The following is a 54,700-nucleotide window of genomic DNA, read 5'->3' as shown; positions in this document are numbered from 1 at the left end:
CATGATGGGCCAGAACTGTACAGATGACCTTAACCCATCCTGAAACTGAGAGGAACTCCACAGTTAATGGGGCACATATTTTATCAATTGTACATAATAGCAAAATGATAATGCCAAATATATATGGCAGATGTCACACACCTCCATCATCTGACAGAGCATGGTGACCATGATAGATCAAGACAAAAACAATGATGGTAATTGTAAAAGAGAAAAAGGTCCAAACCACAAAAATGACCAAAATTCCTCTCTTCTCACTAATGACTGACTGGTGTTTATGTTTAACTCCACTCCTTTCTGTCCCATTAGGAACTCTGATGATTGCAAGTGACAGACCTTGTTCACCTCTTCACAGTATCTAATAATGGAGAAATGTCTTGTTTCCTTGAAAAGCAACAGAACTGCTGACAACAATCCCAATTCACATAAGATGTCCTATTGAACACCCTTTTACTGATGATCCCAGTCATTTACACTTTTTGATTATTACAGTAGTCCTGGGCTTATCATTGGGGTACTTCCCAAAGACCCCCATTGGTGATGGCCTGGATGTTGTCATGCAGCATCTTGTGGTGGCGTTTGGCACACCCTTTCCCCAGACTCTTGGATGCCTGAAACCATGGATAGAACCAAACCCTATATATTGTTTTTTCCTATATACGTACATATGACTAAGTTATAAATTAGGCACAGTAAGAGATTAATAGAACAATTACAATATACTATAGTAAAACTTATGTGAATGTGCTCTCAAAATACCTTACTGTATTAAAGATCTTAGCAACCTCAGCATGTTTTTTTCTTTCCTTAGGGATGGCCGGTGCGCTCGCTGGCTGGGCATGGTGTAGACCACACCATGCCGAGGGTTGCAATCCCCTTACTGGTCCAAAAAAAAAAAAAAAAAGGAAGCACTTTACAGCTTTTCTTTGGTATATCCAAATTGCCAGCATCACTACTTTTCTACTTTGGGCCATTAAATAAAGGCTACTTGGATACAAGCACTGCTGCACCTTGACAGGTGGGACAGCTATCAAATGACTAATGGGTGGGTAGCATGTACATTCTGGATATACTGCCCAAAGGAATGATTCATGTCCTTGGCGGGATGGTGTGAGATTTCATTATGCTACTCAGAAGTGTGCAATTTAAAACTTATGAGTTGTTTATTTCTGGAACTTTCCATTTAATATTTTTTGACTGCCATTTCAGATAACTGAAATCATGGAAAGCGAAACCATGGGTAAGGGCAGACTACTGTATTACTACAATTCATTACACCTTTCTCATTGACTACGGGTGTGACCCTGGTGACCTTTTTCAATGGGGCACTGACGTTTTTGGTGTTATAAAGGAAAGAGAAATTAGTTTCATGACAACATGTGAAAGCATAAGAGTAAAAATTAAAATATGCCTGAGGAAAAAAATACCTGAACTTGTGTGCACATGCTAAGAATCAGAAGGTATGATTAATTTGATAAAATTACAAAGCTGAACTGAATATCCATAATTGCAATGGCATATTTTAATATATTCTCTCAGGAAATGGAAAATACAATATTAGTATACAAGTTGCCTGAAACCAGTTAATAAAATATTTCTAAAAAAAATTTACACAAGCTTTTATTTCACAAAAAATACGTTGTTTTTAATCACATACAATCGAACATAATTGAAAATGTACGGAGGAAGTACATTCAGCAGTAATTGGAAACACCCGCAATTTGTCTGCTATGAGGAAGGTGATTACTGTCAGACGGAAGGACTGGGGGGGACAGTGGCCACTGTGTAATGAAGTAGAGGGACAAATCCCCTTGCAGTAGTTCTTTTTGATTTGCATCACTGTAGCTGTCATGGTGGAATCAGGAACACAGTCACTAACAGTACTAACAGAACTATACAAATTAGACCTTAGAGGAATACAATCTAAAGACGACAGAGCATCAAAGAACATTCTCAACCAAAACAGAAAATGGTAACTTGATGCACACAAGGGTTAGATGGAAAATCCAAACTGCAAATAGATCTTTGATGTGACCTTGTGCAGATATTTGTGGAAACCTACACATCTCTTTGAAGATGGAAGTCAAACAGTGGGAGTTTTGAGGACATTCTTCACTGGCAGAGAAAAGAATCAGGAAAATGGGCAGGAAGCAGGTGCGAGCAGGGCCTCTGCATTTGGCTGTCTCACTGTATGGTGATTCTGATACCCGACTAATAAGTTGTCTTTACTTCTGTCTGGAAAATCTCATGCAAGTTAGGCTATTAGTGAATTCTATTATGGAACTCATAAAGGAAATAGATTCTAGAACATTTGATTCACAACAATACCTCTGTTGACATAATAAGAACCAGGAGGGCGATGTCCAACTCTAAATTTTATTGTCCTATCACGGATGTCTCTTTTTTTTGGCAGCTGGCCAGCATGGGGATCTGAACTGTTGACCTTGGTGTTATAACACCATGCTCTAACCAACTGAGATATCCGGCCAGCCCTAGATTTCTCTTCTTAATTCAAAGTCTATTATCCAAATCCCAGCCAGAAGGAATGACGAAGAACAAAGGGCAAAAGGTGAAAGTAATTCACGAGACTATACTCTGTGATAAACTTTGCATACTTAACAAATTATGCCAGCTATTAAAAAGGAAAATGTAATAAGGCTATTCTGGCCAAAAAAGAAAAGAAAAAGTTTTTCTCAAAAAAAAAAAAAAAAGGTTGCAAACAGAAAGGACATTGTTGGGGGGAGGGGGGGAGGGAGAAGGGAGGGAGGTTTTGGTGATGGGGAGCAATAATCAGCCACAATGTATATCGACAAAATAAAATTTAAAAAAAAAAAAAAAAAGGTGGAATACATGCAGTGGGTAAGAGATATCCAGTACCTTCTGCATGAGGCCAGTAGGAAAAATCCCAACAATTACCAAAGTGTCATTTTTCAAGTCTCTTACTCAGAGAACAATTCAAAAATCATATAAAAATTAAACCTAATTATATATCAATTCACCCATGGATCCATACTTCAAAATAAAAAAGTTTATTAAATGACTTAATAAGAAAACATTACCTATTAAGCTTCTGGACTATGCCTTAAAGAGTACTTACACAATTCTCATTTCAAAGTTGCTTTGCAAAACTAAGAAGTGGAAAGTCATAGTTCACAGATGCACTTTAAGAATGAGCCACTGAGTAAAAAAATGTTTTTGACTTTTGTAACATTACTTTCATGTTGTGAAGTTTCTGGAATATTATGCATGAATTACCTTGCATCTAGCTTTCCATATTACATTTATATAGTATTTCTCTGTAGTGGAAATTGTCACTGCTCTGAAAATGTCTGTTGAAATAGGTAACTTTCCCTTATTTTTCACACTTGTGGAGTTTCTGTCCAGTATGCATTCTCACATGTTTTTGTAAGGATTTGGGCAAACTGAAGACTTTTCCACATTGCTTACACTCAAGATGTTTCCCTCTATTGTGAGTTCTTTCGTGTCTTTGAAAGGAACTGTGAAGACTAAAGGCTTTCCCACATTCTTTACATTTATAAGGTTTCTCTCCAGTATGCATTCTCATGTGTCCTTGAAAACTTGTGGGGTAAATGAAGGCTTTCCCACATTCCTTACATTCATAGGGTTTCTCTCCAGTGTGAGTTCTTTCATGTATTTGAATATAACTAGAACAACTAAAGGCTTTTCCACATTGTTTACATTCATAGGGTTTCTCTCCAGTGTGAGTCCTTACATGTGTTCGAAATGCACTGGGAAAAATAAATGTTTTCCCACATTCCCTACATTTATAAGGTCCATCCCCAGAGTGTGTTATCATGTGTCTTCGAAAGTTTTCAAGAGATATGAACGCTTTTGCACATTCCTTACATTCATAGGGTTTTTCTCCAGTGTGATTTCTTTCATGTATTTGCAAATCAAGAGGATAATTAAAGGTTTTCCCACATTTTTTACATTCATAGGGTTTTTCTCCAGTGTGAGTCCTTTCATGTATTCGAAAGTAACTGGGACGACTGAAGGCTTTCCCACATTCTTTACATTTATAAGGTTTCTCTCCAGTATGTATTCTCAGGTGTACCCGAAAGGCTGGACGAGCACTGAAGGCTTTCCCACAGTCCTTACATTTATAGGGTTTCTCTCCAGTGTGAGTTCTTTCATGAATTTGAATGGAAGTGGAACATCTGAAGGCTTTACCACATTGTTTACATTTGTAGGGTTTCTCTCCAGTGTGAATTCTTTCATGTACTCGTAAAAAACTGGGAAAAATGAATGCCTTCCCACATTCCTTACATTTATATGGTCTATCTCCACTGTGTGTTACCATGTGTGTTTGAACACTTGTGTGGGATATGAAGGCTTTCCCACATTCCTTACATTTATAGGGTTTCTCACCAGTGTGAGTTCTTTCATGTATTCGAATAGAACTGGGACAACTGAAGGCTTTACCACATATCTTACATTCATAGGGCTTTTCTCCAGTGTGAATCCTTTCATGAATTCGAAGAGAACTGGGACAACTTAGAGCTTTACCACACTGCTTACATTCATAGGGTTTTTCTGCAATGTGAGTTCGTGCATGTGTTTGAAAGGGTTGGTGATATATAAAGGTTTTTCCACATTGTTTACATTTATAGGGGTTTTCTCCACTGTGAGTCCTTTCATGTCTTTGAAAGGGTTTGAGATAACTGAAGGCTTTCCCACATTCTTTACATTCATATGGCTTCTCATATAATTTATGTCCTGTATGAGATCTGATGTGCCTATTAAGGGATGAATGACGCACGAAGACTTTTCCACATACACTACATTCATATGGTTTTACTGCAGTAGTTTTCTTAGTTAGACTGAGATTTGGAATCTGGCTGAAGGTTTCTCCACATTGACTAGCTTCTTTACTTTCACAGAGTCTCTCTACCATATGGCTTCTGTAAAAAATCAGAAGCACATTAATAATGGCTATTTATTAATGATTTTATATTTATTAACTATCATTAGAATTACATTTTTATCATTTTCAGGAAGACTAGGTTTTCTGCCCTTTCTGAACTGTCTGAAAGTGAATATACTCAATGCTCTGCAAGAGGGTTTGTCCATAGCTATTACCAAAACAGTGATATTCACATGAGGGGTTTCTTAATACTGTTTCCAAGTAAATATTCTTCAAAAACTGAATATCTGTGTCACTTAAAAAAAAAAATATTTTTGGCGAAAAGTTCCTAAGAATAAACAAATTTGAAGCTGGACTTATTTTGTTTCCTTGTTCTTAAAATTTCATGACATACTAAGATTCTTTCAGGGATACTACTTTCTCTTACGAGTGTAACTCACCTTAGATTTCTTCCCTGGCTATTGTACTGATATTCAATATTCTGGTCTTCCCATTTTCCCCCTAAAATGCAGACCCAGAAAAATCATTATAAATTATTAGAAATTATAGAAAAATTACTTTCTATAATTTTTACATGCACAATGAGCAGTGACTATGCCTGGTTTATTTACCAAAATGCTCCCTTTCAACATTCCAAATCTTGGAACAACATTGATGAGCAAGAACACTTGTTTTCCAATTGACTAAGTGAAGGAATGATGTCATCCTTACCTATGCACGCCAGGTTCCTGAAGGTTTCCCTCATCACATCTCTGTAGAGCTTCTTCTGTGAAGAATCCAGCAGAGTCCATTCCTCCTGGGTGAAGTTCACAGCCACATCCTCAAAAACCAGTGATTCCTAAAATACCCCACATGTGTGTACAGAAAAATGGGTGAGACTGACAGCACTGGGGATCTATACAATTCATAAGAAGTTCACATATGATTCTGTGATCTCCAAAGATTTATGAGTTGGCTGTCTGAACTTTAATTCTCTGTACACATTCACTTACTTACAAGCTTAACAGCACTTTGAACACACTGACTTATTTCTACATTTTTACTGTAGTCACTACAAGTCTTACAGCTCTAGTTTAATGATGGTGTCTGGTCCAACCTGGAGAAATGAGAGAAATCCTATACATGAATAATTTATAGGTTTATTCATAACTGCTAAGTTTAAGAGTTAACCAGGACATCCTGCAACAGGCAAATAGATAAATCATCTTTGGTACATCCATATGATGAAATATTTTTGAATGATAAAAATAAATCAGGTATCAAGCCATGAAAAGACACTGCTAAGTGAAGGAAGCCAATATGAAAAGGCTACATATTGAATGATTCCATGTATATGACATTCTGAAAAACACAAAACCACGAGACAGTAAAAAGATCTTTGGATGTTAAGATATACTAAGTGGGATGGACAGATGAATGAACAGGTAGAGCACAAGAGATTTTTAGGGCAGTGAAACTATCCTATATGATACAGAAATGATGGACTTTTTTTTTTTTTTTTTAAAGAAGACTGGTAAGGGGATCTTAACCCTTGACTTGGTGTTGTCAGCACCATACTCTCCCAAGAGAGCTAACTGGCCATCCTTATATAGGGATCTGAACCCTTGACTTGGTGTTATCAGCACCACACTCTCCCAAGTGAGCCATGGGCCGGCCCCAGAAATGATGGACATTTCTGTCCATCATTAAATAATTATGGTCATTATATATTTGTAAAACTCATTGATTGTGTAAGAATCAACCCTAATGTAAACTGTGGACTTTATACATTAATATTGATACATCATTTGTAACAAATGTACCATAGTAATACAAGATTTTTTTTTAAAAAACAGGGCAAACTGTGTAGAAGCAGAAGGGTTATGGGGGAATTCTCTGTACTTTCTGATTAATTTTTCTGTAAACCTAAAACTTCTCTAAAAAAGTAAAGTCTTTTAGAAATAAAGATGAGAGACTCATTACAATTCTTCCTTGATGACTGACTGACTGATGGCTGAAACAGGCCGCTTTTCATCTCACTGATTTGAACTTACTTGAATAAGTCATTATGATACCCTATGAGTCTGAGACCAGTAAGATAGGTAAACATTCTATAAAATGCCTTGTTCAAAAGCCCAATGTTGTATATTCAGAGAAGAGAAATGAGGGCCTTGGTTAGTATCAATAGTGTCTGGATCTATGACATGGACTAGTGTGGAATATACTAAAAAGCATATGTACTTCACAGGGCCTGGTTTTCCAAAGCCTTGCAGTTTCAAATATTAACCTTGTGGAGGACTGGAAATTTTCCTCAGGCTATAAGGCTCTGTTGCAAGATAAGATTTGTGGCACAGCAGGTTGCTGGCTCAAAGACAGACTAGTTACTGATTGTTATGTAAAGATACTGGGAATTGCTATAAGAAGGAATGTTTGCTAAGATCAAGCTTGTGTTGATAAGACCGCTTAATTGTCTACTGGAATGTCATCTGGCTTGTTTCACTGAAAGTTACCAGCCTATACTGTTAAACTATAATCCCACCTATGTCTCTTCCTGGTCTGGAAAATAAATGCAGGAAGAGAACCCCAATTCAGCGTTAGTTTCCCAAATGGAAGGGTTGGCTCTTGCTTGAGCGTTCCCAGGGAAGTTAACCACTTCGGGGCTTCTCACTGCTCGGAAGAGATGAGCTTTGAGTAACCCTTTGCATCTCCGTCACCCAGGAGACGAGGGGTGACAAATCCGTGGGGGGGCAAAGCAACACAAAGCAACAGACAAGGAGTGTCCACATGAAACCTTTTATTTTGGACTTAGTATATGTAGAGACTTGTGTTAGCTTGATTTATATTTTGGTACCCAGAGTCCTTTTATCACAAAGGGGCAACTCTTAGAAATTCACCCAAGAGTAGAAAAAAATGTGAAAATGGGGCTAATTGTTCATTGGTGCTAAGATGACTGCCTGTTGTTGGGTCGGTTGTGCTGACCCTTGGATCTTGTCCTTTATCAAGTTCACCCCAATTAAGGGATGAAAAGCAGCAACTCTCCACTGAGCTCCATCATGTATGAATGAGGCAATGTCATCCAGAAAATCTAAGTCAATGAACTCCCGCTGCTATTCATTCATCCTGAAGGAGCTCCACATGTAGCCAGGAGGACTGGAAGAGGAATGACCTCCTCCAGCACCATGTCACATGGTAAGTGACTGAGGAGAGGAGAGGCTACTCCTTCTGCAGGTAATATATGCTACAGGACCAAAGTTTGGCTCCATAATGTAGAAAGGAGGTCTCAGGAGCTGTGCTTGTGAAGTGCTGTTTCCATGAACCAAAGCAGAATGGCCAGTTAGGAAGAAATTCACAAGGTCAGGGCCTGTGAGAGCCTGTATTTTCAGGAGAGACCAGTATATGGTGTAACTGCAGCTCTAATGGCAATAGAGTGGGAGTCAAGGACAGTTTCTTGCATCAGAAGCCTATGGACAATTATGGCCATCATGGGTAACTCCAGGAGGTATGCAAGGAGATTGCTAAAGCCCCTGTGATAACAGAGTCCCTGAGGGCACTATTGGGGTGCCTGCTGTATGGCAATTTGAAGTCTATGACCACTGTACTGGGGGTGCCAATTTGCAAGTCACAGCATAAAAGGGCATAAGCAAAATTTGTAAAGGAGGACTATGTTGCCTCTGGAAAATCAAAAGAACCTAAAGCTGTTGTGGATGCTGAGAGAGACATAACTATTTCTTCATGGTGTCATGGAGAAAAGGCCTCCTCTTTACCAAATGTTTTCAAGAACTTACCAAGGTGTCAGGGCCTATCACATTATGTGTATGGCAATAACCCATCTTTTTGTGTGTGAGACAGAGCTCCTTTTTTTCAATATTTGGTTGTTCAGAATGAATGTCAAACTAATGTCCTAGGAGAAGGATGTCATTAATGTAATGTCATACCTCTGCTCCTGGAATATGGTGCATGCAATTCCAATCTTGCCTGCAAAGACTGTGTGTGATGACAAGATTCTTGAGGTTCCATGAGAGTAAGCAGGTAAAGGTGTATCAAATCCCTTCAATGGTGAAGGCAAACCACAGCTAAGAGGCTGTTGAACTAGGCACGGAACAAAACACACGTAGCCAAACATGTGATATGAGAATATTTCCTAGCTGCTGACTGGATGCAGTCAGTAATTCCCATAACGTCAGGTATCGGGTGTCAGAGCTTAACAGGTGGGACCACAGCAGCAGGGGTGCAGTAATCCACTGTGAAAAGCCAATCTTTCTTTCCAGGTTTAAGGATAGGCCGAATTGAGCTGTTCATAGGAGAAGCAGTGGGGATAACCACCCATTCACAAAATAGGTTTCGACAGTGGCTTCAATCCTCAAAGTCCTGTTTAATTTACATGGTGCCATATTTGCTAATTTAACCAGAGTGTAAGTTCTGTAGGATCCCATTCTGCCAAGACAATTTGTAAGTGACAAAGACTGGTTTTAAATTTAATTTATGATTCACTGGTTCAGAGCTTCCCTGCTCACCAGGGGATAATTTGGAACAATGAATTCTACAATCATGGTGAATTTAGGCAGTACAATAACTCTAAGGTTAAGGCAAAGCAAACCTATTTGTGCTCTATTTTATACTCAGCAATGCTGCTAAGATTATCAGGGCTATTTTGCTTAAATTCAGTGGAGTCCCCAGGTAACTGTAATTTGAGCCCTGGTATTGATGAATCCCACAAAGGTTTGTCAATTAGTACATTACAGAGGACATTAAAATTAATACAGAACCCCAAAGCCATGCAATACATTTTTATCTTTTTTCATATAAATTCTTCTAGTACTTTTTGGACTTCCAGTTGTGTCAAATTATAGACCTTTGTTTCAGTATTTTTAAGTTTTTGTTCGTTTTTGGTTGCTGGATACACTGCAGGGGATAAGGCATTCTCTCTACCCTGGTACTTAAAAATCCTCCCCCGCCCCCACACACAGAGCCTCAAATCAGTGTCCCTAGGGTTAGGGGCCTCCCCCATGGCGATGGTTGCTTTATATGGATGAAGAACCCCAGGCTTAAGTCAGGTTTGATCTAAACCCTTTGCTGAGCCACAGGGTTGCCATGGGTGTTGCTCCCACTACCAGAGACAGTCAGGATCTTTGTGGTGGTAGAGGCACAGGCAGTGGCAACAGCAGAGGTACTTGAAGGTCCTGGTGAGCTCTGCCATTAAGAGTGTGGATTCAGCCCACTATTTAATGGTTGCCTTTCCCCCTTTCCTGTTCATCTTTTTCTTTTTTAAAAGGGCCCACCTCTTCCATTGGGAATAGTCCCACCCCAGTCCTGTGTATCTGGACAAGTCCAGCATCAGTCACTGTTTCACTCTAAACCACAGATCAGTCCCAGCCAAGAAACCCATAGAGAAACACATTAAGGAGGGTCCCAGTCCTATACTTGTGCTCCCTAATGCCAAAGGATTATGAAATCTAGAACCCAGGCTTGGTAGGGCTCAACATAACATAGTGCAACACTCAGAGCATGAGCTAGCCTGCAAGCAGCAGCTGAAAGTGCATTTCTGCCATCAGAGCCTAGCGGGTTAGTAAGTCAGTGCAAGAAAAGGCTGACTTATGGGGTGGTGAACATTTGGACAATATGCTCCCAATGTCAACTGTGATGGTCACCTGCAGAGGTGTGGTTCTGATGTTCAAATTGATGATGGTGTGGCACACACACAATGAGAGGGTAGAAAAAGGCTCATTACTTACGTGACTGAGGTCTCTGGGGAAAGCAGGGCAGGCCTCACAAGCAGGTGTAAAATGGATTGGGAGAGCTAGGAGAGCAGCCTGCCTGGGTTTTTACTGTGGTTAGGGGGCAGGGCAGGAGAGTTCCTACTCATCGGCAGAGGCTTCTGAGATTTGAATCTCCAGCATGGCCCAGATGAGAGCCCCCAGGTTATCTCAGCTTGTTCTGGTGAGCAGTACTAGGAGAAAGGGGGTCGGGGCTGAGGCTGTCAGTAAACATGAAAAAATGACAAGCTGCACCACACTGTATCTTTCCACAATATCTCACACTGGGGAGTATTTTCAGGAATGAGTTTTTGTAATGCATTCGGGGTTTAGGCCTAATCCTTTAACATAGTTAGGATATTCAAAGATGACATAAGCTTTGAATAATTTTCTTCATATCAATTAAAATAGGAATTCAATTGCATTTTTCTCTCTTACCAATTAAGATAGAAAGCTATTTGCTTTGGGAATAGTATAGCCTTTTCAATTAAAAAGTTCCTGGGGGCCAGCTGGCTAGCTCAGTTGGTTAGAGCGTGGTATTACAACACCAATGTCGAGGGTTTGGATCCCCAGTACCGGCCGGCTGCCAAAAAATAAAAAAGTTCTAGGGATATGCACATGCAAAAACTGACCTAAAAATTTAAAATGTACCTAAGAACTTTAGCATACTCATCTCACATCTTAGTTCCTCTGGCCTAAAAGAAACAAAGTTCTATTTGGTTCCAGAAGTTTCTTGCCTTACTCACATTATCTCTCTCAATCACCTTACATTTCAAAGCCAAAAAAACTAAAACTCTTTACACAATAACAGGGAATAACAGTCAGCTCGTTGGTTAGAGCGCAGCCTTGTAATACCAAGGTCACGGGTTCAGATCCCCGAACTGGCCAGCTGCCAAAAAAACCCAAAAAACACAAACAAAAAGTAATGGAATAAAACTACAAAGTGCTAAGGGCTAAGAGTTAAGATCCACAATATTCAATAGATAATGGAATCCAAAGGAAAGAAATACAAATATTCTTATCATTTCACATAAGCATCTTGTTTCCTCACAGTTTACAAGGAAAACCCCCATTCAGAAGTTAAACATATTCCCAAACTCAGGGCCAGACTCTCCCAGATTGAGAATGTAACCCCCAGAGTGGGTCCCTGGTGATGGAGGGTAGAAGCACCTGACAGGAACAAGCTACAGGAGCTCCATACCCCTTCCTGTCCCCTGGCAGCAAACCAACACTCCCATCCCCAGGTTTCCATTCTCCTAAGTAAGAAAATTCTCAGCCAGATTGAGATTGAGGTTCTGACCCAAATGAGCTCCCAAATTCATTAACCCTGTATCCAGGCAATAGAAGTTTTGACCTATCCCAGATATTCTCAATATGCACAAATTACACTCTGAGTACAACTACAACATGGATGCAAAACTCAAACATAATGTCTAGAAATAGACCCAAACCACAATTAAAACCTGAAGCCCCTCCCCCGCCAACCACATTCCTGTTTGCAGGTGCATCACGAGCTTTCCTAGGGCTCTGCAGCTTCACTTAGTACAAAGGGTGTCCTTCCGAGGTGGATGTGAGCAAGGGAGGCTTTTGAGCACCACTGGTATTTTAAATGACACAAACCCAATGTTTGAAGAAATCAGCAAAATCACTCAAACTCAGTGTGTTCATGTGTACGTAAGGAAAGCAAGAAAATTGTAAAGCACTTTTAGTAACTCAACAAGAAAACCCACAAGTACTATTACTTTCAGAAAATGAAGATGTCAGTTATTTCCATGGCAAGAAATGATTTGCTAAAGTACTAATCATATCTGAACTCTTCTAGGTGTTCCAGGTCTATGTCTTGGAATTCCATTTGAAATCACCAAAGTACTGGTTAGTTTTGTTGGTTAGAGCACAACCTTGTAACACCGAGGTCATGGGTTTGGATCCCTGTACTGCCAGCCATTAAAAAAAAAAAAAAAAAAAAAGAAATCACCAAAGTAAAAGAACAGATTTCAGAAACTACTACATGCGCTCAGGAAAAGAGCAAAGGGAAACAAGGATTTTTTTAACAAGTGCAAGATAATACTGCAATTATCCCCCGCCCCCATATTCACCTCTTTCTTATCTCTTTGGAACTATTTTATAGTGTCTCTCAAGTTCTACTGCTTACATACATTTTAAACTTATTTTTTAAATGAGACTCAAATAAGCGAATAAATCTTTTCAAGGTCACAAACCAGGGAAAGGGTAGTCCTAATCTGGAATTCTGAAAGGAATGATCACCCGGGAAAGTTTGCAAAGAGTAACCTAAAGCCACAGGCGTTCTTACAGGGTGTTTGTACCCAGGAAAGGCACTGGGAGAGACACAAGCATTTTATACAATGTAGTTCCAGGTGATTATTCTCTGCTTTCCTTTCACGTAAAACATCCACAAACAAAAAACAAATCTTTTAAAAAGAGCCACTCATTGCTCTTTGGAAAAATGATCAAAATACCGAGTGTGTTTGAAATGTACAACGGAGGACAAACAGTTGACAATGACATTTGAATTGGAGAGGGAAAGCGGGCATTTGGAAATTGGGAGGGACCTGGAAATTCAGATTTTTTGCCAGCCCCAGGAAGAGCTGGGCTGGGGGGTACAGGGTCGTGAGTTTGAGACGCTGCTTCCCAGACATTTGGAAAAATCAGAGGAAACGGTCCTACGGGGAGAAAGGAAGGACTGAGGACAACACGGGACCACAGCTCCTCCCCCGCACGAGCCCCACGGCCTGAGTCGGATGTGCCCGGAGGACCCCGTCGTCACCGCACACTATGGAGACACGCGGGGCTGCCCAGAGAGGGCTCCGGGCCGGGCCGAGGTCGCCGCCGCAGGGACGGACAGGACGCCCGGGGTCCCGGCCGCCAGCCCCGCCCCACCCTGCGGCCGGAGGGGACCGAGGGCCGCGCTGCGCCGGCGGCGGACTCTGGGCCGCAGACTCCGGGGCTGAGCGCGGAGAGGCCCGGGTCCCGCGGCCACGGCCGGCTCCGGCCGGTTCCAGCTGGCCCCGCTCCCCGTCTCGGGACGCCCGCCCGACACTCACCATTTCCCGGCTTCCGGGGTCCCCGCGTCCTTCCTACAGAATCCCCGGGCAGAGAAGCGAGCCGCGCTACAGAGAAAGCGGCAGGCGGACCACGAGGCGTTAACGGCGGATGGGACGCCCAGCAGGACGCCGGGGAGCGCACAGTGACGTAGACACGCCACGCAGCGGGGCCCCACCCAGCTTCCCCGCAGCGTCCCTGATTGGACAGTTAATAGGGCTCTGCTCTCTATAGGCTCGAGTGCGCGGCGGGGTAAGGTGCCGGAGCAGTCCGTGTGCGGATGTTTGTGTTTAATTAGATCGCGTCCCGGACCAAGGGTCGGACACTGATGTCTTCCCGCAGCTCCTTCTGAACGTGAGGATACACGTGTGCGCAGGGAATTCCAGGCTCGGTTTCCAGATGGAGCGTCCCCTTGAGGAGTAAGTGCAGATCAAGAGGGTCGCCCAGGCAAGGCCACACTGGAACAGTCTAATGTCCTCCAGGGATCATGGGCTTGGTATGATGCTGCGAGGCCATTCATGGAATTGTGACCCTTGTTGACAAGCACAGACACTTACAAGGACCTCAGCATATGTAATGAAGAATCTGGTTCCATTTTGATCTTTGACCATGATAGCTTGAGGCTTCCATCTGTCCCTTCCACCCCCACAGGTCTGGAACTTTAGAAAAGGAATCCCTAGGATTCCCGAGCACTTGGCTGTGGTGGGAAGTTTGAATCCTGCTACCCTAGCCTGGGTGCGGGGGCCCTTCTCAGACCAACCACAACCTATGAGATGTGCTCAATAAACTCTCAAGTGTACATTTTACACTGGGAGGAAATTTATTTTAGAGAAGTTCTTGAGTGTGTCCTTTTGAAATGCAACCATTATAATCCTAAAGCAATTGTATTTCTGTTTTCACTGATATAAGTGACAAAGATTTTTTTTTTTTTTAAAGATGACTAGTAAGGGGATCTTAACCCTTGACTTGGTGTTGTCAGCACCACGCTCTCCCAGTGAGCGAACCAGCCATCCCTATATAGGGATCCGAACCCGTGGCCTTGGTGTTATCAGCACCACACTCTCCCGAGTGAGCCACGGGCCGGCCCATAAGTGACAAAGATTTGACCAAAGTTTCATCAGGCTCCCTTGAGTCCTATCCTCAGCAAGGCCCACCTGTATACTTCCCTGTAGAATCTGCTTTTACCAAAACTCCTGCTAAGTCAGTCTAGGGAGAATTCTCAACCATCCATATGTGATATCTGAAATCTGAATAAACTCTCACCCCGACTGTCCCCCAGGTGATATGTGATCACTGGGTCTGCCTTCAGCCAGAATCCTCTTAGAATTGATGTTTCCTCTTAGTAATTTTCCATCCATCAATGCGCCCTTCTTCCAACTTGCTCCTTGGCTGTAAATTCACTTCTTCTTCTGGTTGTATTTTGAATTACGTCTAGTTGTATCCTGTATTCTCTCTTCCCCTATTGCAATCGTTTATTGAGTAAAATCTATTTCATCCCTGTAACTTCTCTCTAGCTCTGTTTTTTTTGGGGGGGGGTGTTGGGGGGTGGCATAAGAAAAACAATAGAAGGATATGTAAATTCGGGTTGTACCTGTTAACTCGTTAGGGTTTTAGAGGGTTTTTCTTGGCAGCTGGCCAATACAGGAACCAACCTTGGTGTTACAGGGCTGTGATCTAACCACCTGAGCTAAGTGGCCAGCCCCCTGTGAACTCTTGATATCCGTAGCAGGTTAGATCAAAACTCCTAATGCATTATTTATTTATTTTAACAGCTATGATGCAATAAAATACACATACTACACAATGCACTCCTTTAAAGTGTACAATTCATTGGTTTTCAGTATATTCATAATACGTGCAAACACCAGCAGAATTTTAAAACATTTTCCTCACCTTAAAAGGAAACCCCTCTACCCTTTAGCTATCACTTCTCTCTCTTCACATCTTCCTCCTCCCATCCCCAGCCCCAGGCAATCACTAATGTATTTTCTGTCTCTATTGCTTTCCCTATTCTGGACTTTCATATGAATGGAACTATATAATACAGTCATGTGCCACATAACAACGTTTTGGTCAAAATGACAGACAACGTATATGACAGTGGTCCCTTAGGATTATAATGGAGTTGGAAAATTCCTATCACCTAGTGATTTTGTAGCCATTGTAACATTGTATAACTATGCATTAGTCACATAGGAGCAACAGGCTCTACCATATAGCCTTGGTGTGTAATAGTCTATATCATCTATGTATAAGTACCCTCTATGATGTTCACACAACAGAGTTGTGTAATGACCTATTTCTCAGGAAATATTACCATTGTTAAGTGATGCATGAATGTATGTGGACTTTGTGATTGGCTTCATTCATTTAGCATAATTTTCAAGAAAGATTCATGTGTAGCATATATTAATGTTTCATTTGTTTGTTTGTTTGTTTGTTTCTTTTTTTTTTTAAGATGACCGGTAAGGGGATCTTAACCCTTGACTTGGTGTTGTCAGCACCATGCTCAGCCAGTGAGTGAACCGGCCATCCCTATATGGGATCCGAACCCGTGGCCTTGGTGTTATCAGCACCACACTCTCCTGAGTGAGCCACAGGCTGGCTCCATTTGTTTCTTTGGAAGAACAATATCCCATTGCATGGATATAGCACATTTATTTAACCATCCATTCATTAATGGCTATTTGGTTTGTTTCCTCCTTTTCACTATTATGAATGAGATCGCTATAAAACATTCATGCACATGTTTTTATGTGTGCATATGATTTCATATTTCTTGGACATATATATAATTGAGATGAAAACAGACATCTTTGCTTTTGATTAAGTTTGGCTCTCCTTTCAGTTAGATAACTCTCACGCAGTGGTTCCTCATCATGCTCTGCTTCCACACATCTTGCATGAGTTGTAGACTGGCCTGGCACTCACCGTATCTGAAAGTGACCACAGGATTTTAGCAACTGATAGTGACTAGAAATATTGCAGCACCTAGTTAAGGTTTCAACCAAGGGCAAAAAAAATCTATTCCGTAGAGAGGATTTCAATAGAATTAGTGGGAAAAAATAAAGGTGTTTCTGATTTTCACAAAGGAGTCCATTCTACTCAATGAACCATTTTTCCTAATTTCTTAATAAGAGGTGAAGTGTTCTCAGTGCTTAACCTTGGTCTGAGTCAGGCAGCTTCGGGACCAGTGCAAGAATCCCTACTGATTGCCTATGTAAAGTTGGTCAACTCACTAGCTCCTCTAAGGCCTCATTTCCTCTATGATCTGCTGAAGATAGTATTAGGACTTTCATGTCCAGGAGGCTGTGAAAACGAAGTATAATGAGCCAGTCCACACAAGGTGCTGAGTGCAGTGTCTGACACTTAGGAATTCTCCCTAAAGTCCTTTCTTTATCAGTGTTAGTATTTCTGTTAATACTCTCATTGCCATCGACATCATTATATTCATATAGAATTACAAAGCAGAACATCTCTCAATGCAACCTAGAAAAATTCACACTAAAGATGAACAAACTTTCTTGAGACTTAAGATACAAACTGGCCTACAAAACTTCTGAGGACTGATGTTTGTAATTTAGTTCTGTGATGACTACACCGATTTCTTCTGGGGTTCCTTCTTTGCTCATGCTTTGAAATTTTCCTAAATAAATTCTGTGATGATTACTTTTTGGTCATTCCTGCCTTCCCCACTACACAGAACAATTTGGTTTATTCTTCCTCCCACTCCTACCTAAACACCATGTGAATATTTTATTCAGGCTACGAAGAATATTGATGTTCTGCCATTTAAAGTTTCTTCATAAAAACTATCCCTAGAAAGATCAGTTGCTCCTTTATTTTCATTCGGGGCTAAGAGCAACTTCTTGAACCTGGGATTACTCATTCCCATTAGCACCACCTTCCAAAGTCATGGGGAAAATAATTATTTCCATACATGCAAAGAGCTCCCTGAGCTCCTTAAGCGGAGCCCTTTGTTTGATGTAGACCATGCTGCAGGCCAGGATGGGTCCTGAGTGTTAATGTGCTTCCCTTGGTGAAGGTGGGTGCACCAACACCACACATGTCCAGGCCCTCATGTTTGCCTTCACGGAGGTGAACAAGAACTTTCTCCTATTACTCAAGATCATCTTAAAAGATATCTACAATGTCTATCCCAGCGACCACAGGACCTTTGAGAGCACCATCATGTGACTGTTAGGACAGGACCAGACTGTCCCTAATTTTACTTGTGAGAAGCAGAACAATCCCATGGATTGTTTCCCATGTAAACATGTCAGTATTTTCTGCCAGGAGGAGTCAGTAGTAGAACTGTGAAAATTCCCACAGGTGCAGATGAACGTGGGGGTGGGACAGGCAGGGATGAAATGTTCTTTTCTATGATTCAACATTGTTGGAGTGGGGAACCAGACATACATTACTTCCCCAATGGACACATGTTCTTGGTGTGCTGGGTCCTTTATGCCAGGTGAATATGAAAAGTTGGGAGTTAAAAACATACAGAGAAAGGCACTCATGACTTGAGAAAATCATATCGATTTCCAGGAAATCTGCTTTTAAAATATTGACTTTCAGAGTTTTTAAAGGGAAAATGAGAAACAGATAATGAAATTCTGAATGTCTTAATTCTTGTTGCTAATAATCTGAGTATCTGCAGGACTTTCCTTTTCTTCCTATATTGTATTAGTCATTGTTGATAGTACTGCCCAGTAGTGTTCCTCTCGTATTATAAATATGGGTTGAAAAATGGGCCCTGACTTTCTGTTTTTCTTCAGATTACTTAAGATTCTTTGGATGTGCCCATCTCTGTATCCCATGGCCATGGTAGAGTTATTCCTGCATTTCAAATGAACTTCAGTGGAGTTGTTTCTCTCAGATGGTATGAAAGGTGAGTGATTCCTCAAAAAAATGATCAAAAATGGTACCCGTGATAGTTTACAGGGAGAATGCCTGTGATAGGGCCAATCCCATCATTGTCAGAATGGATTTTCCTCTCTAGTGCCATAGATTTACCAATCAGTGTGAATATTGTTTATGTGGACACCCAGTCTCTGATAAGCTTCAGTGCAGTTGGATTAAATGTGGAACCCCAAGGAAGGGGAAGGAGTGGAACGTGACCACAGACCACAGAGGGGGATTTCACCGCAGGCAAGAAAGAGTTCCTAGAAACATTTGCTAAACTTAATCTGTTTTTTTTTTTTTTTTTGGCATGAGGTGGTAGGCAGCTGGGTGGTATGGGGATCCGAACACTTGACCTTGGTGTTATAAGGCTGCACTCCAACCGTCAGAGCTAATCGGCCAGCCCTAGATGACCCCTCTAAATACCCAGTAGATATTCACCTTTTAAACTGATGGCTTGCATTTGCTTCCAGTGCTCTTTTTTCTGATTCTCATTGAAGTTCTGGAGGGATGTCCACTGCATCCCTGGTGTATTAGTCCATTTTGTGTTGCTGTAACAGAAATACCTGAGACTGGGTGATTTATAAAGAAGAGAGGTTTATTTGGCTTACGATTCCGGGACAGCTGCATCTGGCACAGGCCTCAGGCTGCTTCTACTCATGGTGGAAAGTGGCAGGCAGCCAGCGGGTACAAGCAGATCACATGGGGAGAGGAAGCAAGAGAGAGAGAGAGAGAGAGGGGAGGTGCAAGAGTCTTTTAAACAACCAGCTCTTGTGGGAACTAATAGAGCGAGAACTCACTCATTAATCCTTCCTCCCCCAGGGTGAGCATTAATCCATTCATAAGGGATCTGCCCCCATGACTCAATCAGTTTCCAACACTGCCACATTGGGGATCGAATTTCCACATGAGTTTTGGAGAGGACAATACATCCAAACTCCATCACCTGGTATCTGTGCCTGTGCACCTTTTTGACAAAACCATGTGGAACTGTGTTTACCCTACCCACAACTCTGTGTGAGCTGCGGTCTGTGCCCGTCATGAGAAATCCTCAGAGAAACAAAAAAGAGGGTTCGTGGGCAATGCTCAGAGTCTAATGTTTCTCCTCTGGCAGGTGACAGCTCCCACTACTGTCTATGGCCCCCGAGTCCATTGGTTACTGACCTACATGATCTTTATTATGCCAGGCTAAAAATCTCAAAGAGTTCAGGAGAAGTGGTACTATGATGTTTTTTGTCTGTGTCACAGTCGCATCCATAACTGTTTCACAATGTAAAAATTTGCCTAAATCATGAGTACATTTGATTTTGCTTTATGTGGAAATAGTCACGGAATACAAGGTGCCACAGTTTGGATAAATTGTTAATGCAGCACTCAATAGCATATCTCTACTGCACGTTCTAGCCAAACCTACTTTGTCCAATGTATTTTTTAATTTATGTACTTGTACGTTGAAAAATTATAGTTGTACATAAGTTGATTGAATTTATTTTTCAGTTCCTACCCATGATGTATTTAGATGCCTATATGGATTAACCTAGTCTTTGAAAGCCTCTTCTTTGAGAGATGCTCTACTGAACAAATTCCATAACTTACCCGAATTTATCCTATTCCATCATAGGCAATAGTTAACACCATTCCCACATTAAGGATGAAGAAATTGTTCTAAGAGAAGGAATTCAACTAACCCAGAATAACAGATTAATTCATACCTTGCACAGCATTTCAACCCAGACTTTTATGAAGCCACAATATAGGCATAGAAAACTTCTGGCCCATAAGCATCAGAGAGAACCTAGCATTTTAATTAATACATACATTGGATAATAACATCTCCACTAGCATGTATCAATATATAAGATTTTAGTGTATGATGTATTTCTCATAGGATCTTGTTTGATATTTATGAAATTTGCAATGGACCCTGTTGATAGTATTGATCATTTTAATACTTGAGACTGTGGGAAGTAAGCAATTATCCAATCAGAATGTCAACTAAAATATTTGAATGTTTCACCTCAATCTTAAACGTTTTGCTATCTTGACTAAATTTATTTTCCATTAAGACATGATGCATCTTTTTCAAATGCACTCTTACCTGAGGACTGTTTGCTTTGATATGAGGTGGTGAGCTGACTTCCTTGAAAGACAGGAGAAACTATATGCAACAGTGTGATATTCTGAACTGTGGTAATTTTCCTGCTGGGTGGAATCATCTAACTAGAGCAGGACATTTTGTCTTCCTGGATCCTCACTTTCAAGATTTTACCATCCACAAAGTGAGCATAAAGTGGGCTGTTGGGATTATTAAAGATTGGATGCAATTTTTATTTTAATTCAGGTTTCATATAGGTACTGGGGAAAAGTTCTGCCATAAATATAATTGTATTTCCCTTTAACATATCCCAGCTTCTGTAATTATGAATATGAAGGGCTGGCCTGTGCCTCACTTGGGAGAGTGTGGTGCTGATAACACCAAGGCCATGGGTTCGAATCCCCTTATGGGTCATCTTTTCTTTTTTAAAAAAGAGAATTTTGGTATTTCTGATTCTGCCTCCAGGTACCTTTTGCTGAGGCTCCAGCACCGTAGCCCAGAGATTTTTTCTGAAAGTAAGGGAAAAGAAGTCCATAAAATAGGTAACTCTATCCAAAGGATTTAACTTTAATTACAAAAGATCATGAAAAGTACAAGCCAATGGGAACTCTTAAGACAGTGGAGAAAGAGTGAGGCAATTGGGAGGAGATTTATGAATTTAATGTATAGACAATAAAGCCTAGTCTGTAGACTTGTTTTCAGGATGGAACTCAGGAGTAAGGTGGTTGATAGGAGGCCCGTAAGAATCAGAACAAATATCAAATACTGACCTAAGAAATTATTTTCTGAAGGGAGCCAGAGTTTCACTGGATTAATTTGTAGAGCAAGATACACCCCCAGGACATTGTAGAAAACAATAGAGCGATGAGCCAGTAATTAATGGGGCTTAACTACTAGGTGTGATTCGCGAAAGGGGAAAAGAGTCCTATGAATATCACTGCACTTCCATGGTGATTGTGGGCCTACCCAAAGCTGTACCCAGCATAAGAAGCAACATCAGAAACTTAACACTGTAGGTGGAATTGAAATAGACCTTGCAAAAATTATCCAGCCAGTCACTGCACAAATAAACAAATAACAGTAACAAGCCCTGGAGGGAAGGTGATCAGGACACAAAGTTGCTATGATACATTACCTAAAATGTCTGTTTTGCAAGAAGACTAAAAGACATGCAAAGAAACAGAAAAGTTTGAGACATGCACCAATATTTGAAAGATGGGATCTTTAAGAGGTGATTGGATCATGAGGTCTGTGCCCTCATGAATGCATGGATTCATGGGTTGATGGGTTAATGGATTAGTGGGTTAACAGCGAAATAGACTGGTGGTTTTATAAAAAGAGGAAGAAGTACATTAGCATGCCCTTACCCTCTCACCATGTGATGTCCTGCATCACCTTGGGAATTTGCAGAGTCCCCACCAAAGAGATGGCTTTTACAGCATGCCAAGCCATGCCCTTAGACTACCCAGCCTCCAGATCTGTGAGAAATAAATCTTCTCTTTAAATTCCCCAGTTTCAGCTGTTCTGTTATAAGCAACAGAAAACTGACAAAAACAACATATGAGATAAAACTATAATACTCAGAAAAAAAATAGGGCAAAATATTCATGACTTCAGCTTTGGTAAAGAATTCATATGTATGGCACAAAAAGGGAAATCAGCAAAAGAAAAAATAGATTATTTGGACTTCATAGAAGTTAATAATGTTTGTGCTTTAAAGAACACCATCAGGAAAATGAAAGCACTAGTTGGAGAGTGGCTGGATAGCATGGAGTCGGGCGAGGTGGTGCCTCCCAAGAACGCTCCAAGAGATGCCTTGCTGATGACACAGATCCTGAAGGATATGGAAATCACAGAGTACAAACAAAGGGTTATAAATCAAATGTTGGAATTTGCTTTCTGATATGTGACTACAATTCTGGACGATGCAAAGATTTATTCAAGCCATGCTAAGAAAGCTAATGTTGATGCAGATGTTGTTGTGAGACTGGCAATCCAGTATCATGCTGACCAGTCTTTTACCTCTCCTCCCCCGAGAGATTTTTTACTGGATATTGCAAGGCAGAAAAATCAAACCCCTTTGCCACTGATTAAGCCATATGCAGGACCTGGACTGCCACCTGATAGATACTGCTTGACAGCTCCAAACTATAGGCTGAAGTCCTTAATTACAAAGAGACCTAACCAAGGAAGACTAGTTCCATGGTTAAGTGTTGGTGCTGTTAGTAGCAGACCTACCATGCCTGCTATAGCAACCCCACAAACAGTGTCTGTTCCAAGTAAAGTTGCAACTCCAGTGCCAGTGGCCAAGCCAAAGATTTATGGTACAGCTTCCACCTTCTCAGTCTAGACCTGTCAAACCAGTTCCTGCAACAACTGCAGTTCAAAATGCTGTGTAAATACAAAGAATTACAATTAATGTATTTGTTCCAAGGTTATTAATTTAAAAATTGGACTAAAAAAAAAAAGAAAACACCAATTGGGACACTTGTGCACTGTTAAAAGGAACAGAAAACGCTGTGACTGCTATGGAAGGGTATAACAGTTCCTCAAAAAGTTAAAAAGAGAGTAACCACCAAAAAATATTCTTAGTACCATCAACATGGTTTCGTCACAGAACACAGCCAATGAATCAAACCCACTGAAGAGAAAACATGAGATGATGATGACAATGATGTTATGTAAGGGATATAGTCTAGTCTAGATGCATTTCAAAAGGGTAGTAGGTTTTGAGCCCAGTATATCGAACTAGAACATCCTAGATCTCTCAAGTTTTATCTTACAAAACCTAAACGTAGTTGCAATATTTTTTCACATTAGTTAAAACTGTTAGATTTCTTTAGTTAGACTATAAATGTTTTTTCATTAGCCTTCAAGTACAAAAAGTTGAGTAATTAATAGTTTCATTAATGTTGAATCCTACTATGGCAATTCTGTTTTTGGAAGCAGTTTTGTACCATGTATCACTGACAGCAGCGCTTAAGTTTCAGCTTCTGTAGCCAGGTCAGTGGACTGATCCTTAACAGCATAATTTCTAATCTACATTTTTTTTTTTTTTTTTTAAAGATGACCGGTAAGGGGATCTCAACCCTTGGCTTGTTACAGGTAACATCATTAGCCCATCTTGTTCCAATGCAAGCTGCTGAATATTTCTGTATCCTACAGCTCTATGATCACAGGCTTGTGCCTGTGTTAGCAAGAAAACTACAAGCGGCCAGCTCTTTCCTGTGTAGATGAGAGACAACGTTGCTCTCTAAAGTGGACCCCTCCTTAAGTAACTACCCTTTTTGCCTTTGTGCCTAGATGTGATAAAGGCCCTTACCTAAATAAAGCTTGTTCAAAATAGTCTGTATGAAAAGTTTTATATCTTGCTATAACTTGCATATTTTAGCTTCTGTAAACCAGCTATGCTTGCTCTTGCGCCTTTCAGGATGTCCCTAGTTGACGGCTCAAGGTTTGACATAAATAACATCATTTTGTAAAGACGTCTATTTTGGTTCATTTCAAGGATAATAGGGAGGGGGGTAGAATGGTCAGAAAGTCCTTGCCAAGGACAGGCGGAGAGTCCCTAAGTCCCTGAGTCCCTGCCAAACGCTAACCGCAAAAAATTAGCTTATGTACACAAGGCTTGCTTGCATTGGCTGAACGCAAAACAAGCAATCAATCACCCGATCACGCCCAACTGAGCGTAAAAACTGAAAGTAAATCAGGCTCAGGGCCGCAGCTTGGATTGGCTGTTGTAGCCCTGGCTGCGGGAATAAAATCTTTAAAACTCCTTCTGACTGTGTCTCCTTTAAAACTCGGCTATAACAGCTAGGTGGTGTCAGCACCACGCTCTCCCAAGTGAGATAACTGGCCATCCCTATATAGGATCCGAACCCGTGGCCTTGGTGTTATCAGCACCACACTCTCCCAAGTGAGCTAACTGGACATCCCTATATATGGACATGAAACTGCGGACTTGGTGTTATCAGCATCTGTGGTTCACTTTAACCTGAAGGTTTGCATTTGCTCTTTGGTTTTCACTCAGTACCAGAACAGTTGGGTTTTCTCCCCTGACTTTACACCTGTTGTGTTTTACTGTGCTTTTGACAGGTAGTTTTGAGTCAGTCACATTTAGTTTCCATCTTGTATTCTAAGTTGATAACTCCACCATAGTTTACATTTTAAAATTTAACAGATATTATAACTTAAAATCTGCTTTGGTAAGTATTTACACTGAACCTAGGCAAAACCACTAAGCAAGTGTTTTCTTTCTTTCTACCACATATATTTGCTATTTATTTATTTTTTTAAAGATGACCGGTAAGGGGATCTTAACCCTTGGCTTGGTGTTGTCAGCACCACACTCAGCCAGTGAGCAAACCTGCCATCCGTATATAGGATTCGAACCCATGGCCTTGGTGTTATCACCACCACACTCTCCCGAGTGAGCCACAGGCCAGCCCTGCACATACATTTGCTTTGATCACTACTACTGCTTGAACCCTACCATTGGTATCATTCAAATCATTTTTCTAGCATGTTGCTGATGATGTCACACATAAAATGGGATCAAGCCTTCTCCTTCCTCTATAAGTCCAACTAGGAAAACAAATTAGTGTGATGTGACTTGCATCTAGGTACACTTTGCATAGGTTTCCCAGTAATGTTGTAATGTTGCTAAACACCTTTCCATATTTCCCAGTTATACACATATAAAAATCTTATTTGGAAAGACTGCAAAGCTTTTGAGAATATAAACAGACCTGTTCAGGTTTTGTTTAGTTAAGTGAGTTCTACATACTCAACATAGGAATACTTCTGCAGATTTTTCTAAAATAAATTTTCATATCATAATTTAGAATCTATAGCCAAGGATCCTCAAAACTTAAACATAAGTTTCATTTTAGGATGGTGCTTGATACATCTGAGAAATAGTCCAGTAACAGGGAAGAAATTTCTTTCTTTCTTTTTTTTTTTTAAAAGATGACCGGTAAGGGGATCTTAACCCTTGACTTGGTGTTGTCAGCACCACGCTCAGCCAGCGAGCTAACCGGCCATCCCTATATGGGATCCGAACCCGGGGCCTTGGTGTTCTCAACACCGCACTCTCCTGAGTGAGCCACGGGCCGGCCCTACAGGGAAGAAATTTCTCATCGCAATTTGAATGTTTTGGGATATTAAGAATAGGTGATATAAAACTATAAAAACAGATCTGATCAACATCTTAGAGAAATGTTCATTGTAGCAGAGGATATCATTACTTGAATGTTCTCAGGGAGGCATGTCAGAAGGCCTAGGTTCTAGTCCTGGCTCCATTATTTACCAACTGTGTGACCTTACTTCACCTCTGAGCCTTGTTCTCCTCACTAGTAATAGGAAAATAACACCTACCCAGCCTACCTCACAAAGATGATGTGAGGGTTTAATTGGTATATGTGAAAATTCTTTCAAAATTGTAAAATGCTGTATAAATATAATGAATTACTATTAATGTATTTGTTCCAAGGTTATTAAGAAAAAATTGGACTAAAAAAAAACCAGCAATGGGACACTTGTGCACTGTTGATAGGAACAGAAAATGCTACGACTGCTATGGAAAAGGGTATGATGGTTCCTCAAAAAGTTAAAAAGAGAGTAAATGCAGGATCAAATAAGCTCACTTTTAAGTATACCCAGAAGAATTGAAAGCAGTGACTCAGATATTTGATCACTTGTGTTTATAGGAGCATTATGCACAATAGCCAAAAGGTGAAAGCAACCTAAATGTCCATGAAGTGATAAATAGATCATTAAAATGTAGTATATAAATGCAATGGAATATTACTCAACTTTAAAAAGAACTAAATTCTGACACATGCTAAGACTTGGATGAACCCTGAGGACAATACGCTAAGTGAAATAAGCCAGTTATAGAAAGACAAATAACGTCTGATTCCATTTATATCAGGTACCTAGAATAGTTGAATTCCTAAGGACAGAAAATAGACTGGTGATTGCAAGGGGAGGGAGGAATGGGGAACTGTTGTTCAATGGGTATAGAGTTTCAGTTTTGCAAGATGAAAACAGTTCTGGAGACTGGATTCACAATACCACTGTATTTAACACTACTGAACTGTGCAGTTAAAATGGTTAAGATGTAAATTTTATGGTATGTGTATATTACCACAATTAAAAGTAAAAAGTTTTTGGGCCGGCCTGTGGCTCACTCAGGAGAGAGTGGTGCTGATAACACCAAGGCCACGGGTTCGGATCCCTATATAGGGATGCCGGTTTGCTTACTGGCTGAGTGTGGTGCTGACAACACCAAGCCAAGGGTTAAGATCCCCTTACTGGTTATCTTTAAAAAAAAAAAAGTAAAAAGTTTAAAATAAGAGTGAGAACACAACCTGTAGAATGGAAGAAAATTTTGCATGTTATATATCTGACAAGGGACTTGTACAGAGAACCTATAAAGAACTCTTACAACTCTATAATACAAGGTCAAATAACCCGATTTAAAAGATGGCAAAGGATCTGAATAGAGATTATTCCAAGAAAGATCTACAAATGGCCAAGAGCATATGAAAGATGCTGGCCATCATTAGTCATCAAGGAAATATAAAGCAAAACTCTATTAAGGTACTACTTCACACTCACTAGCATGGCTACAATTAAAAAGTGAGATAATAACACACATTGTCCTGGTATGGATAAACTGGAATCTTCATACACCGCAGGTGAGAATACAAAATGGTGCAGCAATGTTGGAAAACAGTCTGGCAGTTGCTCAGAGATTAAACAGAATTACCCTGTGTCCTATCAATTCTACTCCTAGGTATGTGCCCCCCCCAAATGAATCATATGTTCACACAAAAACTTGTACATGAATGTTTTATAGCAATGTTATTCATTATAGCCAACAGGGGGAAACAAACCAAATGTCCAAAAATGGATGGATGGAGAAACAAAATGTGCTACATCCATATAATAAAATATTGTTCTTCCAAAAGAATGAATAACATGTTGATATATGCTACACATTTCTGTCCCTTGAAAAAACTATTCTAAGTGAATGAAGCCATTTGCAATGGCCATATGTCATTCCATTCATATGGAAGTCTAGAACAGGGCAATCCGTAGAGAGAGAAAATAGATCAGTGGGCTGGGGATTGAAGGATGAACCTGTGAAGACAGAAGCATGATAAGACAGTACACTTAATTAATTAATTTATTTTATTTATTAAATTTTTTTAAAAAGATGACTAGTAAGGGGATTTTAACCCTTGACTTGGTGTTGTCAGCACTACGCTCTCCCAAGTGAGCTAACCGGCCAGCCCTACATAGGGATCCAAACCTGTGGCCTTGGTGTTATCAGCACCACACTCTCCCAAGTGAGCCACAGGCCGGCTCTAAAACAGTACACTTTAAAGGGGTATATTATGTAGTATGTATATTTTATCACAACATGGCTGTTCAAAATTGAAGAATGCATTAGGAGTTTTAACCAATTTGGATTTTTTGTTTGTTTGTTTGTTTTTGGTGGTTGACCAATAGGGGGATCCAAACTCTTGATCTTGGTGTTAGCACCACATGCTCCCAAGTGAGCCACTGACCAGCCCAGTTCTCACCAATTTGTTAAGCATATTAAGAGTTAACGGGTACAAACCAAATTTATGTATTCATTTATAGTTTTTCTTACATGAAAGGAAAACCAGAGCTAAAAAGAAGTTATAGTAGTGAAGATAGATGTTACTCAATAAACTATTGCATTATGAGAAGAGAGAATCCAGTATGGAAGTAGACGCAATTCAAAATACAACCAGAACAAGTGGGAATTTCATAGTCAAGGAGCAAGTTGTGGGGAGGAACCTAGGTGGATGGAAAATTACTAAGAAGAGACATCATGTCTGGGAGGATTCTGGCTGAAAGCAGGCCAGAGTGATCACATATCACCTGGGGTATAGTGGGGATAAGGAATTTGATCAGCTATCAGTATGGAAGGTGGAGAAATCTCCCTAAAGTGATCTAGCAGGATTCTTGTTGAAAGAGGATTCTACAAAGAATTACACAGATGGGTCTTGTTGGGGAGAGGGTTCAAGTGACTCTGAATAAATTTTGGTCAAGCAAACAATCTTTGTCATTTGTGTCAGTGAAAATAGAAATATAATTGCCTTAGAAATGTCATAGCTGGTTAAAGAGGGGCACACTCAAACCTTATTTCAAAGAGGTAAAACTGAGGGGGTACCCCATTCGGATGAAGCCCCCCAAAAGTTTTATAAAAACAAGGGGTGGCCTTGGTCCCTCAAGTGGATGCTGATTTAGGCTCAGGGAATAGGACTCTCCAAATACAGAGTTAGGATTTACACCCAGGAATTCAGCAAGGGAATAAAAGGAGGCAGCGTTACCTAAGTAATAAGAAGGACCATAAAACACAGTCACTAAGTTCCAGGGACAAGAGACATTGACTCAACACATATCTGTAAGATGTCTTTACAGAACAAAAAACACAACTTTCCCATCCCTGGGAATGTGCTAATCAGAGGTAAACAGTCAGAAGAAATAGATTGAAAAGAATTGGACGAGTGAAGGCAGGAACGAAAAGTTGCTTCATTGTTCCTGGAGATGCTGTTTCTTTGTCCTCAAGAGACTCAGCCAATCAGGACTGTCCACCAGCTACTCTCAAAAGCCCGTTCCCAACCCCAGCCCATTTCTTCTACAACACCCTGCATGCCAGCTCTCAGGGAGATCGGGGTTTTTCTGAGCCGCCTGACCTCCATTACTTGGCCTTATAATGAAAGCATAATTTCTCTCACTGCAACTTGATATCAGTGTTCTTGGCTTTATCGGCACACCAGGTGATCAGACCCAAGTCTGGTTCATTACAGACGGATACACTCAAAAACTTCTCTAAAATAAATTTCCTCCCAGTGTAAAATGTACACTTGAGAGTTTATTGAGCACATCTCATAGGTTGTAGTTGGTCTGAGAAGGGCGCCTGCGCTCAGGCTAGGGTAGCAGGATTCAAACTTCCCACCAGAGCCAAGTGCTCGGGAATCCTAGGGATTCCTTTTCTAAAGTTCCAGACCTGTGGGGGTGGAAGGGACAGATGGAAGCCTCAAGCTATCATGGTCAAAGATCAAAATGGAACCAGATTCTTCATTACATATGCCGAGGTCCTTGTAAGTGTCTGTGCTTGTCAACAAGAGTCACAATTCCATGAATGGCCTCGCAGCATCATACCAAGCCCATGATCCCTGGAGGACATTAGACTCATGTTCCAGTGTGGCCTTGCCTGGGCGACCCTCTTAATCTGCACTTACTCCTCAAGGGGACGCTCCATCTGGAAACTGAGCCTGGAATTCCCTGCGCACACGTGTGTCCTCATGTTTCAGAAAGAGCGGCGGGAAGACATGAGCGACCTGCCCTAGGTCCCGAAGAAGCCCAGTTTAAATGCAAACTTCCCTGGAGGGAACAGGTTCCGCTCACCGGCGGAGACACGGTCTGCTCACTTACGCAACCTCCCGCCAGGCTGTCACTCAGGCAAAAAAAAAGGGCGGATCCGTACAAATCGTCCAATCAGTAGCGCCTGCGGCAAGATGGGTGGGCCCACGCTTCCCAAAGGCGTGTTACGTCACTGTGCGCCGCCGCCGTACTCCGCTGGGCGTCTCATGCTCCTTTCCGACAGGGGGTGGCTCTGTCGAGTGTTCTGTCGCTCTGTGCCCTGCTCTTCACGTGGGAGCCGTAGGGAGGACGCAGGGACACCCCGGAAGCCGGGAAATGGTGAGTGTGGGGCGGACGTCCCGAGACGGGGAGCAGGGCCGGTTGGAACCGGCCGGAGTCGGCCGTGGCCGCGGGACCCGGGCCTCCCCGCGCTCAGCCCCGGAGTCTGCGGCCCCGAGTCCGCCGCCGGCGCAGCGCGGCCCTCGGTCCCCTCCGGCCGCAGGGTGGGGCGGGGCCGGCGGCCGGGACCCCGGGAGTCCTGTCCGGTTCCTGAGACGGCGACCGCGGCCCGGCCCGGAGCCCTCTCTGGGCAGCCCCGCTTGTCCCCAGAATGTGCGGTGACGACGGGGTCCTCAGGGGACACCCCGACTCGGGCCTTGGGGCTCGTGCGTGGGAGGAGCTGTGGTCTGTGTTGTCCCCAATCCCTCCTTCCTCTCCCGGAGGACCGGTTTACCCCCTAGATATGTCCTTGTCTTACCTGTGAGAAATACCCTCACGCGTCCAATACCAAAGAACGGACACGGAGACGCGAGGCAAGAAGAGAGGCTTTAATAACAACCTTGCAAGGTGTGAGCCATTTATTCCCTAATGCCCAAGCCCCTCCTCCCAGTTCCCCATTGGCGGAGTACTATGGAGGTTATGGTCTTTCCCGAACGTCGCCTAAGATTGATGACCCCCTTGTGAGGAATGTGTTTGTCTGAGGGCTCAGGACAAGCCCGCGAAGAGGGAGGGGAAAAAAAAAAAAAAGGATCCCGCCAAAGTTCTGAGAAGGGAGAAAGGAGAGGACAGTAGGGACCAGTAACTAATTACCGTTTCTAGGAGAGCTCCATCTGTTCAGTGACTCTGGGGGAACGGGTTGAACCAGTCAGACAACCTCCGGGCTGGACCAGTTAAACACGCTGGGTTTTAGCCAGTTTAAGACCTTTCTGAGGGGCCGACCCCGTGGCGCACTCGGGAGAGTGCAGCGCTGGGAGCGCAGCAGTGCTCCCGCCGCGGGTTCGGATCCTATATAAGGACCGCCGGTGCACTCACTGGCTGGGTGCGGTACGGCCGGTCACAAAAAGACAGAGAAAAAAAAAGACCTTTCTGAGCCAGTTAAACACTCTCGGTTAAGTCCTTTTTGAAAAGGAATCACTTAGATTATTCTCTTATATAACCTGTGTATGAGAAACAGAAGCTCAAGTCCACGACCCTGTCTCCCTACCATAGTTCTTGCAAGGGCTGGCATTAAATCCCTAAATTTCCAAGTTTCTTACATCATTTCTAGCCCTATATTATTTTTATTTTTATTATGGTCGGTGGCTGGCCGGTACAGGGATCAAGCCCGGGACTTCTAACAAAGTGAGCTAACCAGCGAGCCCCCTTCCCTCATTTCCAAACGCCGTCTTCCCTTTCCCAATTCAAAACATTATTTTCAACTGTTTTTCCTCCATGATACATTTCAAACACACGCAGTATTTTAGTTATAATTTTTCCACAGAGCAATGGATGGCTCCTTTACAAAAAAAAAAATTATTGTTTTGGCGTATTTTACATGAAAGAAAAGCAGAGAATAATCACCCGGAGTTATGTTGTACAAAATGCTTGTGCCTCTCTTTCCAGTATCTTTTCTGGAAGCAGACATCCTATGGGAACTCCTTTGGGTTAAGGTTCCTCTTTAGAACCTCTCCTGGGTGATCTGTCCTTTTCAGCCCTGCCCTTCCTTGGATTTGTCACCTTGAAAAGATTTATTCGCTTATAAGTCTTATTTTTCAATAAATGTAAAATGCATGTGATCGGTAGAGCTTGAAAGTATAAAATATTTCCGAAGAGGCAAGAAGGAAGGGAATCTCAGGAAAAATAGAATATTCCAGTATTTCATTGCATTTGTTAAGCAGTCTTGGTTACCTTTGTTCTTCCTGTGAATGGGTGTAGTAATTTTCTGGTGTGTCCTTTTATTTTGGTTGTTTTCAAATGGAATTCCAGGACTTATTTAGATTTAGACTTGCAGTGCCTAGAAGTGTTCAGATATGATTAATAAGTAGCATTTTTTTGCCATGGAAATAACGGATATCTTCGTTTTCTTTTGTTTATTTTTTTTAAAGATGGCCGGTAAGGGGATCTTAACCCTTGACTTGGTGTTGTCAGCACCATGCTCCACCGGTGAGCAACCAGCCATCCATATATAGGATCCGAACCCATGGCCTTGCCGTTATCAGCACTGCACTCTCCCGAGTGAGCCACGGGCCGGCCCGATATCTTCATTTTCTGAAAGTAGATACTTGAGAGTTTTCTTGTTGAAGTAGTGGAAGTGTCTTATGATTTTTTTAACTTTCTTTACACATGAACACTGGGTTTGAATGAATTTGGTGGTATCTTGGAACACCAGGTTTGTGTCATTTAAAATATCAGTGGTGTTGAAATTCACTTGAGTTGGGAGTAAAGGCCTGCCTGAGGCGCCAAGCTAAGACCACCCTTGTGCCTGCAAGGGGAAGTAATTGAAGGCTCATTTGCTTCCTCCTGGGGAGACTCCCCCTGCAGGTGTCCAACCTGTTTATACCCATCCCCTGAATGAGCCCTTTATACTGAGAGAAGCTGCAGAGCACTGGAAAGCTGGGGATGCTCCTGCATGTGTGGTTGGGGGGTTGGGGAGGGTGATGCCCTTTCAATTTAATTGTTGTTTTGGGGGGGCCTGTTTTTAGACATTATATTTAGGTTTTGCATCCATACTGTAGGTGTACTCAGTGTGATTTGTGTATATTGAGAAAGTCTGTGAAGGTCAAGACTTCTGTTGTTTGGATACAGGGTTAATGAATTTGCAAGTTCATTTGGGTCAGAACCTCTGTCTCAATCTGGCTGAGAATTTTCTTACTTTGGAGGATGGAAACCTGGGGAAGGGAGTGTTGGTTTGCTGCCAGGGGACAGAAAGGGGTGTGGAGTTCCCGTAGTTGGTTCCTGTTCAGGTGCTTCTACCCTCCATCACCAGGGACTGACCTACTCTAGGGGTTACATCTCTCCATCTGGGAGAGTCTGGCCCTCAGTTTGGGAGTATGTTTATTAACTTCTTGAATGTGGGTTTTCCTTGTAAACTGTGGGGAAACGGGCTGCATATGTGAGCTGATTCAAATATTTGTATTTGTTTACTTTAGACTCCTTTATCTATTGAATATTGTGATCCTTTAATTGTAGTTTCCCTTAGCACTTTGTTATTTTATTCCCTTTTAGATTTTGTACAACTTTTAGGTTTTTGGGTTTTAAAAATGTAAGGTGATTGATACAATGGGAGTACAAAATTCTGGAACCAAATAGAACTTTTGTTTCTCTTAAGCAAGAGGGCATAAGATGTGAGATGGGTGTAATAAAGGTCTCAGGTCCATTTTTCATTTTTCGATAGTTTTTGTATGTACATTTCCCCAGAGACCTATTTTTCTTTTTTCTTTTTCTTTTTTAAAAGGTGAGTCAAGTGAAGCAGTGGGAGTGGAGCAGAAGCAAGGAACAAAGAACTGGTTATGGTCAATCAGTTGCTGTGAGCACTGCTGCACTTGAACTGCCCTAGAGGCTTTTTTTTGGAAAGATTATACTATTCCTAAAGTTGAAACAGTACAGCTAGGCCTGTAAACCAAACCGACTCCATTTCCCCTGCAGAGGACACTTTGTTACTTTTCCACTCCTCAGCCATGAGACCCCCAGGGCAAATGATTACCCCATGGTCGGACAGAATAAAATAGACTTGAGACAAGAGAGGAAACAGATATTTACTGAGTTGCAAACCCCCTTCCCAAGGCTTGTTTACCGTAATTGTAAAAGTTACAGATTAACCTTAAGACCCTTTTAGGAATTCCCATCCGCACACAAAGTATCATGGTGACTGCTACAATGACCCTCCTGGGGTGACAATGATGAACACCACTGCCATCTTGGATCTACTGAGCATGCACCCATGATGTAACCAGGAAGAACAGAATGGACCACCTCTGGTGACGCTGGCCTGTATTCCTTAACTCCTTTCCTTGTAAAAGACCCTGAACAGCTCCCTTTGGGGGGCTAGCTTTACTGTTGCTACCCCGCTTATGCATAAGTCTGTCTCCTCTGTTGCTGTTCTATGTAGGTGTACCTTGGAGGGCTCTTGTCTGATTTTCTGAGGCCTCTTCTTCTGTTCCATATAGGTGCACTCTGGAGGGCTACTGGCTATGCTTTGTTTCTCTGATTTAAATCTAGTTGGTACTTTTATTCTTTTTGTTGGCAACAGTGGGAAAAACTGCTGTTATCAATTACTGTGTCAGTGGAATAAGCTGGCCCCACCAATTGGGACTAGGATAACCTGGACCCCACTGCTGTTTTCTCTTTGTTTGTTTGCTTGGTTAGACATTTAGTTGAATACTGGTAGTCTGAATAAACTTTCCAATCTTTGCACCAACTTTTGGACTTTCAGGTCATTTGTTTAGTGCGAGAGGGCAAGCCGAGCCTGGTCTGTCGGTAACGAAAGCAAGTGGATTTTTATTTTAATAAAAAGAAAATGCGATTGAATTGTTGTTTTAATTTATATGAGGAAAACTACTCAAAGTTTATGTAATCTGTGAAAATCCTATTAAAAAGGGATTAGGTCCCAAACCCCTAACAAATTATACAAACTCATTCCTGAAAGTACTCCCCAATTTGAGATACAGTGGAAGGATGCATTATGGTGTAGCGTGTCATTTCGAAATGAATAATTTGAAAATTTATCTTTTGCATGCCTTAAAAATTTTATAACCGTTACTGTTTAAAGGATGAAATCTTAGAAGAGTTTCTTATGTAGAAAAGTTAAAAGTAAATAAAGTTAAATTTAAATAAGGAAAGTATAATAAACATTTTTAAACAGTAAAATATGGTTTTGATAAATTTCTCCATTCATTTTACTTATTTTTATTTATTTATTTATTTTTATTTTTGCCAGCTGACCAGTATGGGTATCCCAACCCTTTCCCTTGGTGCTATAACATGGCCCTCTAACCAACTGAACTGGCCAACCCCTCATTCGTTTTAAAGAAATAATGCATGTTAAGATTAAGGAAAACCTGTAAGGCCCTTCTTAATGTGGTTCTTGGTGGGTTTCTCGGCTGGGACCTATCTGTGTTTAGAGTGAAGCAGTGACTAATGCGGCACCGTCTCAGATACCCAAGACTGGAGTGGGACTATTCCATATGCAATAGGTGGGCCCATCTTGAGGTTGCTCCTAAAAGAGCAGTCATTTTAAAAGACAAAGAGATGAACAGGAAAGGGGGAAAGGCAGCCATTAGATGGCAGGCTGAGTCCACACTCCTAACAGCAGAGGGCTCACCAGGACCTTCAGGTACCTCTGCTGTTGCCACTGCCTGTGCTTCTGTCACCATAAAGATCCTCACTGTCTCTTGTTAGTGCGGACAACAGCCATGGCAACCCTGTGGCCCAGCAAAGGGTTTAGATCAAATCTGACTTAAGCCTGGGGTTCTTAAACCATATAAAGCAACCATTGTTATGGGGGAGGCCCCTAACCCTAATGACACTAATTTGAGGCTCTGTGGGGAAAAATATTATAAATACCAGAACAGAGAGGTCACCCTATCTCCTGAAGTGTATCCAGTAACCAAAAACAAATAAAAAGGAGAGAAGGAGGAAACAAATTTAAAAATACTGAAACAAAGGTCTACAATTTGACCCAGTTGGAAATTCAAAATATGCTAAAAAAAAAAAAAAAAAAAAAAAAAAATTATACAACAAAAGAGATAAAAGGGCATAGGATGACTTTGGGGCCATTATGAAATAGGTTCTAAATTAATTTTAATGTCTTCTATAATGTACTAATTGCCAGACCTTTATGGGATTAATCATTACCAGGGCTCAAATTGCAGTTATATCTGGGGACCCAACTAAATTTAAGCAAGATACCCCTGATAATCTTGGCTGTTACTGAGTATAAAATAGAGCACGAGTAGGTATGCCTTGCCTATTTGGCTGTTTAAGCTATTGTCTTTTTTTTTTTTTTTTTTTTTCGTTTTTTTGTCGTTTTTTCGTGACCGGCACTCAGCCAGTGAGTACACCGGTCAGTCCTATATAGGATCCGAACCCGCGGCGGGAGCGTCGCCGCGCTGCCAGCGCAGCACTCTACCAAGTGCGCCACGGGCTCGGCCCTATTGAAGCTATTGTCTTGCTAAAATTTCCCGTAGTTGTAGCACCCATTGTCCTAAATTATTCCCTAGTGAGAAGGGAAGCTCTGAAGCAGTGATTCATACATTAAATTTAAAACCAGTCTTTGGCACTTACAAGTTGGCTTAACCAAATGGAACCACTCCCACCTTATACCTCAGATAAATTAGTTAGTATGACCCAAAGTAAGTTAAAGAGGACCTTGAAAGATTGAAAACCACTGTCAAAACCTGTTTTGTGAAGGGGTGGTTATCCCCACTGCTTCTCCTGTGAATAGCGCAGTGCAACCTGTCCTTAAACCTGGAAAGAAAGAATGGCTCCTCACAGTGGATTACTGCACCCTTGCTGCTGTGGTCCCACCTGTTAAGCTCTGACACCTGATACCCGACATTATGGGAATTACTGACTGCATCCAGTCAGCAGCTAGGAAATATTCTCATATCACATGTTTGGCTACATGTGTTCTGTTCCATGCCTAGTTCAACAGCCTCTTAGCTGCGGTTTGCCTTCACCATTGAAGTGATTTGATACACCTTTACCTGCTTACCCTCATGTAACCTCAAGAGTCTTGTCATCACATACATACAGTCTCTGCAGGCGAGATTGGAATTGGATGCACTGTATTCCGGGAGCAGAGGTATGACATTACATTAATGACATCCTTCCCCTAGGACATTATTACTTTGACATTCATTCAGAATAAGCAAATATTGAAAAAAGGAGTTTTCACACACATAAAAAGGATAGGCCATTGCCACACACATAATGTGAGAGACCCTGACACCTTGGTAAGTTCTTGAAAATTATTTGGTTTCAAGGGCCTTTCACTCCATGAAACTGTGAAGAAATATTTTTGTCCCTCTCAGCATCCACATCATTTTCTAGGTTCTTTTCTTCTCTCTCTCTCTCTCTCTCTCTCTCTCTCTCTCTCTCTCTCTCTCTCACACACACACACACACACACACACACACACACACACACACACACTCCCAAATCCTAGGTTCTTTTGATGTTTCAGAGACAACATAGTTTTGCTTTACAAATTTTACTTAAGCCTGCTTATGCTCCTACTAACAAATTGGCCCTCTTTGAATGGGCACCCCTATAACAACAGGTCTACACTTTGTTCAAATTGCCATACAACAGGCACTCCTTCAGGGACTCCTTCACTGTAGAGGCTTTAGCAGCCTCCTCCCATGCATCTTGGAGTTACCCATGATGGCCATAAGTTGTCCATAGGCTTCTGATGGAAGAAACTGCCCTCAGGTCCATACTATATGCCATTAGAACTGCAATTACCACCTTATACTGGGCTCCCCTGAAAAGTGAGGCTCTCCCGCGCCCTGAACATGTGACTTTACTCAGCTGCCCATTGTGCCTTGCTCTTTAAAACAGTATCCTACAGGAGAACTCCTCTCAATGTTTTGGTGCCAAAGGTTGGCCTCCAGGATGGGGGAATTTCCCTTCACTTCAGTCCCTTGCCAGATGCCATGGTGCTGGAGGACTTCTCCCCTCTTCCAGACTCCTTGCTACCAAGTGAATGGTACTGGGGAGTTTATACACTTTATGGATGTTGCCACGTTTGGGCATGACGGAGTTCTCCTTGGAGAGTTGCTGCTTTTCATCCCTTAATTGGCATGGACCTGATAAAGGACTGGATCTGAAGGTCAGCACAACTAACCAAACATCAGGCAGTCATTTTAGCACTGGCCAATGATTAGCCCAGTTTCCACATGTTTACACACTCTAAGTTGCCCCTTTGTGATAAAAGAACTCTGGGAATCTCTTACCACACAGATACCCAAAATATGAATCAACGTATCACCTGTCTCTACGTAGAGTAAGACCAAATGCAATACAAGGCTTCACCATGACACTCCTTATCCATGTTGGCGTTCCAGACGTGGATGACACTAACCAAGACCCTCATTTCACTTTTCAGAATATATAGTGATGGGCATTTGAACAAGGCATTCTATGGAACTTTCACCTCCTTTGTCAGTCTCTGGCTCAAAAAACACCCTAATGGCTTACTAAAGTAAGTGCAGATCAATTGAATGAAAGGTTGAATGTTCATTCATCAGCCAGTCATCAGGTTAAACTTCCATGCCTCTGTCTTCATCTTCTTTTCTTTTTCTAATAGACTTTTCTTTTTAAAGTGTTTTTTTAGTTCTATAGAAAAATTGGTCAGAAAGTATAGTGTTCCCACAATATCTCCCTGCCTCCACAGTTTGTTCTCTTTTTTATATCTTGTATTACTGTAATACATCTATTAGAGTTGATGTACCAATATTGATACATCAAAGTCCACAGTTTATATTAGGGCTGATTCTTTGTGTTATACAATCTAAGGGTTTTGGTTCCTGTATAATGACAGGTGTCCATCATTTCTGCATCATGTAGAATACTTTCACTGCCCTAAAAATTGCTTGTGTGCCAACTATTCATTTAGGCCTCTCTCACTCCCAAATCTTTGACAACCAAAGATCTTTTTACTCTGTCATTGTTTTGTTTTTTCCAGAATGTAATATTTGGAATCATACGGTATGTAGCCATTTTAGATTGGCTTCTTTCATATATGTTTAAGGTTCCTCCGTGTTTTTCCATGGCTTCACACCGGATTTCTTTTTGTCAGTGAACCATACTTCATCCTATGGATGTACCACAGATTGTTTATCCATTTGCCTATAGAAAGACATCTTGCTTACTCTTAAGGTTTGGAATTATGAATAAAACTTCTATAAAAAATGATGTGTAGGTTTTGGTATGAACATGAGTTTTCACCTCTTTGGGGTAAATACCTAAGAGCCTGATTGCTAGGACCTGATTGCTAGATTATTGTTAAGAGTATGTTTTGTTTTGTAAGAAACTGCCTGTCTTCCAGCGTAGGTGTATCATTTTCCATTCTCACCAGTAAGGGATAATGATTCCTCTTGTTCCACATATTGATCATCATTTGATATTCTCAGTGTTTTAAATTTAGCCATTCTAATAAATGTGTAGTGATCTCTCATTCATTTTTATTTGCAATTCCCTATTGCTATATGATGTTGAGCATCTTTTCATGTGCTTATTTGTCATCTCTATATCTTCTTTGGTGGTGTGTATGTTTAGATCTTTTGCTGATTTTTAATTGGGTGGTTTTATCTTTTTATTGCTGAAATTTAATAGTCCCTTTTGTGTTTTGGATGCCAGTCTTTTATCAGGTAAGTGTTTTGCAAAGAATTTCTCCCAGTCTATAACTGGACTTTTCATTCACTTTACATGGTCTTTCCCAGAGCAATTGTTTTTCATTTAATGAAGTTAAACTTATAATGATCTAAAATTTCATCATCAAACTAAAGGCCACCTAGGTTTTCTACTATGTTATCTTCTAGAAGTTTTAAAGTTTTGCATTTTGCAATTACCCGTATGATCCATTTTGAGTTAATTTTTGTGAAAGGTGCAAGGATTGTGCCTAGATTAATCTAATTTTTTTTTCATATAATTGTCTACTATTTTCAGCATATTTGTTGAAAAGCCTGTCTTTTTGCAATGGAATTGCCTTTGGTTCTTTATCAAAGATCAGTTGATTGTATTTATCAACTTTGTATAAGCAAGCAATTGACTGTTGCATGTTAACCTTGTATCCTTCAGCCGTGCTACACTGTCTAATTAGTTCCAGTTTTCTTTGTTATGGATTTTTTTAGATTCTCCCCACAGACAATTATGCCATAATGCAACAATGACAGTTTTATTTCTTTCTTTCCAATCTGTACGGCTTTTATTTGTGGTTGTTATCTTACTACAATTAGCTGGGATTTCTAGTACAATGTTTAATAGAAATGGTGAGAGGGTTTTTTCTCACCTTGTTACTCGCATTACTGGGAAAGCATCTAGTTTCTCACCATTAAGTGTGATGTTAATTGCAGTTTTCTTGTAGATGTCTCTCAAGAGGAAGTTTCCCTTTATTCCTAGTTTGCTATTATAAATGAATATTGGATTTTGTCAAATGATTTTTAATTTTTTTTACCCTCCTTTCATTTGTCATATAAATATTTTTTGTCTTTTTTTCCTCAGTCAACTTGGGTAGACATTTGTCAGTTTTATTGTTCTTTTTTTGATTTTATCTGTTGATGTCTTGCAATTTCATTCATTTTTTTCCTCTATTTATTTTTTTGTGCTAGCTTTGGGTTTAATTGGCTGCTCTGTTTTTAGTAGAAAAGCTAGGCACTGAGATTATTGATTGTAATCTCTTGCAGTGTATGTGTTCAATAGTACAAAATTTCCTGCAGGCAGTCCTTTTGCTGCATTTCACAAATTTTGATAAATTCTGTTTTCATTTAATTCAAATGATAAAGTCTTGACTCCTTTCATACATGTGGTATTCAGTAATGTGTTGTTTAATCTGCAAGTATGTGTGCATTTTCAGGCTATCTTTCTGTTAGTGATTTCTAGATTGATGCATTGGTAGTCTGAGAACATATTTTGAGTATTCTGTTTTTCAGTTAAATCCAGTTGTTTGCTCTCACCGTTTAAATTAACTGTGTCCTGGGCCGAGCCCGTGGCGCACTTGGTAGAGTGCGGCGCTGGGAGCGCTGCGACGCTCCCGCCACGGGTTCGGATCCTATATAGGACTGGCCGAGTGCCGGTCACGAAAAGGACAAAAAAAAAAAAAAAAATTAACTGTGTCCTTCCTGATGATTTTCTGCCAGCTGGATCTCCTAATTACTGTTAAAGGGATGTTGATGTCTCCAGCTGTACTAGTGGATCCATATATTTCTCCCTGCAGTTCTAACAGTTTTTGCCTCATGTATTTGACACTGTTATTATACACACACTAGGATTGCCTTGTCGTCTTTGTGAATTGATACATTTACCATTTTGTAATGTACCTTTATCACTGAAATTTCCATGCTATGAAGTCAGCTTTCTCTAAAATTATATAGCTATTCCAGTTTTCTTTTTATTAGTGTTAGCATGGCATATCTTTTTTCATTCTTTTATTTTTAATATATCTGTGTTTTATATTTAAAGAGGTTTCCTGTAGACAACATATACAAGAAGAGGTCCTCCAAAAGTTCATAGAAAGATTTGTATTATCTTTTAATTCCATTTTTCCACAAACTGTTTGAATTATCTTTGTATTAGATTTTTTAAAAAAACCTGCTATGACTATGACAGTACCTGTCTTTCATTTGTTGTATTTAGAACATTGATGTTTAAAGTGATTATTGACTTAATTGGGTTAATACCATTTTTTTTTTTAACTGTTTTCTATTTGTTGCTGTTTATATCTTTTTGTCCTCCATTCTTTTTTTTTTTTTTTTTTTTTTTTACCTTTTCTGCTTTTATGGAGCATTTTATCTGATTTCATTTTTTTCCTACTGCTTTAACTTTTATTTCTCAAGACACTTTACTCTTAGTATTCTTTTTTTTTTGGTCTTTTTCTTGACCGGTACTCAGCCTACACAGGATCCGAACCCGCGGCGGGAGCGTCGCTGCGCTCCAGTGCCGCACTCTCCTGTGCCACAGAGTCGGCCCACTCTTAGTATTCTTGAATAGCGGGTATTATTTTCATCCTTTTCACATATCAAAAAATATGTAATTATGTTCTCATTAGGTCATTCACATACCTATTCAAATCATAACATTGGTTTGGATATTTATGGTTTGTGTATATTGAGGTGGGGGTGGATACCATGAGGAAAATGCAGGAGAATTTTAATCTTAAATATTTTGATACATGTAATCTTATTTTAAATTCTCTCATTTTAAGTACAAAATATGCTGTTCTTCAGCTTTGTATACCAAGTTATTTAATTGAATAATCTATTTAATTAAATTTTGGACTTGCTTGGGAGGCTAAAGGACTTTGATAAGTAGGTTTTAGTTTTAAGTAATTTTGTTTTCCCCCTTAAGACCTTGTGGCAGGTAGGTATGAGGGTGGAAAATGGAAAAGATGGGGTACAAAGTAGAAGATTGCAATTTCTGAATCCATTTCTAGTGGGTGAGTTGAAATCCTAAATAACTGCCCTACAGCTTTTTCACAGTTGTGTGAGCCGAAACATACTGTAGAAATTCTTTGCACTTCTCTTGCAGTCTTCAACCGCCTCAGGAAACAGAGTGCTTTGGTCACAATTTTCCTTCTCATCCTGGGGTGGGAGAATATTGCAGATCATGGAAAGCTAAATCTAACAGGACAAGCAGTATTAATCTGGGTGGATCAGAAGATGCAGTTCAAGGCCGGCCCGTGGCTCACTCGGTAGAGTGCGGTGCTGATAACACCAAGGCCACGGGTTCGGATCCTATATAGGGATGGCCGGTTTGCTCACTGGCTGAGCGTGGTGCTCACAACACCAAGCCAAGGGTTGAGATCCCCTTACCGGTCATCTTTTAAAAAAAAAAAAAAAAAAAAAAAAAAAGATGCAGTTCAGACAGAGGGACTCAGTGGGAAAAGTTGGCTAGGAAAATCTTGACCATTCATTTGGGCTGATGATAGTTTCTTTTTTTTTTTTAAGAAAATGTAATTAATAAAAATTAATGGTTAATTAATAATTAATTAGTAATTAATCAATAATAAAAACTTTTTACATTCTAGGATGTTGCGGAGCAGTTGGGAATGAGGGGGAGAGGGAAAAGGGGAAGGAAATGGGATGGAGGAAGGAGGAGGGGTGGGATTGAGGCCTCTGGCACCCCCCTCATTCTCACAGGGGAGAACAGGGGGCTTCCAGTGGTGGTGTGGTCATTGCCAGGCTGGGTGCAGATGTCAAGGGGGTATAGCAAAAGCCCTCGCCCCCCACCATCCCAGTTCAGGAACCCTTCTTGCTGCGGCTCAGAGGTTGTTGCTGGGCTGGTTGCATGTGTTGGGGGGCGTGGCCAAGGCCCAAGAACCCCCACCACCCCAGCTCAGTAGAGCCCCAGGTGCTTCCTGCAGTGGCTCAGTGGTCATAGCTGGGCTGGCTGCGTGTGTTGAGGGGGTGTGGACAAGACTCAAAGGGCCCTGCTGATAGTTTCTGTACAAAGAGTTTCCATGTTTTTCTCTATGTTTCTGGCACATGTCTGGATAATTCTCTTAGGTATTAGCCATCTCCTCAAGAAATCATAAGATATACAGTATTTCAACTAAATTTTGTGATAGCAGAGCCTCTGTAGCAGGTATTGTCCTTGATTTGGCCTGAGTAATCTTTATATGTTTGCTGGTTTATTATAAAAGATATTACAAAGATAGAGGTGAAGAGGTGCATACGGTGAGGTGTAGGGGAAGGGGTGCAGAGCTTCCATGCCTCCCCAGGTGTTGCTGCTCTCCAGGAACCTCCATGTGTTCACCTCTCTGGAAGCTCCTGCTTCCATTTTTTTTCTGTCCTCTTAGCACGTGAATTATAGTCCCCCCCCTACTGGTTTTGTGGTTGCCTTTGAGTTTACAGTGTTCATTTATACCTAACTCAAGTCCTCTATCAAGTAACACTACTACTTCACTGGTTGTGCAGGTACCTCCTAAAAAATATTCCTTCCTCTCTGTCCCTTGTAACACTGCTGTTATACGTATCACTTACTCATTAGCCATAGTAACCAAATACATTGTTGCTGTTGTTGTTATCTTGAGCAAACTGATCTGTCAAGACTAAGGATAAGGGGAAAAAATTTATTTTACCTTAATTTCTTCCTTCTCTAATGCTCTGCTTTACCATTTTCCTTCTTTGTGAGGGGTAAGTTTTAACATTTCTTTCAAGGAAGGTGCGCTGGTGACAGATTCCTTCCTTTTTCTTTGTTCATCTCAGCCTTTATTTCTTTTTCACTTTTGAAGGATATTTTTGCTCCATACAGAATTCAACATCAGTGGGTTTTTTCTCTCAGTGCTTTAAATGTTTCACTCCAATCCCTTCTTGCTTGCATCATTTCCTGAATAGAAGGTTCAATTTGATTCTTATACATGTTTCTCTGTAACTAGGATGTTCGTCCCCCCACCACCACCCCCATAACTCCTTTCAAGAGTTTCTTTCTGTTCTTGATTTTTGTACAGTTTGATATGATATTCCTAGGTGTGGATTTTGGGGTGTTAATGCTGCTTGGTGTTCTCTGAGATTCCTGGATACATGTTTTGATGTCTATCATTAATTTTGGGAAATTTTCAGTCATTATGGCTTCAATTATTTGTTCTGTTTCACTTTCTTACTTTCTTGTTCTCTTGCTTTCTTGCTTCCTTACTTGCAGCTGGTCAGCCTTCTCTTTCTTCTTATGTATGCATTATACCTTTTGTCATTTAAAAGAAGATTCTTTTTTGTTTGTTTTTGCAACTGGCTGGGAAGTGGATCTGAACCCTTGACCTTGGTTTTTCCAGCACCATGCTCTCCCAAGTGAGCTAACCAACCAGCCCCACCTTTTGTGTTTTCCCACAGTTTTTGGATATTATCTTCTTTTTTCCCCCTTTTCATTTCAGTTTTAGAAGGTTATGCTGGTATTTCTTCAAGATCACTAATTGTGTCTTCAGATACTTCTACTATATTGACGATCCCCTAAGGGCAATCTTTATTTCTGTTGCGGTGTGTTTTATGTCTGTGTTACCTTTTGATTCTTTCTCACTGTGTTCATGTCTGCTTAAATTAGCTATCTATTCTGTATGTTCACTACTTTTGTTACAACCCTTAGCATATTAATCTTGCTAGGTTTAAATTTCTTGTCTGATATTCCAAAATCTCTTGTATCTCTGAATCTGGTTCTGGTGTGAGCCCTCTCTCTTCAAACAGTTTTTTAAGTCTTTTAGGATGTCATAATTTTCTTTTTTGTGAAACTGGACATGATGTGCTATGAGAAAGGAACTGCTTCTTGTTACAATTTAGATTTCCACATGCCTCCCGGGCTCTCATGTTTGTGGATGGGAATAGAAGTAAAAGCATACAGTTCTTAAGTGTGTAATTATTCACTAAAACTCATGCAGATTTGACCCTGTTGTTTCATGAAATGCTGAGTTCTATGATGCATAAGGTAGAAAATGAACGAATTTTCCTCACAAGGAGTTTGTGGTCTTCAAATTTGTTTCAGTTGTATATTTTTTCTTTCATTTATACAAGGTGGTCTTCATCCTGCCATTAGAAAACAATAAGGCTTGTAGTGATCAGAGTAAAAATGTAGAAGTAACTTTTATATGTTCATGATACTGTTACATTTATGGGGAAGTGAGGGTGGACAGAGAGTTCTGAAGATCAGGTCACACTGTAAGTGTTTCGTACACAGAATCATATGTAAGCTTAATTGTATGTAAACTTATTATTAATTGACTATAGGTAGATCCTTAGTGCTGTCAATCTCACCCCCTGTGTACATATGTGGGATGTTTTAGGATTCAGTGGCCTTTGAGGATGTGGCTGTGAACTTCACCAGGGAGGAGTGGGCTCTGCTGGATCTTTCCCAGAAGAAACTCTATAGAGATGTGATGCAAGAAACCTTCAGGAACCTGGCCTATATAGGTAATGACAACAACATTCCTTAATGGGAGTTAGAGTTAGTTAGAGAATAAGTGTTGTATGCTTATTAACTGCTTTTCAGTATTTGGAATGTAGAAAAGGAATACTTCAATGAATAAATAAGGCAGGGTCACAGCTAATCATGGACCTAGAATCTCATAATGTTTCTATAATTTATGATGTTTTTTCTGGGTCTGCATTATAGGGAATAAATGGAAAGACTGCAACATCGAAGACTACAAAAACCAGGAGAGAAATCTAAGGTGAGTTGCACTCAAAAGAGTAAGTAGTGGTCCACTAGAGAATCTTACTGTGTCATGAAATGTGAAAAACAAGAAAGAGAAATAGTAAGTCTAGCTTAAAATTTATTTATTCCTAGAAATTTTAACCAAAAATGTACCGTCATAAATGTGATAGATATTTAGGGTACAAAAAATAGTTCACTTTGAATCCGTATTAACAAACGTCACATATACATATATGACTTTTTTTTTTTTTTTCTGGAAAGCTGGCCAATAAGGATAGCTGTTTTGAAGGAAGATCTGGTCATGCCTTCTTCCAGAGCACAGGGCAGAAAACCTATATTCCCTGAAAATGGTCAAAGTATAATTCTGTTATATACTAATAAAAAGTTGGTAATTAATCCATTTGCAATGTGGTATTCAACTAGCCAGTTAGCTCAGTTGGTTAGAGCATGGTGCTGATAACACCAAGGTCCAGGTTTCAATTTCTATACTAGCCAGCCAAATTAAAAAAAAAACTGAAAGAAATCAAAAGAAATAATGTGCTACACATTTTTTACAGAAGTCATGTGGTGGAGAGACTCTGTGAAAATAAAGAAGGTAGTAAATATGGAAAAGCAAACACCCAGATTTCAAAGTTTAATCTGTGTAAGAAAACTCCTACTGGAGCAAAACCATGTGAATGCACCATGTGTGGGAAAGTCTGCACGTGTCATTCATCCCTTAAGAGGCACATCAGAGGACAAACTGGACACAAACAATATGAACATCAGGAATGTGGAAAGAAGGCATATAAATGTAGGGAATGTGGAAAAGTATTTAGTTATCACCGCTACTTGAGAAATCATGAAAGGGTTCACACTGGACAGAAATTGTATAAATGTAAACTGTGTGGTAAAGCCTTCAGTTATTCTCAGTCTTGTCAAATACATGAGAGAATTCACACTGGAGAAAAACCCTTTGAATGTAAACAGTGTGATAAAGCCTTCCGTTGTTCCAGTTATCTTAAAATACATGAAAGAACTCATACTGGAGAGAGACCCTATGAATGTAAACAATGTGGTAAAACCTTCAGACGTCCCAGTGACGTTCGAACGCATGAAAGAACTCACACTGGAGAGAGACCCTATGCTTGTAAACAATGTGGTAAAACCTTCAGACGTCCCATTGATGTTCAAACACATGAAAGAACTCACACTGGAGAAAAACCCTATGAATGTAAACAGTGTGGTAAAGCTTTTGGTTATTCTAGTTATCTTCAAATACACGAAAGAACTCATACTGGAGAGAAACCATATGAATGTAAACAATGTGGTAAATCCTTCAGTTATTCCAATTATCTTCAAGTACATAAAAGAATTCATATTGGAGAGAAACCCTATGAATGTAAGGAATGTGATAAAGTCTTCAGTGCTTCCAGTTATCTTAAAATACATGAAAGAACTCATACCGTTAAGAAACCCTATGAATGTAAAAAATGTGATAAAGCCTTCCGTTGTTCCAGTTCTCTTAAAATACATGGACGAACTCATACTGGAGAGAGACCCTATGAATGTAAACAATGTGGTAAAACCTTCAGATGTTCCATTACTGTTCGAACACATGAAAGAACTCACACTGGAGAGAAACCTTATGAATGTAAACAATGTGGTAAAACCTTCAGACGTTCCTGTCATGTTCGAACACATGAAAGAACTCATACTGGAGAGAAACCCTATGAATGTAAGGAATGTGATAAAGCCTTCAGTTCTTCCTGTTATCTTCATATACATGAAAGAACTCATACTGGAGAGAAACCATATGAATGTAAACAATGTGGTAAGTCCTTCAGTCGTTCCAGTTATCTTCAAATACATGAAAGAACTCATACTGGAGAGAAACCCTATGAATGTAAGAAATGTGATAAATCCTTCAGTTCTTCCAGCTATCTTCAAATACACGAAAGAACTCATACTGGAGAGAAACCCTATGAATGTAAGGAATGTGATAAAGCCTTCAGTTCTTCCCGTTATCTTAAAGTACATGAAAGAACTCATATTGTTAAGAAACCCTATGAATGTAAAAACTGTGATAAAGCCTTCAGTTGTTCAAGTTATCTTAAAATACATGAAAGAACTCATACTGGAGAGAGACCCTATGAATGTAAAAAATGTGGTAAAGCCTTCAGATCTTCCAGTAATCTTCTAACACATGAAAGAACTCATATTGAAGAGAAACTCTATGGATGTAAACAATGTGGTAAAGCCTTTAATTATTCAAGTTCCTATCGAGTACATGAAAGAACTCATACTGGGGAGAAACCCTATAAATGTAAACAGTGTAGTAAAACTTTCAGACATTCAAGTTCACTTCGAGTACATGAAAGAATTCATACTGGGGAGAAACCCTAGGAGTGTGAACGGTGTGGTAATGTCTTCAGATGTTCCAGTTATTTTCGAAGACTTGAAAGAATTCACACTAGAGAGAAATCATATGATCTTATATGATGTGGTTAGGACCTCAGTATTTCTAATTCCTTAGGAAGACAGCACTCATGCTTCAGTGAAATCTATATAAAAAAAAAAAAAAGTTAGGGCCGGCCTGTGGCTCACTCGGTAGAGTGCGGTGCTGATAACACCAAGGCCCCGGGTTCGGATCCCATATACGGATGGCCGGTTCGCTCACTGGCTGAGCGTGGTGCTGACAACACCAAGTCAAGGGTTAAGATCCCCTTACCGGTCATCTTTTAAAAAAAAAAAAAAAAGTTAGAAAACCTTCAGTGCTCCTGTAGGTGTGTGAATGAATATGAGTGGATTCAAAGTGGAGAGAAACCCTCTGAATTTTAGGAATATGGGAAAGCCTTGACTTTACACAACCTTGCAAGGACACATGAGAATGTATACTGGAAGGAAACACTAAATGTAAAGAATGTGCAAAATTGATCAGTCCTCCCAGTTTGTTTTGAAACTATGAGACCATTGACACTGGGGAGCAAGTTCCTGAATGTAAGCAATATGGGAAAGCCTTCTATTTGTTCACATCCTTACAACGCCGTGTTTGAATGCCCACTGCTACGAACCTTATATATGTGAAGAAGGCTGGAAAGTTTTCAATTTTAATGAATGCTTTCATTGTTGTGAAAATTCAAACTAGAAAAAAATCCAATAGATATATGTATTATTCCATATCTGATGCAAATTAATTCACGTATGACTCAGAAAATTTACATCATGAAAGAAAGTAATAAAAGTTACAAGTATATTGTCTTTATTTGTAGCTCATTCTTGAAGTGGATCTCTGGCCTATGAATTTTTATTTCTTTGCATATGAATATTGAGGTTGGATAATTCTGTAAGTATTCTTTAAGAAATAGTGTGTAAGGTTAATAAGTAGATTTTTGCCCTTATAATTAATGAGGTTTTTCTATGTATTTTAAAGTCTAGTGGACTCATGGGTGAATTGAATTATATTTCTAATATGCAGGTAGTTTCAATTTTTATGTAGTTTTAAAATTCTCTAAGTAAGGAGCCGTTTTAAAATGAAACTTTGGTGTTTATTTGGATTTTCCTACTGACTTCTTTTGGCAGTTACTGCATATCTTTTACCCATTATATGTGTTCCTATCTTCCTTGGACTTTTAAAACCTTTTTTTCTTGCCAGGAGGCCCTTATCTCATTTTCCTTGCTTATAAATAGTTGGAATCAAGTTGTAATATACAAATTTTCTGGCCTCTGTCCCTTTATGCTGCCAAATTAGAATTCACCAATAGTCTGCTTGCAGAAGATTTGGACAATGGAAGTGAGAAGACATTAGCCTGGCTTTGTTTCCATCATACAGGGAGAGACATATATATATAGGGAGAGAGACAAATGTATAGGGGCTTCGTGGACACCATTGTCCTGCCCATTTTCTTGATCGTTTGCCCTGCCAATGAAGAAGATCCTCAAAACCACCACGGACTGCTTGACTTCGAATCTCTCAGGTGTATCAGTTTCCAAGGATGTCTACAAAAGTTCCCTATCAAAGATCTGTTACAGTTAGGAATTTTCTGATGTTTCCACCAGGCAATTACTTTAGACTGTCATGGTTGGGAGTATTTTCTGATTCACCATGTCCTCTATCTCTAGATTGTATAAGGCCTAATTTGTATAATAAACACGTTCTGTTAATACTGCTGGTGACTGTATATGTGATTCTGGTGCATTAAAAAAGAATCACATGGGAGTTTGTTCTCCTGCACTGTGCAGCAGACCCAATTCTTCCATGTGAGAATAAGCACATTTTTCATGTTAGGTACATTGCAGGTATTTCCTCTTACACCTTAATGCAATTCTTTAGTACCTTTTCAATTTGTTTCATTTTTTATGATTTAAAAACAGTGTAATTATTTGTCAAAAGCTTCTTGTGTTTTTTTTATACATTTTAACTATTTTAACATAACTAGTATACTATCAACTATTGTCTTTTTCATCTTTTGAGAGCCTATGTTAAGATACCCTTTTGCAGTTATGTGTTTTCCATTTAATTTGGTGATTTTTCTCAATTAGTCACTAAATTCTGAGTCAGCATACCATGTATGTGGAAATTTAGGTATTTTCTCCTGAGGCAAATTATATTTTTTAATAAATAAAAGTTGTTACAATTTATTTAATCAATAAGATACTTACAGCATCTGTTGTGAAACTCATTTTGCATTCATTCACGATACAGAAGCCTTAAGTTGTTTTGTCAGTGTCCCTTTGCAAAAAGACTGCCAGGATCACACCTGTAGTCAATGAGAAGGTCTTATGAATTGTAATAATAAGAGTGACCGCATATTATAAGTAAGAGTGGGGTGTATCAGTAAGAGGATACTGAAAAACAGTACTTTCTTATGGGATTTAGGCTTGTGTTTGGTAATTTGATTTATTCAAAGAAGCAAGACATTTTTCTATATGATATGAAATTTTAACCTAATTCTTATTGGAAATCATAAATAGCTCTTCAGAAAGGAAAAGAAAAGGAGCAGAGATAAACCCAATTTGTTTGTTTATTGAAACACCAGTCAATAGTGAGAAAAGGGGAATTTAGATCATTTTCATGACTTATACTGTGTTCTCTTTTGCCATTTTTAGAGACATGGTTACAGAATGTACTTTTTTTTGTATTGATCCATCATGACAACTGAGTAGCTTTGTCTGATGATGGAGGTGCATGACATTTTTTTTCTTCAACAGAATAAGACTTGAACTGGTGTGTTTATGTGGCCAGATCCCAGTTATCTGGAATTGCTTTTGCCTTTCTTACCTAAACGTTGAAATGTTTTTTATGGTGTATTTTAAATATTTCCATAGAATAATTCAGTTAAAACATAATTTCAGTCATTCTAAGGTAACTATGTAATACTTTTCTTATCTATTTTACCTATTAAATATGACCTATAATTTATGGTAATTTTTAAGAAAACACAAACGTAGCATGGTACAAATACACGATCAGTGTTCTAGTCAAGCTTTTCTTGTGCAGTGAACATGTTCTTCATGTGAATTTTTCATATGCTAGGTACTGTAGACTCAAAACATACATAATTAACAAAACTCATCAAGCCACTCTAGGCTTTATATATATATATATATATATATATATATTTTTTTTTTTTTAAAGATGACCGGTTAGGGGATCTTAACCTTTGACTTGCTGTTGTCAGCACCACACTCTACCAAGTGAGCCACAGACCAGCCCATCATTCTAGGCTTTAGATATGAACATGTGAAACAAACAAGATCTTAGTCCTGGTGCCTCTATTTTTGAGGGAAAAAAGAGAGATGGTTCGCAAATTGTAAAGCTTTGGTTTATATTTTAGTCCGTTTTGTGTTGCTATAACAGAAATACCTGAGACTGGGTAATTTTTAAAGGAAAGAGGTTTATTTAGCTTACAATTCTGGGACAGCTGCATCTGGCATGGGACTCAGGCTGCTTCTACTCATGGCGGAAAAGCGGCAGGCAGCCGGCGGGTACAAGAAGATCACATGGTGAGAGAGAGAGGAGGTGCCAGGATTCTATAAACAATAAGCTCTCGTGGGAACTAATAGAGTGAGAACTCACTCATTACTCCCCACCACCAGAGCATTCATCCATTCATAAGGGATCCGCCCCCATGACTCAATCAGTTTCCAACACTGCCACATTGGGGATCAAATTTCCACGTGAGTTTTGGAGGGGACAACACATCCAAACTCCATCATTCCGCCCCTGACCCCCCAAAACTCATGTCACTCTCACATACAAAATACAATCATTCTTGCTCCAACACCAACTTAAAAGTCCAATGTCTCAACTGAGACCAAAAGCAAAAGTCCTTCCAGCTGTGAACCTGAAAAACAAAACCAAGTTTATCTACTGCCAAGATACAATGGTGGAACAGACATTGGGTATACATTCCCATTCCAAAAGGGAGGAATAGGCCAAAACAAAGGAAAAACAGGTCCCAAACAAGTCCGAAACCCAGAAGGGCGGGCATTAAATCTCAAGGCTGGAGAATCAGGTACCTGGATTCCATGTTCAACTGCCTCTGCACACTGGTGTGGGGGTTGGGTCCCAAGTCCTTGGGCAGCTCGGCTCCTATGGCTTTTCTGGTTTCAGGCCACACTTCACCTCTCCCAGGCTGGTATTCCACAGGTCTGGGGTCTCCATGGCAGTCCTGCTCTCATGGCTCTACTAGGCATGGCACTGTTGGTGTTTCTCTGCAGCAACTCTGACCCCACATTTCTGCTTGGCATTGCTCTAGCGAAGGCTGTCCACCCCTGCGACAGATCTCTTCCTGGGCCCCCAGACTTTTCCATACATACTTTGAAATCTGTGTGGAGGCTCCCAAGCCTTCCCAGCTCTGGCATTCTGTGAGCCTACAGACCTAACACCACATCGACGCCACCAAGACTTCCAGCTTGTATTTTCCAAAGCTGTGGGTCCAGCCACACCTGGGGCCAATTTAGCCATGGCTGGAGTAGCCAAAGCAGCTGGGTGCTGGTACTGTTGCTGGAAGCAGCTTCTCCAAGTGGCCCTGGGCAGTGAGCCCATGGAGGGTGCCCCAGGCCTGCTTGCCAAGACCATTCTCTCCATAGGCCTTTGGGCCTAAAATGGAAGGGTTGGCCCCAGAGGCTTCTGCAATGCCTTCAGGGCCTTTTTCTCCTTCTCCTGATAATCCCTTTCCTTTGTACTCTTCTTCTTAGCTAATAGTTGCTGGGCTGCACCATTTCATGCTCTCTGCTTTTCTACCGCATGGCCGTGCTGCGAACTTTCCAAATTTTTCTTTTTTTAAGATGACCGGCAAGGGGATCTCAACCCTTGACTTGGTGTTGTCAGTACCACGCTCTCCGAAGTGAGCCAACCGGCCATCCCTATATAGGGATCCGAACCCGTAGCCTTGGTGTTATCAGCACCGCACTCTCCAAAGTGAGCCACGGGCCAACCCTAAATTTTCCAAATCTTTATGCTCTGCTCCCGTTTTAAATTCTGGCTTTACATCATGCCTTTTCTGCCATAACTCAGAGTAGACTGTTAGAAGTAGCCATGCAGTGTCCTTAATGCTTTGCTGCTTAGAAATTTCTTTGGCAAAATGCTCTGGTTTACAACTCTAAAGTTCCACCTTCCACAAAGTCCAAGGGCATGGACACAATGCGGCCAAGTTCCTTGCTATGGTGTAGCAAGGATGGTCTTTTGTCCAATTCCCAATAAGTTCCTCATTTCTATCTGATACCTCATCATCTGCATGGCCTTTACTGTCCACATTTCTATCAGCATTCTGCTTGCCACCACATAAGTCTCTAAGACATTCCAAACTTTCCCTCGTCTTTTTCTCTTCTAAGTCCTCCAAACTCCTCCAACCTTTGCCCAATACCCAGTACCAAAGCTGCATCCACATTTTCAGTTATCTGTATAGCATCACCCCACTCCTCGGTACCAATTTTCTGTATTAGTCCGTTTGTGTTGCTGTAACAGAAATACCTGAGACTGGGTAATTTTTAAAGGAAAGAGGTTTATCTGGCTTATGATTCTGGGACAGCTGCATCTGGCACGGGCCTCAGGCTGCTTCTACTCATGGCAGAAAAGGGAGCAGGCAGCTGGTGGGTACAAGGAGATCACATGGCAAGAGGAAGCGAGAGAAAGAGAGAGAGGAGGTGCCAGGGTCCTTTAAACAATAAGCTCTTGCAGGAACTAATAGAGTGAGAACTCACTCATTACTCCCCACCCCACGGAGAAAATTAATCCATTCATAAGAGATCTGCCCCTGTGACTCAATCAGTTTCCAACACTGCCACATTGGGGATCAGATTTCCACATGAGTTTTGGAGGGGACAACGCATCCAAACTCCACCAGTTTATAAGACAATTAAGAGCTTTAAAGGACTAAGTGTCCTATGAGATAATAGGGACAGTTTTCATGTGTAGTGTCTTCTATGGAGGGGAGGGACCTCAGTGAGTGAGGATATTATCTTTAATCATTTATGTATCCATTGTTAAATACATCTTAAACACTGGGAAACAGTGTGGATGTG

The 54,700-nt window shown here is 40.6% G+C and overlaps 2 protein-coding genes and 1 pseudogene across 2 annotated transcripts; 2 read left to right on the top strand and 1 right to left on the bottom strand.

The window, feature by feature from the left end:
* Positions 1-2,718: 2,718 nt before the first annotated feature.
* On the bottom strand, positions 2,719-13,766 carry LOC134388184 (zinc finger protein 791). Its single transcript, XM_063111032.1, has 4 exons — positions 13,680-13,766; positions 5,597-5,723; positions 5,326-5,386; positions 2,719-4,922 (listed from the first exon to the last, which is right to left on the bottom strand). The coding sequence occupies exons 1-4, from the start codon at positions 13,680-13,682 to the stop codon at positions 3,353-3,355; spliced, it is 1,761 nt and encodes a 586-aa protein (XP_062967102.1). The 5' UTR covers positions 13,683-13,766; the 3' UTR covers positions 2,719-3,352.
* An 8,676-nt stretch (positions 13,767-22,442) lies between these two features.
* Positions 22,443-23,359, top strand: LOC134388187 (transcription initiation factor TFIID subunit 9B-like; annotated as a pseudogene).
* A 22,453-nt stretch (positions 23,360-45,812) lies between these two features.
* Positions 45,813-48,743, top strand: LOC134388182 (zinc finger protein 709-like). Its single transcript, XM_063111031.1, is given in 4 exon segments — positions 45,813-45,948; positions 46,151-46,208; positions 46,750-48,303; positions 48,305-48,743. Coding segments are annotated over 4 exon segments (1,818 nt in total). The 3' UTR covers positions 48,375-48,743.
* Positions 48,744-54,700: the final 5,957 nt, after the last annotated feature.

The sequence above is a fragment of the Cynocephalus volans genome, chromosome 10, assembly GCF_027409185.1.
Source record: "Cynocephalus volans isolate mCynVol1 chromosome 10, mCynVol1.pri, whole genome shotgun sequence".
Lineage (NCBI taxonomy): Eukaryota > Metazoa > Chordata > Mammalia > Dermoptera > Cynocephalidae > Cynocephalus > Cynocephalus volans.
The sequence above is the reverse complement of the archived record's forward strand: the minus strand, read 5'-3'. Positions and strand labels throughout refer to the sequence as shown.

Bases quoted from the DNA above. Each gene is read 5' to 3' on its own strand.
- LOC134388184 (XM_063111032.1), bottom strand. The intron at 5,387-5,596 runs GTAAGGATGACA...TCTGCATTTTAG, and splicing joins CAGGAACCTGGCGTGCATAG to GGGGAAAATGGGAAGACCAG. The intron at 4,923-5,325 runs GTGAGTTACACT...GATTTTTTACAG, and splicing joins AGCCAGGGAAGAAATCTAAG to AAGCCATATGGTAGAGAGAC.